This window comes from Pan paniscus, chromosome X (assembly GCF_029289425.2).
Source record: "Pan paniscus chromosome X, NHGRI_mPanPan1-v2.0_pri, whole genome shotgun sequence".
Lineage (NCBI taxonomy): Eukaryota > Metazoa > Chordata > Mammalia > Primates > Hominidae > Pan > Pan paniscus.
Window position 1 is genome coordinate 74,253,208 of NC_073272.2, and position 72,089 is coordinate 74,325,296.

Genomic DNA, 72,089 nt, shown 5'->3' on the forward strand with positions numbered 1-72,089 from the left:
CAAAGTAAAAAAATAAAAATAAAAAATTGAATTAGCTGGAAAATAATTAGGCCAAATCCCTTATTTCACAAACAGGGTCACTGGGATGCCAAAAGGGCAAATGACTGGCCCAATGTTACTCAACTATTAGGGCAGTACTGAGACTTTGCAACCTTTATTACTGTCCTAAGATCTAACCTTCTTTGGAGCTCTCAAAACTCAACAATTTTCACCAATGTGCTTTCCAGCATCAACTTGCCCACACTTCCATCACATTCCCTTACACCGAAATTCTTCTAGCTCTTCTTGTTGGTCAGATTTCCCTTGAGAGTTCCATGTTCCTACTGGATTTTCCACTTCTAGATAGCTCAACATTTTTTTAGCAGTTATACACTTAAACATATATTACTAGGGTAGATTTTCTTTCTTTTCTTTTTTTTTTTTTGAGACAGTCTTGCTCTGTCGCCCAGACTGGAGTGCAGTGGTGCGATCTTGGCTCACTGCCCCCTCCACCTCCCAGGTTCAAGTGATTCTCCTGCCTCAGCCTCTCGAGTAGCTGGGACTACAGGCACCCACCACTATACCGGGCTAACTTTTGTATTTTTAGTAGAGGCGGGGTTTCACCACGTCGGCCAGGCTAGTCTCAAACTCCTGACCTCAAGTGATCCACCCATCTCGGCCTCCCAAAGTTTTGAGCCACCGCGCCCAGCCTAGGGTAGATGTTCTTTTCTTTTCTTTGTTGTTGTTGTTGTTGTTGTTGTTTTCAGACGGAGTCTCGTTCTGTTGCCCAGGCTGGAGTGCAATGGTGCGATCTTGGCTCACTGCAACCTCTGCCTCCCAGGTTCAAGTGATTCTCCTGCCTCAGCCTCCTGAGTAGCTGGGATTACAGGCACCTGCCATCATGCCCGGCTAATTTTTGTATCTTTAGTAGAGATGGGGTTTCACCATGTTGGACAGGCTGGTCTTGAACTCCTGACCTCAGGCGATCTTCCCGCCTCGGCCTCCCAAAGTGGTGGGATTACAGGCATGAGCCACTGCGTCTGGCCCTAGGGTAGATTTTCTAACCTCCCCTCCTAACTTTTTTTATTTTTATTTTTTGAGATGGAGTCTTGCTCTGTCCCCCAGGCTGGAGCGCAGTGGCCCAATCTCCACTCACTACAACCCTTACCTCCCAGGTTCAAGCAATTCTTCTGCCTCAGCCTCCCGAGTAGCTGGGATTACAGGCACCCGCCACTGGCTAATTTTTGTGTTTTTAGTAGAGATGGGGTTTCACCATCTCTACTGGTCTTGAACTCCTGACCTCAAGTGATTTGCCCCCCTGGACCTCCCAAAGTATTGGGATTACAGGTGTGAGACACCAAGCTCAGCCTCCATTCCTAACTCTTTACAGGAAGCCTTCAGTTCTGGCTCAGTTATGTTCAAGATTTCATAGAAGCTTCTTGCCTATTTCATGATCTTCTCTGTTGAGAAATGGCCCACTTATTAGCTAGGCCTAGCAGTTCAAGTCCACTGCTGAACACTACATAGTGACACCTATTGAGATAGAAGGAAGATATTCCATGTGTCTAAAGTGCCTGGAATATTCTGGTTGAGATATTCAACAAACAACTAGGAAAAAAACTAAAGTTCCAGGGAGGGATCACTTCTAGAGATATAGATTTATGAGTCACTGGTGTAAACCATGGGGAAATTTCTTCTGTAATCAAAAGAAAAACAATTTTACTTAAAGGAACAATACTATGGGGTTGGGAAAGTTGAACAGTGTTGGAGAAGAATGAAGGGTCTAATACTGCTTTTTTTCTCAGCTATAATCTCTGATGGCTGAAATCTTGAAACATCCTGTGCATGTTGAGGAAAAGTTAGCAGGGCTTTGTGTGGTGGATGACGTAATACAAGGAGGGGTTCCCTCTGGATGAATTGCCTCAGTGGTTTTTTTTGCAGGGTATCTCTGACCTAAGAGTAGCTTCACTCCTTTCAGAACAAAGGAAAGTCTGAGTTTAACTCAGACCTTGAGACGCTGATTAAAAATAGAAGGTTCCTAGAAACAGTGTCTAAAAGGTTGAGAGGCTGGGCGTGATGGCTCATGCCTGTAATCCCAACACTTTGGGAGGCTGAGGCAGGAGGATTGCTTGAGGCCAAGAGTTAAGAGACCAGTCTGGACAACATAGTGAGCCCTTGTCTCTACTAAAAATTAAAAAATAAAAAATAGCCAGGCATGGTGGTGTGTGCCTGTAGTCCCAGCTACTTGGGAGGCTGAGGGAGGAGGATTGCTTGAGCCCAGGATGTCAAGGCTGCAGTGAGCTATGATCTCATCATTGCACTCCAGCCTGGGCAACACAACAAGACACTGTCTCAATAAAAATTTTTCAAAAGGTTGATAAAGAATACCTGGGAGCTGCCATTCCTAGCAAAGAGGACCTCCAAATTAAAGGACCTCCAATTACAGGAGAAATTCTAGGTAAGATTCTGAGAGTCCCTGGTTTCTCTTTTTTTTTTTTTGAGATGGAGTTTTGCTCTTGTTGCCCAGGCTGGAGTGCAATGGCACGATCTCGGCTCACCACAACCTCCACCTCCCGAGTTCAAGCAATTCTCCTGCCTCAGCCCCCCGAGTAGCTGGGATTACAGGCACGCACCACCACGCCCAGCTAATTTTGTATTTTTAGTAGAGATGAGGTTTCTCCATGTTAGTCAGGCTGGTCTCGAACTCCCAACCTCAGGTGATCTGCCCACCTCGGCCTCCCAAAGTGCTGGGATTGCAGACGTGAGCCACCGCGCCCAGCCAGAGTCCCTGGTTTCTGACACGAGTTTTCCTTGGGCCTAAAATCTACACTTTTCATATTTCTTTCCCTTCTCAATCTTTTCTAGCTGTATCCAAGATTTCTTTTTTAGCGTCACTCAACATGTATTGAATCTTTGTTGAGACACACGCACATTTTAAAAGAACCTTTGTAAGATTTTGTGTGTGTGTATGCCAATTATTTTATTTCAGCAGCATATTTTTTTTCTTTGGTTTTATGCCTGATATATCTAATTATTTGCCTGTCTAGTTCCTGTTGTAGCCTCTAAACAGCAGCTAGATGTTGAGCAAAAAAGGTTGCCATAGCAACAAATGTTCAGCCATTGATTTGTTGCTTCGCAGGCAATTAGGTATAATCCTAGTATGCCTACCTAATAAAGCAAGGACCTGTTATATGGGCTTTTTTTGTTTACTTCGTACTGTCTCATAATGGACAAGCATTATTCTAGAGCAACTGTGTCTGTCTCCTTGCCTGTCATCTTCACACAAACCTGGTAGAATTTCTTGGGTATCCAAAGATCATTGGCCAATGTATTCATCTTTTTTTTTTTTTTTTAAGAGATAGGGTCTTGCTTTGTTGCCCAGGCTGGAGTACAGTGGTGTGATCATAGTTTACTACAGCCTCAAACTTCTAGGCTCAAGTGATCCTCTGCCTCAGCCTCCCAGGTAGCTGGGATTACAGACATGTGATGTGCAACCACACCAGGCTATTTATTTTTTTGTAGAGACAAGGTCTTTTTATGCTGCCCAGGCTAGTCTTGAACTCCTGGCCTCAAGTGATCCTTCTTCCTTGGCCTCCTCTGAAGCACTGGAATTACAGGTGTGAGCTACTGTGTCCAGCTTGTTTTCATCTTTATTGAAGCTGGTGTCCCAGTTTATACACTCGTCTTTGAAAAATGTCTGAAAATCTTTGAAAAATGTCTGAAAATCACGACCTCACAGCCACTGGAGGTTGGCCCAGCCACCTCCTCCCATGCTGGGTAGTACTAATTTTCTACCTTATTAATTATAGTTCAATAAAATGTCTCTACCATTAAAGTGTTAGGAAATTTACATATGTGATCTCTAAGCATCCCAACAAAGTAGGCATCATTACTCCCACTTTGCAGAACTGGGAGTAACTGAGACTCAGAGAAGGTAAGTGTGTTATCTAAAATGATACAGCTTGTAAAAGGACTATGAATCTAAGCCTGACTGGCTCTTAAACCTTTATTCTTTTTCACTACAAATTTAGGTCCCCATTTCAACTCTCCGTGGACCAGTTGCTGAATAGATTATTGCTCATTTCTGTAAAGGTCTTGGACCCTTATACTGCCTCTTAGACAAGTTCCTGGGGCCATGTGTCCTTATCCAGACACATTCTAATAATTCAGTTGGATCTCCAGGTGAATAGATTGTTTGAAGGAACAAAGATAGAGGGAAGTTTGAGGGGGGTTGAGCAGGGAAGCCCCCAGGAGTTAACTTTCCTGAGTGTCCTAAATAGGACTAAAGCCCATATCACAGCAACTCAAGAGGCCAGGTTAAAACCAGTAGCTGTTTTCACACCGATTGAACTAGGGCCTCTTCCCAAAACTTATTGTTTAGGCTGAGAAGACACCTCTGCAGATGAGTCAGGCTCCATGGACACTCACCTGCAGCCCTAAAAATCCTTAGACTTTGCTGGGATCCAGAGGGAATGTGGCTATGAAATCACCATCAGATTCACCCCAACAATTAGTGGCATGAAAGAGAGATGAAGTAGGACTGTAAGATGGACCTAATTATCTAGAATAGAGAAACAATATATGCTATCAAAACAAGCAGAAAAGGAGCTAATTTCCATGTAGCTTGGCCTTCTATGCTGTAGTTAGTCATTGTCTTTCCTTTAGCTCCCACAGCTGCCCCAAAACTTGTGCACCTATGTCTGAAACCCAGAACTAAGAACCTGGACACCAAGATTGGGACCCCATATCCCCACAATAACTGGAAACAGCTAATCCAGTCTCCCATTTTTCTGCCACCAATTGTCTCAGGATGACTTATAATGTAGACGTGCCTGGATCTAGGCAGCTGGATTGGGTGACTGGGCATATTAGCTGTTCCAAAATATATGTTAAATTTACTTGTTGAATTTAGGTTACCCATCAGTAAAATCACTAACAAGTAAAGAAATCACCAAGTGGCATCTAATGAAAAGGATCTGTGTAATCAGCTCTTTAAAAAATTAAGAACTCAGCTGTCCCTTTTCTTCATTATCTGGGCAACCCTTATCCCTACAGTTATTAGCGAAACAAAACAACAATGCTGGCCCAGTTATCAGGGAGAAGCTTGTTTTGTCTCATTTGTGATATTGGGTCCTAGCTGCTAATTTTCTCAGCGATGGCAGAAAAAGGTAATTCAGGTCGGCTGTGGTGGCTCATGCCTGTAATCCTAGCACTTTGGGATGCCAAGGTGGAAGGACTGCTTGAGCTCAGGAGTTTGAGAGCAGCCTGGGCAAAAGGGCAAGACCCTGTCTTAATTTTTTTTTTAAAAAAGGTCATTCAAACCAGATTAGACTAAAATAACACAAAGAGCCACATCACTGTTTATATGAATCTCACAAGCTGAGTTTCTTAGGAAAGGAAGGAAACCTGGAAAGAGAAGTCAAAAGCCTACAGCAAGGCAGAGCTGTCTCCAGGGTACTGGGTACTCAGCTTCCCTGCACTTCCACCTGGGGAAGGAAAGGATAGGTATGGGAAAGTCTTCTGCTGTGGTGTCATGCAGTGGCCCTAGTCAGATCTGTCTTCTAGCCCTGATTTTGCCACTTAGTAGTATTTAAGTAAGAGCACTTCACTCCTACGATTGAGACTCTCCAACAGCTTCTCATCTCAGAATGAAATTCTATCTCCCTTCCTTGGACTATACAACCCTTATGAACTGGCCCTGCCTTAACTTGTACTGCTTCCCCACTTCAACACTGCCCCTTTTCCTCCTTCCAGATAATGAGCTGAGTCCATTCCCTGGAGTTGGAAGGTTCTGCCTCCATCTGTTCATTCAGGTCTCAGCTTGTGATCACCTCCTCAGGTCTTCTCCAACCACCCTATCACATCTCAGTCACAATCACATCACCCCATCTTCTTTTCTTCCCAGCATTAAAGCACTATCTGAATTTGTATTTACAAAAATATTATCTGCCTATCCCTATTAGAACGTAACCTTCTGCCAGGCGTGGTGGCTCACGCCTGTAATCCCAGTGCTTTGGGAGGCTCAGGTGGGCAGATCACAAGGTCAGGAGATCGAGACCATCCTGGCTAACACAGTGAAACCCCGTCTCTACTAAAAATACAAAAAATTAGCCAGGTGTGGTGGCGGGCACCTGTAGTCCCAGCTACTCGGGAGGCTGAGGCAGGAGAATGGCGTGAACCCAGGAGGCGGAGCTTGCAGTGAGCCGAGATAGCGCCATTGCACTCCAGCCTGGGCGACAGAGCGAGACTCCGCCTCAAAAAACAAACAAACAAACAAAAACAAAGAAAGAATGTAACCTCCATGATGGCAGGGGTCTTGGTCTTGTTGACCACAGTACCCCTTGTACTTGAAACAGTGCTTGAGACATAGATTCCTAGTATTTTTTTTTGTAAAGACAGGCTCTCACTATGTGGCATAGGATGGTCTTGAACTCCTGGCCTCAAGCAATTTTCCCACTTTCGCCCCCCAAAGTGTTGCCATTACAGGCATGAGCCACTGTGCCCAGCTAAAATATTTTCTTGAATGATCAATACTGGCAGTGGGACCCGGAGCATGTCACTTAACCTCTGATTCTGTTATAAAATGCAAATATCCAATTGCCCCCAAATTGTTATGAATAACATATTAAGAGGACAAATGTAAAAAGGCCAGGCAGCTAGTAAGTATTCAACATATTTTGGTATATGACCTACTCATCAATCTGTAACCATCTCTCTATCTCCCCCTCCCTTTCAAGGCCACACTGGCAGTTCATGTTAACCTTTCAGTGGGAGCAAAGAGTGTGTAGTAGAGTGGTGGTGACTGGAGAGGGTAGGTGGTATAAATTGCAGTATACTTTCTTGTGAGTCTCATGGTACCTCTTTGGAACACTTATAGGTAGATATTTGAGTCATCCACAAAGATGTCAGAGTCAGGAATCTAGCCCACTCATTTCTAGGCTTTGGTTTATAAGCTGGTATTTTTGAACAGGAAATAAGGCCTAAGCCAGGTCTAGTTTATATATGCTGGGCAGTTAACCTATAAGGTATTCAAAATCAAACATACCGGCAAGGTGCGGTGGCTCATGCCTGTAATCCCAGCACTTTGGGAGGCTGAGGCCGGTGGGTCACCTGATGTCAGGAGTTCGAGACCAGCCTGGCCAACATGGCAAAACCCCGTCTCTACTAAAAATACAAAAATTACCCTGATGTGGTGGTGTGGGCCTGTAATCCCAGCGATTTGGGAGGCTGAGGCATGAGAATCGCTTGAACCCAAGAGGTGGAGGTTGCAGTGAGCCAAGATCGCAAAACTGCACTCCAGCCTGGGCAACAGAGTGAGACTCTCTCTCAAAAACAAAACAAAACAAAACAAAATCAAACATACCAATAACAATACTGAAGGGAACACCTTGGGGTGGGATAGAAGCAAAGAACAAAATGTCCTCTCCAGCTTTTTTTTCTTTGCAGGTGGTTTTGACCTGTCTTTAAAAGACAGAGAAAGGGTTCAGTCAGGGCCCATGTCTATACAAGGGCTATTAAACAGCACCTATACTAAAATGAAGCTTGGAATGTAATTTCTATTTAGCAGATTAGACTGATTTTCCTGTTTAAATATATAGATGCTTCTGGTCCCCAAAAGTGGGGAAAGGGGATTAATTCAGATGCTGAAGAAGATAACTTCTCAGTGCCTACTGCAGCAAGGCAAAAAAAAGATAGCTTCATTATTAGGGGAAGGTTTCTTTTCCATCAGAGCGATTGGGCAGAATTTGGGCTTAGTTGCTTGCTGAGTTGGTCTCTTGTTTTAGGAACAATCTTGTACCTTCGTGCCAACAGACACTGTTCCATTATTTTCTTTCTTCCAGGAAAGGGGAGGGCCAAGGCAAAACAATGAATGAATTTTCCTGAATTCTTGCCTTCAATCTAGATGGGGTTACACCCAAGATTATTAAAAAAAGAAATAAAAAGAAAAAAGAAAGGCTGAGTGATGTGCTTCTCTGGCATCTTCCAAGTTAGCAGCTGGATTCATGTACTACAGATAGGTTGGAGTCACCCACGCTAGAAACCAACATCTGTCCTCTACTACCAAGTAGGTTTTCAGATTATTTTGTTTGTTTTACATAGAGATAGGGTCTCACTATGTTGTCCAGGATGGTCTCAAACTCCTGGCCTCAAGTGACCCTCCTGCTTCGGCCTCCCAAATTGCTGGGATTATAGGTATGAGCCACCATGCCCGGCTGGTTTTCAGATTCTTAAATAAAAAGGCCACAGAAAGTGTTATGTTACACTCACACAGAAAGTACAAACCAAGTCAAACGAATCAGCTTTCTCCAAAACCTCAACTCCAAAGGCTCTTTCTTCAGAGGACTGTTAATATTTCACTCCATGTTGCCAAACAAAACAAAACAAAACACACTTTCAGAAATGACATTAGAGACTTGGTGTTGGAAAATACTTGCTTTCGTTCTGATCTGGTAGCCTTTATTCTCATATTGTCAACTTTTCTCCTTCCACCCCAGAAAACTAACTTAAAACTCACTTAAACATATGCTATCACTTAATACTTAACTACAAAGTGGAAACAGATGGTAAACCCAGGTTAGCTGTTCCTAACAAATGCCAGGAATATTCAAATACAGCTATTTCAGATGAACTGCTTGAAAGTTATTTATTTGTATTATTTTAACATATATTATGAACTGAAGTAAGAGAAGCTCTATGTAAAAGTTTGGGTGCTCATTCCTGCAATAAATAAATATAACTGCTATTTATCGGCTGCTATATAACGCTGCAGTTGAGGTGGGCTTTCCTAACTTCTAATCACAGGATCCTCAGCCAGCCAAGTTCTTTCGCTTTTGCTAATTCTTAATAGATTTCAAACTTTGGTAGGGAGTGTATGTATGTATGTATGTATTTATTTTTTTGAGATGGAGTCTCACTCTGTTGCCCAGGCTTGAGGACAGTGGCACAGTCTCCGCTTGCTGTACCCTCCGCCTCCCAGGTTCAAGCAATTCTCCTGCCTCAGCTTCCCGAGTAGTTGGGATTACAGGTGCACGCCACCACACCCGGCTAATTTTTTTTTTTTTTTTTTTTTGTATCTTTAGTAGAGACGAATTTTCACCATGCTGGCCAGGCTGGTCTCAAACTCCTGACCTCAGACGATCTACCCGCCTCGGCCTCCCAAAGTACTGGGATTACAGGCATGAGCCACCACGCCAGGCTGGCAGTGTATTCTTTTAACCGCAAAAGGGAAGGGGACCCGGCACAGTGGCTCACGCCTGTAATCCCAGAACTTTAGGAAGCCAAGGTGGGTTGATTACGTGAGGTCAGGAATCCGAGTCCAGCCTGGCCAATATGGTGACATCCTGTCTCTACTAAAAATACAAAAATTAGCCCAGTGTGGTGGCACACGCCTGTAGTCCCAGCTACTAGGGAGGCTGAAGCAGGAGGATTGCTTGAATCCAGGAGGTGGAGGTTGCAGTGAGCCAAGATCACACCATTGCATGCCAGCCTGGGCAAGAGTGAGACTCTGTCTCAAAAAAATATAATTTTTTTTTAAGGGAAGGAGAAAGGTGGTAGTTTTGTAAGCTTGGACAGCTTTGATGCACAATTAAAAGAATGAGGCTTTAGTTCTGGCGTGGTGTAGTTGAGCAGATAAGTTGTGCCTATGCACATTCATAAGCGAACTTTTAAAAGTCAACCCCATTTGCATCCTACCTAATCACATTCCTCCATATTGTTCTAGAGCTGCACTGTTCAATATGGTAGTCACTAGCCACTTGTGGTTATTAAGCATTTGGAATGTGCCTTGTCCAAATTGAAATGTATTATAGGTGTAAAATACTCACCAGAATTTGAAAACTCAGTATGAAAAAAATGTAAATATCCCACTAATAATTTTTATATTGATTACATGTTTAAATATTTACTGGGTTAAATGAAAACATTATTAAAATCAGTATCTTTACACATTACCTTTTGTAATGTGGCCGCTAGAAAATTTAACATTATATGTGGTGATGCATTATATTTCTACTGGACAGTGCTATTCTAGAGCATTTGGTGCATACAGAAGACAAATTGTGAATTTTAAAAAGTAGGTACACCACAGTCACCAACACTGTCCACTGAGAAACTCAGCGATATTTTAGACTTCAGGTCCCCACCCTACCTAAGACACAGGGAAGAGAAACCACAGACCAGCAGAATGCCAAGGACGTATTAATAGTAGGAGCAGAATACACATTTATCTCCTGAGGAAACAAATGAGATTCAGATGAGCCCTTATTCACCCATGAACTTTTACTCCTCAAATACCTACTAGATCTAGCAGTTACAACGTATTTGAATGGAGATGGATAATTACAGTATGTACATTTCTTAAGGTTTTGGTACTATTTTATCTATTTTTTGTTTTTGAGACAGAGTCTTGCTCTGTTTCCCAGGCTGGGGTGCTGTGGCATGATCTCAGCTCATTGCAACCTCCGCCTCCTGGGTTCAAGCGATTCTCCTGCCTCAGCCTCCCAAGTAGCTGGGATTACAGGCACACCCTACCGCGTGTGAACAAATCAAACAGGGTTGCTTTTCGCAGTGGTTCATAAAGTTGTTTCTAAAAGCTATTTAAACAAGTTCCAAATATCTTCTCAGCAATAAAGTTCTTGGAATGCTGATGGCTGCCCAAGGCAACTTAAAGTGCATTTTCTTGCATACCAATAAGCTGGTTGGCATATATATACATATACACACACGTATATATACAGACGTGTATACACACACACGTATACATATATATATACACACACATATATATGTATTTTTTGTTTGAGACGGAGTCTCACTCTGTCACCAGGCTGGAGTGCAGTGGCGCTATCTCGGCTCACTGCAACCTCCGCCTCCCAGGTTCAAGCGATTTTCCTGCTTCAGCCTCCCGAGTAGCTGGGACTACAGGCGCATGCCACCACATCCGGCTAATTTTTGTATTTTTAGTAGAGGCGGGGTTTCACCATGCTGGCCAGGATGGTCTCGATCTCTTGACCTCGTGGTCTGCCTGCCTCGGCCTCCCAAAGTGATGGGATTACAGATGTGAGCCACTGCACCCGGCAGGGCATAGTTTTTAAAAAGCTGCAATTTGAATCTTTCTAGTCATTTCATATTTCAAATTGTCATAATTGGGGCCAAGAGCACAAGTAATAAGGGGCTGAGATGACCATTTAACAATTCCCCAATTTTTGTTTTTGTTTTCACTGTTAAAAAGGAATTTTTATTAAAGCAAGAATTTTATAATCCAAATTACGTTTCCTTGCTCAGTTATTAATTCTGTTACTTAAAACAGAAGTGACATTTTGAGCTATTCCACAGTAAAGAATTACAAAATTAAAGAAAGGAATGTTTTACATTTTTGTACTTTGCTGAAAATTCTTTTTCCCAGGGTCTATAAAACACTAATTTGTTTCTATATTTTACTATTTTTTTGGTGTTTTTTTGTTTTTCAATCAATTAATCTAGGACTAGCATTATGTTTGCTAGACCTGGCATTTGCTCGGTACATATGGTTCAGTTTCCTTCTTTTATATTTTGCAATTTTTTTCCATATTTAAGTTTTTCGATGTTTAGATATTTTTCTTTGGTGAAGCACAAGTTTCTTTTCGTGGTCCCTGATCAATTTTAAACAGTTGGAACACCGGTGGCACTGTTAACTGCTTTCTGGGCAGTCTCTTTAGCTTGGTGGGCTTGTAGTACAGCTACAGCTTCAACAGCCTTAGAATGGAGTGACTCTGGAGACTTGAGCATATGAAGAAGTTTTGAATTATCAATCTCCAACAACATGCCAGTGATTTTACCGGCAAGAGTAGGGTGCATGGCTTGAGTAAGAGGAAACAGCCATTCACCCAACATTTGCTTTTGCTCTTGAGGGGCAGATGCCAACATGGAAACAGTCAAAGGTTCCTGACCTTGTACATGAATAGCAGGCTGTTGCACTGTAACTTGTGGCTGTGCATTAAGATGTTGCTGAGGATTGCAAACTCCCGCAGCATATTTATACTGTGGAACGGTGCGGACAGCAGGAGTAGCTGCAGCAGCAGTAGCTGCAGCAGCTGTAGCTGCAGGAAGTGGACCCATTGTCTGTGTTGATGAATTCACCAAATTTTTATTCCAGTCTATTTTGAGACTTCTGGAAATAAAACACCTTGATACCGTTTGCCCTAGGGCTGATTACAAGGTACACTTAAACTGCTAAAATGATAGTTCATGTTATTCATAGTGCTAAGGTGTATCTGGTAATGCCCAGTGCTTTACTGAATTTACAGTATATTACCATTAATCCTCCAAAAAACAAAAAACAATTTGCGGCCGGGCGTGGTGGCTCACGCCTGTAATACCACCACTGTGGGAGGCCGAGACGGGTAGATCATGGGATCAGGGGTTCAAGACCAGCCTGGCCAACATGTTGAAACCCTGTCTCTACTAAAAATAGAAAAATTAGCTGGGCGTGGTGGCGGGCGCCTGTAATCCCAGCTACTCGGGAGGCTGAGGCAGGAGAATCGTTTGAACCCAGAGGCAGAGGTTGCAGTGAGCCAAGATCGCACCATTGCACTCCAGCCTGGGCGACAGGGCGAGAATCCGTCTCAAACAAACAAAAAAATAAACAAAAACCAATTTGGCCTTTTTTTTTCTTGGCAAACCAGCCAAAACTGATGTTTTTCCTAAGAAATCACACCTCATAAGCAATCTAGTCTAGGGCTTGGGATAAATACTAAGAAACAAATTAGAAGTCATATAGTAGTGGGATTAAGAGCACAAGGAAGATGACTGCATCAAAGATGATTGCAAATAATCTGCTACTTACTATGTGACCTGGGCAAATTACCAAACATCTGTATCTCAGCTGCATTACCTATAAAATGGGTGGTATACTTTCACCTCACAGTCACTGTGATGATTAAATAATTTATATAGAATACTTAATACAATGCCTGACAGCAACCAGAAAAGTTTAGCTAATTTAAATATAGTTAGTAATCTATGCAAGGCCTTATAGTTAAATCTTGTCTAAATTCAAAGACCTCAAATAAACTGGACCCTTGCTTTCTTATTTTTTAAAATGACCATTAAGAGTTCAGTTTATAATCCACCCAGACTTATCGAATCCTTTCTTCTAGGTATCTGGGGGTTTTTTTGAGACAAGGTTTTGCTCTGTAACCCAGGCTGGAGTGCATCAGCATGATCACGGCTCACTGCAGCCTTGACCTCCCGGGCTCAAGTGATTCTACCACCTCAGCCTCCCAAGTAGCTGGGACCACAGCTGTGTACCACCACACCTGGCTAATTTACGTCTGGATCCTTTTCACTGACCTAAGATGCCTGTGCTTTGGCTTCATTGTCTAGAGCACTAACTTTTTGATGGTGGTACTGAGTTTCAAATAATAAAATCATGAATGACACTAAACTTAAAACCTTGGGAAGGTCATGAGTTGAAGAGCTGACTACATCAAAACTATCCTGAGAAACCGAGTTATGATGCCAATGACAGATAGCTCTGCAGGCACCAGAGGAAATGAAACTATAATACAATACACCAGGTGTCACAATGTGACGATTTACTTGAAACAAGGACATCTTAGTGGCTTAAGCAATATGTTTAAGAGATTAAGATAGAAATGGAAGACAGAAGTACAAGCACACGTGCACACCTACAAGTTTTTGTATATATACAGGGCAAGCAAGGGAGTGGTCAGAGCAATGGCAAGAATACAAGAAACAGCAAAGATGCGCCTACTTAAAACGTCATTCACATAAATCTTTCCAGGATTCTTGTATTGGAATATAATCTTTTATTTTACCACTCAACGATTAAGCCATTCAACTACACAACACAGATAAAACGGAAGTTATAACATATAAACCAGTACCTGCCCACACTCATAGCAGTGAGGGGAATAAAAATCAAGGTTGCACTGTAATTCCATTTGACTCTAAAAATCAAGTCTATTTGACATTGGTTTGAAGCAACAGAACCTTTATAGCAGATTCCCCTTTTTAAAGAAAAACCCAAGGAGAGATGATCAAGCACAAATGATCACTTCATGCATTTTATTGATAGTCTATATTTTAAATCTGCAGTATGACATCTTACATAGGGAAAAAAGCTTCTTCCTAAAAGATAACTATTAATAATCAAACCAGCTTTAATATGATTGACCTTTCAAGGTCTTGTTTTGCTTTAAACAAGTTAACTTTTAGCAGGTGTAAAGCACTGTACAAAAGAAAACTGTGTACATTCTCAAAATTTAATACAGGGCTTCCCAACCAGGAGTCTGCTGGATAGATATCGGAGAAGGGTGTTATGTTCAGGTTTAAATTGAAAGAAAATGAGAAACCAGATAAAGCAAGCCAACCAAATTAACTTCACTTTGTGCTCCTCTCTGCTTTTTTGAGTCTCTCCCGAAGGTCAGGAAGCCCTGGTATAACAATCACTTTAGTCTTTACAGAACATACATCTATGTGCTTTGTGACCAAAGACATAAAGGCAGCCTTTGTTACTGTTCCCCCTCCAAACCCCTTCAGGTTCTTATAAGCTTCAGAAAGCTTTCCAAGATTGCTGCCCTGTTCTTTGTATGAATCCAAGTAAACAACTATACCAAAGCAGCTCTTCCTGGGAGAAGATAAAACAGGCACAGATACATCACCAGGCCAACTGCGTACCTACTCAACTTGATACCTGATCACATGGCCCTACATCCTTAAAAGCAGCACCAGGGACAAATGGAGCTATCAAGAGGTAAAATCCAAACACTGGACAGTTAAAACACATACAAACCAGTTAAAAGAACATTAGTAATGGGGCACTAAATAGAGTTAAGGCTGGACAGCTGGTTCAACCATACCTTGGTATTGAAATAATTCTGCAAGATGAGCAACTTACAGAGGAACCTTGAAAGAGGCACCATGATATGACAGGGTTCACTTTCACTGCATGTCTTCAAGATATCTACTACTCAGCCCAACTGACCATAAAGCAGCTCGTGGAACTTTAATAAACAAATCCTAATAAAAATAAATAATTTTTAGAATGTTGGAGGGTATGCCTATTTCCTTCAGATCTGATCAAGACATAAGAATTATAAAACCGATACAAACTGTTCTGTGATTATCACTTGACAGTTCTAACACTGTTACACAGCTCAATTCTATGCTGCAGCCTTTAAGATACAAACTGGGGTTAAATGAGATCACTCACTTGTTAGAGAAGTATCAGATAAATTTTAGAACTGTTCCAGTTAAGGAAAATAATTCTTAATTTCATAATCCTAAAACTTTTTCTAAAAATTTTTGCAGGGCAGGTACTTAACTCATAGCTGTTTTAGTTGATTAAAAAATCTGATTTAAAAATAAGTAAGGCTGGGTGCAGTGGCTCACACCTATAATCCCAGCACTTTGGGAGAATGAGGCAGGCAAATTGCCTGAGCCCAGGAGTTCAAGAACAGCCTGGACAACATGGCGAAACCCCATCTCCACAAAAAATTAGCCAGGCAATGTGGTGCATGCCTGTAGTCCCAGCTACTTGGAAGGCTGAGGTGGGAGAATCACCTGAGCCCAGGAAGTCAAGGCTGCAGTGAGCTGTGACCATGCCACTGCACTCCAGCCTGGGTGACAGAGCAAGACCCTGTCTCAAAAAGTAAAAAATAAAATAAAATAAAAATAAATAAGTGACATACTAGTTCCTCGGATCTTTTACTTTTTTCCAAATGAAGTAAGCTGTCAATTTACATTTTTCATGTTTTTTCAAAAGCACACAATTTACTAGTTAACTCAATGAATTACAATACTGTTATTGAATATAAACATACTGAAGAATTAAAGGGAAAAAAACACACCTGACACTTTAACATGTGCCTTAACAATCTTGCATACTAAGGTACAGAATACTTCAGAAAGTAACAATCAGCATAGTCTTATAAGACTAGGAGAATAAAAGTGCCCTGCAAACATGGCTTCTATGTACTTAATATGGTAAAACATGTGACAGGGAAGCCTGTAAGGTAAAACTTAAAAAAAAAATCAAATAAGGCAGATTATAAATTTTTTTGTTCGCAAAAGAACAAAGGAGAAAAGGGGAAGAATAAAAACATTCTCCATCTTTAAAAGAAAAAATATTAACAACCACAAGGTGCCACTGTATTTTAGCAAGCTGTAAAAATGGCCTTTTAAGAGGAATTTTGCAATCTTTACCTCCCTATCATTTGGGTATTTTGGGAACTGACTGAAAGTCATGGCTGATGCTTCACCCATTTCATGTCATGGACGCCTGGGAAGCAGGTAGTTAAATACAAAGCATATTATGTGATAACCCTTCATAAATATAATTTGAGACACTGACACTAGGAGAGGATACTTGGCACAGAAAAGACATGTTATGGGGGGGGGACACATTACTTGAGGCAACACAGCCAATCAGTTTCCTAATCTTAAGGTTTGGAGGAATTCCAATCGTTTTTAAAAACTGTGTGTGTACACACACATATTTTATTTCCTGGTGCTAAAGGTCTTCTTATAAACTGTACAATTACCTACATTCCAACACTAATGTGAACACTTTTCTCAATCCCCACCTCCATTAACACCATTAAGGTGTAACTAACATGTTCTTTTCAGAGCAAATATTCCAAATTAACAAGGTGGCTCATCTTCTATAGTGTTGATACAAAGTCTGCAAACTTTTAACTTAACTTGCTCAATTTTGTTTCTAATAGTACTAATAAACCTCAACTTTGGCCGGACATGGTGGCTCACGCCTGTAATCCCAGCATTTTCGGAGGCCGAGGCAGGCACATCACTTGAGGTCAGGAGTTCAAGACCAGCCTGGCCAACACGGTGAAGTCCCCATCTCTACTAAAAATATAAAAACTAGCCAGGTGTGGTGGCATGCGCCTGTAATCCCAGCTACTCGAGAGGCTGAGGCAGGAGAATTGCTTGAAACCAGGAGGCAGAGGTTGCAGTGAGCCGAGATCGCTCCATTGCACTTCATCCTGGGCGACCAAGTAAGACTCTGTCTCAAAAAACAAAACAAAACAAAAAAACCTCAACTTTGTCAGCTGCTCAGAGTTAAAACAATTCAAATGTTTCAGACTAGAAAGTGAGTTTTTAAAAACATCTGAAATATTCAAGAAAATTTGGGTTTTGGTACTTTTCCTTATGCTCTGAACAATGTGAACTCCCAACATTGTTTATCCTTGTTCCTCTTACTGCATGAAGTTCAAACTAGGTCTTAAAGACAACTTTTCTGTACTTAAGAAAAAGTGCAAAGATAGAAAATGAAATGTAAGGTGTTTTGCAAGAAATGCTCCCTCGAGAATGGTGTTTGGATGTGGGTGGGGGGAAAACGATTTTTGTTCTCCATTGTAATCTGACACCTACGAATGACCTTGTCTTCAATGTCCACAACACTAGTAAGCATGTAATAATCACGGACATCGCAAGATTAAAAATTAAGTAGCAAATTCCACTAAAACACTTGTATTCATTCTATACCATCGAATGGAAATCCGTGAGTGCTACTGAAAAAGGTGTTCACATGCACATGTCCAATATGTGCATTCCACTGAAGGCTAAAAGCTTAAAATTCTATTTCCAGTGTTTATGAATAGCTTCAATATCTACATTCATAGCCAGCATTCTGCTTGAGTTAACTCTTACTTTAATACTTCACAAATGAGTAAGTACGTCTTGGGAGATTAGGAAGGTACCTGTTGTCAATAACTTTCTCTTATGCTTAGAATGTGCTGCAATTGTTTTTAAACTATTTAAAATGAACACCCCTATAATAATGAAACACTTTATGCCAAGAAGAAAATTGATTTGTTTTTAGCCAATCAAGACTACCCTGCAGATCTGAAAACTGTAGATTACATCCTTAGGAAAGGAGAAAAGGAGGCTCACAAATATAAAGGAATCCTGACTTTTACACGGACAAATTTTTAAAAAGATAAAATGTATTACATAAGCGCCATAAACAGTGAAATCTGCTTATATTAAAAAAAATAAGTGAAGCTTTGTTTGGACATTATTTCCTTGCAAGAGCAGTACATATCCTTAGTAAACAACTACCATATTTACAAGTTAATTTCCTTGATACTTACATAGGATTGAAAGCCAGAAGAAATCATGAAAGAGTGAGCTTTGAAATAATCTTTACAGCTAAGTTGGTAACAGTGAAGGTACCCAGACAATTCCTAAAGCAGACTTGTTTATTTTGTAGAGTATTTGACTATGTCTGGGTAGCTAGCTTGCTTTGATAAAGGCCAAGGACAAGTTCAATCCCTATTTTGGCCTGTTAAAGCTTTTCCCAGAAGAACAAATATCTGCTCCATAGTCATTCTAATCCTAACCCCAGCTAGTCTCAAAAAAGAAATTAGGCAAGAGGACTGGGGTTATCATGAAGTTACTCTTACTACTAAGAAACCAACATAAAGTGCATGTCCATAGATAGCGAGTCAGCAGTCTCATTTTCATATATGGGCAGCACAATTAAAATCTGAATTTCAAATAACCCAACATGACTTTCAACAAAGGATAAAAATCCCTTAATCTTCAACTGGTCTTTAAATTTGAGATGTTAGGTCTGTGTTAGAGATAGTAATGAAATATTATCAAGTGTGCACTGGTACCTTAAATGACAAATCTCAAAAACAACACAAATTCGAGACTTTCCTATTAACACACACGTGTACCAACTGCAATTCATATGCTAAAAGTGGTTTTATAGTCTCTTTCCTCCATTTTTTCATTTTTGAGGAGCAGACTTGTAAAAACATCAATTTAACTTGTGCTAGGTAGTAGTGGTTTGTTTTTCTTAAACCAAAACTCTGCCAAACTTGCTGATCTTCTGCTTCATCTACTCAGGTAGAATACCAGGTCAAGCTGCTGCTGCGGCTGCTCTCACCATATGAAACCAGTTTGTGTCTGCATTATTACTGTCTTCAGGAAAACTTTAAATTCTTCAGAGTTTTCTTTACTCCTCCCATATTTCACTTCCTGCCTAAATCCAAGTTAAATTATACAATTTCCACTGGTCTTCAACACGGTTTAATTCTGCACTGTCCTTTCCTTTGCATGTCACAGTAGCTGTTCACACATTAAATATTATAGATATGTTCTGCTCTTGACATCTACACACTTACAAAAGCAGCTTTGTACTTTGTTTGGTGTGTTTGTTACTATGTTGGCTCACAAAAAGCAGTTTTCTCAGTTCTAAGCATGGTACTTTACAATTTTTAATGCATTCATACAACAGTGCATTGGAAAAGTACTGAGCCTCTACAAAATAGCTTTACATTTTTAAACAAATGAATGTGATTTTTTTTCACTTACACAAGCATAGGCTTTTTAATATTTCCACAAGATAAATATCTCAATTAAACTATAAGCTCACTCTACAGTGTGCCACAGTGATGGGCTTAGGAGACAGTTATACACTTAGAAGATCCTAACCTTAGTGTTATTTACACTGACATGTCCAGTATCACCAAGTCTGAAAGGTGAACAAACAATACTCAGAATGTGGCTGAATTTGTGTTAACTAATAACTGGGAATGATATAGCTTTAATCACTTATGAAACACATACTGTAACTTAGTCTAAACTGGTAATTTCCTTCGCTCCTCTCTTATGGTGTGGGAAAATTTAAAGATCAACATGAAAAAGGAGCCATTGCTAAGGCAGATCTTTTAAGATAACAAAGGAAAAATTGACAAGTGTATATGATAAATTATCAGTAACAGTGATGCTACCAATTTAACTGGTACGGAAATCAGATTTTTAGGTCCTATAACGTGGCTTTTAAAATATTTCCTTTTATTCTGGAACAAAAACTGGAGAAAGGACAATGATTCCTTCAGAAAGCAATGACTCAATTCAGGTTGTTACTTTACACTTAAGTACCACTCAAAAAGTGGACATAAAAGCAAGTGATTCCTGTTTGCCCATCACTATATCAGCTACATAGCTGAGAGTTCAGATCTTAATTACACAACACTTTCTCTGTTACCAGAAGCTAAGACTGCTCTGCGACAAATAGGACAGGTAGAATTCTCAGATAACCAGCGATCGATGCAGTGGACATGGTACTCATGGGAACAAGGTAGTTTACGAAGTTTGTTGCCTTCTGTATATTCTGTAATGCAAACACTACAGGTTTTTAATGCATCATTTTCACCAAAACTTCTCATTGCCAAGTTGTCAATCTGTTCTTTGGTGAGTCCTCTAGGTTGGTCATCATCATCCTCATTTAAGAGGAAAAACTGAGCCAGGCTAAGGAAGGGCAAAGAGCCACTTTCATCAAATGTGACTGGGGCCCTATGTCGACCCTCTCGCCTGGCACCTGATGAGCCTGATGATGAGCTTCCTTCATTACTGCCTTCAAATAAATCTGAGCTAGTTTCTGAACTTTCACCACCGGAACTGGAACTAGGACTGGAACTGGAACTTGAACTGGAACTGGAACTTGAACTGGAACTCGAACTGGAACCAGAACTACTACCACCACCAGAACCTCCTCTTCCACTCCGTGACTCTGCCCTTTCCATATTTCGATTTGAGACTGAGCCAGTAGGCTCTGAGTCGCTATCACTGTACATAAAATAGCTTAACTCACCAAAACCTGTCATTATCTGCCTTAACATGGTCTGAATTGCAACAGATGTAGTCTCACTTAAACCAGTATTTAAGATTCTACGAATGGGAATTCTGATGGTACTGACATAGGTTCTCACACCTGCACGCTCAGAACGTGAAAATGTACGCCTAAAACCTCCTCGTTCACTTTCATAGGTGACAGTGTTGTTTGGTGTCTGAGACCTAGACCGAGTTCTGCTGGCTATGCTATCTCTCTGCCGATATTCTCCAGGACGAACTCTTCTTACTTGAAGATCAAGGACTATGGTTGGAGGTCTCTGTCCTGATCCTGTTGATTCACCACTGGCAGCTGTGTCTGAAGAACCTGCTCCTTGAGAAGCACTTCTTGTTCCAGAAGCTGCAAAAAGACCTCTACTTAGCAACTCAGGCCCAGATATTTGCTGCCTCAATGTCACGTGGTGCCGGGTTCTAGAACTTCCCTCCGTCTCATTTACCAAAGGATGTTCAAAAGTCTGAGATGAGATACTATGATGAGATCTTCGTGGAATTTCACTCATTGGATGCAGAGGTGACCTACTTCTTTCAGCTCTTGCTCTGGTTCTCCGATGGTCTGGGCTCCTGCTTCTTGCCCTCCTCTGACCTCTGGTAGGTGGGACCTCTGTTAACGCTTCAGTTGAATTTCGTTCTGATCTAGATGGCCTTGCAGATGTTGATTCAGATCGTGGGTTTTCCACTTGCCTTTGGCTGTTGTTTTCCACGTTTTCTCCACTAGAACGTCTTGCAGATGGCTCATTTTCATTCTCTGAATTTTGGCTCCCATTATTACGGTTAACATTTATCTCTAAACTGAATCTGAAATCACCACTGTTTGGATTAGTCCGACTCACTGCTCTCCAAGATTGGTTTCCTCTTTGCCCACTTCTTGTTGTATTTCCAGTTTGTCTGACAGAGTTAAGCCAGTCTATTATAGAGTCACCATTAGACACATCATCTGAAGAGTCTCCTCCTGTTCAAAACAAAGGAGGGGGAGAGGGAGAAAAAGGAACTACTAAAATGAGGACAATCATATAAGTGCTCTGAAACTCTGCATTAAATAACTTAAAAATTCGGAACACATTTCATAATTACAGATTTTTACAAACTATACTGCATAAATTTATAAGGCAAGAAAATTCTAATTCCATTTGAAAAGAGCAAGCTACACTAGAGAAATTTAGAGAATTATTTGATTTTTAAAGGGAATCTGGAGGAAGTCTATTTTCAGTATTTTATCATATACAGAGCCAAGCATACCACTGTGGGATGGTCAGAAGACGTTTTTTCAGTCCTCTGCCAAAATACTAATGTAATCAAACTAGGTAAGGAAACAGTGTTTAACGAACAGTCACATTAGTTCAAGCTACATTTCTGTCAAATTTTTATTAGTCTACATACTGTGCCTTTGATAACATTTGAGGTTGTTTTAAAATACAGGACTATTTATTGTAGCCATAAGAAAAATACAAACAAGATTTATAGGTTTAAAAGCATTTGAATATTTCTTAATGTTACCAAGGTTTTCAATGGACATGAAGTTAAAGATCAGATCAAATAAGTAGTCTGAACCTTGCATAGCACATATAATGGCATGTTCAAGAACCAAATTATTATCGTAGCCTCTCAGGTTGCACAATCAAAATCCCTACTTGACACTGGGAGGGAAACACCAGACCTGAGGTTAGAGCAGGATTTCTCAACAGTGGTACTACTGACATTTTAAGCCAGTTAATTCTGTGTCATGGGGGCTGTGTTGTGCATTATGGCATGTCAGGATGTTTGGCAGCATTCCTTCCCTCTACACAAATGTCTCCAGACGTTGCTAATGTCCCACATGGGGCAAAATTATATCTCATTAGGAACCACTGGGTTTAGACATTTCTTTTTGCTGGTGAAGAAGTCACATGTTTATAAAGAAGGAATTAAGTAGGAATAAATTTCAATGGAGGTGAAAAACAAACAAACAAAACAAAATCACATTTAAATGGGCCATTTCTCACCGTGTTCCAATTAACATAAACATCCCAAAGGTGAGGTAGAAAAAAAACGCTGACATTCTCACTAAGTATCAAGAAAATGTCAGTTTTCTTTTTATGAGCAGTTACTTAGCACCAAATTAATTTGTGCCAAATCTGGATAATCTTTGGCTGACATTTACTATTACAAAGTTCCTATCATCCCATCGTCTATCCACCTCCCCACCAAAACCAAAACATACCTCTATTTTCATCCGAGTTTTGCGGTGGTGGGCCTTCTTTAATTTGCTGTAGTCTTCTCAGCAACTCTTCCTCAGTACTTTCACCTGAAATTTAACACCACAGGGCAAAGATGACATTAGGGGTATGACAATCAAATACTTTATCAGTGACTCACAGTAATCTGACACAAGATGATTAGAAAAAAAATCATATCTTTAAAAGAGAAAACTTTTTCAAACCAAAAAGAAAAACCAAGGAGTAGGTAGGTCCTGGGAAAAATTCACTTCTTTGGAAACATATTAAAAGCAATTTACAAAGTTCTTTTGCATATAACATCTAACTTTGGCTCACGCCTGTACTCCCAGCACTTTGGGAGGACGAGGCGGGTGGATCACCGGAGGTCAGGAGTTCGAGACCAGCCTGGCCAACATGATGAAACCCCCATCTCTACTAAAAATACAAAAATTAGCCAGGCATGGTGGCAGGTGCCTGTAATCCCAGCTGCTTAGGAGACTGAGGCAGGAGAATCGCTTGAGCCCAGGAGGCAGAGGTTGCAGTGAGCAGAGACTGTACCACTGCACTCCAGCCTGGGCGAAAGTGCAAGACTCTGCTTAAAAAAAAAAAAAAAAAAAAAAAAAAAGGCAAAGGCAATTCTAAGCTGGGCGCACAGTGGTACCACATCTGTAGTGCCAGCTCGTTGGGAGACTCAGGCAGAAGAATCCCTTGAGTCCAGCCTGGGCAACATGAGACCCTGTCTCAAAAATAAATAAGTAAGTAATTTTTAAGAATTGCAGCTTTGAGAGGAAGATATTGTTATCTGCATTTTAAAATTAAGAAACAGACTGAGTGACAGACTGGCTTGCCAGGAGCCACACCAAACAGCAGTGCCAGAACTCCACCTAAAGCATTCTGATTCAAGCCTGGTATTGTTGGCTAAAAACACACTCCCTCTCTTAAAAGTCATGCTAAAACCTTACCTTTTAAAATCTAAGCAATTACTCAAAGGTAAGTAGAATTAAACAGAAATGAAGAGGAAGACAGATACTTTTAACTAGGATCAAATGGGACTTAGTGGGGTAAAAGATAATTAAGCACAAACTTCTAATTGCTATGTTACCCAAGGCTAGCTCTGGAGGATTACAACTGGGACATATTCAGAAAATCAGAGATAACAGAATAAGTCTTTCCTAAAAACTAAGTTCCCATTAGCTATTCCACACTCGGATTCTTATCTAGTAAGTTAGATAAAGCTAACTAAGAAAAAAAAGATTTAGCTCCATTCTTTTCAATTCAGTTCGCTAAAAATTCATAATTCATAAGTTAAAAATCTCTCTGATATAGTGTAATTCCAAACATCAGTAAATATAATCAGGTAATAAATACAGCAATAAATGTCATTCCATATCCCCTATGTTAAATAATATTTCATAAGGGCTAAAGAAATGGATTTTTAAAACAGGTTCAAGCATTTTTTTTAAACCAGCAATTTACACTTATAAATCCTTAAATATATGTAAGCATACCTGGGGTGCCTAGCAAATTGTTATCTCTCATAAGCCTATAATCTTCTTCACTCAGGTTATTTACAAATTGATAGAAAGCTTCTTCCCGATCCAATCGGTCCATCTGACTTCTGCGCTGTGCTGCAGACTGATCACCACTTCCTTTGTCATTGGAATCTGAGTTTTCCATATTGATGAACAAGTGGAAAATACCTGAAAAAAGAGACTAATCTTGAAAATAAAGGTCACTATGTATTCTATACAAGTTTTAATTATGTGAAAATCCAGAACGTAGGTCTAGAGATGGATTTTCAGACCTCAAATGAAATTTCCTAACAAAAACTCCTGAAAAGCACTGTTATATTAAGAGTAGGTCAAGGGTTGGCAAACTACAGCCCTTGAACCAGACAGGGTTGGCGAACTAAAGCCCTTGGGCCAAATCCAGCCATACTGTGGTATTTTTTGTTTTTTGAGATGGAGTCTCGCTCTCTCAACCAGGCTAGAGTGTAGTGGTGCGATCTCAGCTCACTGCAACCTCCACCTCCTGGGTTCAAGTGATTCTCTGCCTCAGCCTCCCGAAGTAGCTGGGACGACAGGCACCTGCCACCATGCCCAGCTAATTTTTGTATTTTTAGTAGAGACAGGGTTTCACCATGTTGGCCCAATCTGGTCTCAACCTCCTGAGCTCAAGTGACCTGCCCTCCTCAGCCTCCCAAAGTGCTGGGATTACAGGCATGAGCCACCGCACCCAGCCTCGTGCTGCATATTTTTATTCTCCTTGCAATCTAAGAATGGTTTTTAGAGACTATCTTGTGACATATGAAAATGCAATGAAATTCACATTTTAGTGTTCATAAAGTTTTATTGGAACGCAGCCATACACATTCATTTACATGTTATCTATGGCTGCTTCTGTGCTATAATGGCAGAGTTGAGCAGTTGTGACAGACTGTATGTGGCACTCCCATTGCTTTGGACTGCTGCTCTGTGCACTCTTAAGTTGCAGTGATGTAGCTATGATGACAGCATTTCAAGTGCCTTCACACTGGACATTAAAAAAAACTGAGTACACACTCATCATCTCAAACAAAGAGAAAAGTGGACTCTGAATGTCACGCTTAAAGGTGCAGCAGAGGATGGGTTTTTCAAAAATCAGATTAGATGGCAAAGAATGCATGATTATGCAAAAAATACTATATACTAAATACAATATATACTGACACTATTAAACACTAGTGACAATATTCCCAATTCACAGGAAAACTACAGTTCAAAAAGTTAGAAAATTTAAAGTGAAATCTCATCACAAAATATTTCTTCACAAAAATAAAAATGAGGCTTCAATCAAAGTAAATTTCCCAGTGGCTCATTTATTGGCTAAACAAGGAAAGCTGTTTATTGATGGTGAGTTAGTGAAATTATGTTTGAGTGCAGAAGCTGAAGAAATGTGTCCAGAGAAAATAAACATAATATTGGACTTTTGGTAAGTATAGTGGTCCAAAAAGTTGGGAATATTGAAAAGCAATGTCACTAATCAACTGAAAAATAAGGTAAATGATGGAGTGGTTTTCTCTTTGGCTCTTGATTTGTTGACAAATGTAACTGATACTACTTAAGTTACTGTTTATTCAAAGAGCCAAGTGTTGATTATTCAAGGAGTTTGAACTGCAGAAGTAGCCCCTATGTGTAGTCTACGTGAAATAATCATAGGTGAGAATATTTTCAAAGTTGAGAAAACTCTAATTCAGCAAAACCCGAAGCAGAATCTCATAATAAGATATGTTACTACTGGAATGGTAAAAATATATATGGAATGGAAAAAGACCTAGTTGGACAAATTTACAAAGTTTATGAAAATGTAAGGTATTTAACGTTTATGGTTATATATTTTATTACTCATCATCAAGTGATCTGAAGAAAATTTCAATCTATCATATTACTGAACCAGTAGCACTAATGATAAACTTCTCTCTTATGAACTCTGGTTTAAGCTCAAGTTCCATGAATTTTTGTCAGAAATTTTGTCTTGCTCTACAACACAACATTTGATGGGCTAATATTGGTAAAGTTTTATTGTGATTTGTTGTGCTCAAGGCAAAGATGGATTTTTTTTCTGTGAGAACTGCTCTCAATTACTATTATCAAACAATAAATAGCTTGGAAAATTAGTGTTTCCTGCAGACTTGATAATGTTTCTTAATGAATCCATCCTAAAACAACAAAGCAAAAAATACTTATATATGAAACTTATACTGTGGTAAAGCCATTTCAACAACAACATTGGTATCACATGTAATGTCAAGCTGTTTTATATACTTCATGTCCTGACAAAGTAATGAGAGCTCCATTCCCACACAAATTTGTAGCACATACATTTTCTGAGCTCAAACTACAGTTCCAGAACTGTTTTGCAGACCCCAATGTAAGCACAAAATAAATTTCCTTATTTCAAAATCCATTTAACTGTGCAACTGAGGAGCTTCCATCTAACCCTCAACTAGAAGTGACATCTCTGCAGTGGTAACATGCCAAAAGGTAAATATTAAAGTCATCTGGCTGGGTGTGGTGGCTCACACCTGTAATCTCAGCACTTTGGGAGGCCGAGGTGGGAGGATCACTTGAGCCCAGAAGTTCAAGACGAGCTTGGGCAACATAGTGAGACCCCATCTTCATAAAAAATTAAATTAAAAGATAAAAAATTGCCAGGCACGGTGGCTCACGCCTGTAATCCCAGCACTTTGGGAGGCCGAGGTGGGCGGATCACGAGGTCAGGAGATCGAGACCATCCTGGCTAACACAGTGAAACCCCACCTGTACTCAAAACACAAAAAAATTAGCTGGGTGTGGTGGCGGGCGCCTGTAGTCCCATGGCATGAACCTGGGAGGCGGAGCTTGCAGTGAGCAGAGATCGCGCCACTGCACTCCTGCCTGTGCGACAGAGTGAGACTCTGTTTCCAAAAAAAAAAAAGATAAAAATCTAACAAAATTCTATAGATACCTTCTTCTAAAAGATGAATATGCTTCACTAAAATCATACACTTGTGGATTGCTTAAGATAGCAATACCTATATGTATGAAAAGATATTTTCAAAGATTAAATATTTAAGTCAGCAATAAATGGACATTTGCAAATGACTAATAAGGAATACTAGCTATGAATCCCAATTAAGCAAAATGTTACCCTCAAAAGAGTATCATTCTTCTCATTAGTAAACCTATCTCACGGAACACTGTACTCAATTATTGTTATTACATTTTGAGTTTTATCAGGAAAAACTGTGAGAATTTGGTTTCTCTCTTTTGTGTGACAATATGCTCAATTTTGCTTTTTGATCTGCAAAGCCTAAAATTTTATACTATCTGGCCTTTTAAAGAAAAAGTATGCCAACTCCTGTTCTAGGTAATACATAAACTTAGCCAAAAATTCTTGTCATTCACTATTTGTACGAGTTTAAGGAAACCAGAATATTGGCAGACATTCCACACATACTCATCAATGAACTGCACACTAATAAAAAACAATGGTAGTCAACAATCTAAAATACAGGGAGACTACAAACAAAAATGTTCATCCTCTAATTCTTTCCCTTACAACCCCAGATTCCCCTTATGTTCCCCACAAACACAACTAAATTCCATGAACATATGTGCTACTGACCAAATGTTTGTCCCCCTCAAATTCACATGTTGAAATCCTAAATCCCAAGGTGAATATATTAGGAGGTAGGGCCTTTGGTCATAAGGGTGGAGCCCTCATGAATGAGATTAACGCTTTTATAAAATAGTCCCCAGAGAGTTCCTTTGTCCTTTTGCCATGTGAGGTTAAAGTGAGAAGACAGCTGTCTATGAGGAATTGGGCCCTCAACATATATCAAACCTGCTGGCACCCTGATCTTGGATTTTCTAGTCTCCAGAACTGTGAAAGATATATTTTTGTTGTTTATAAGCCACCCAGTTTATGATATTCTATTACAGCAGCCTGAACAGACTAGGACAATATGAAAAAATTTATGGAAAAAGGGTAGTCTAAATTGGTACTATGACTTAATCCCACATACACCCACACACAACACCTGAAGTGCCGGAATGTTCACAATTCAATCCTAGAGAGAAAAATAAGTCAAGTCTTACTCCAGATATAAAAACACAAAGAAGCCTGTCTTGTCAAACCTTGCCTGCTTGCTAAGCCTAAATAAATTTTAGTCTAGACAGAGGCATACCTAGATCTCCACTGTTTTCCTTAGATCATTATTTTTAGAACTATCCTATCTTGTTTAATTAAGATGAGTATGTCAAGAAATGTGGTGGTGGGGGGGAGATCATAATATTTTTGGAGTTTCTTAATCTCATAACTGAGATTGCTTAATTGTAATAAGATTATACTACATAAACTTCTGACAAATGGTTACTTTATAATACTTGAAACTCTGACACTAGAAATCACCAGCTTAAATAAAACACGCACAAAAAACAGGCACTAAAAAAATACAAAACAAAACAAAACAAAACCCTGAAAAGGAAGCCAAGTTTTCCCACATGAATCTCAAGTAATACAACTTGGTATTAGAAGTGGTAAAGGCAGCCGATTTTTTAAAATATAGAAAAGCACAAAGGAAAAAAAAAGTCAGCCATAATTTCTCAAATTTGCTAAGAACAATGTTTGCTAATAACTAATGTTCTTAATAAAGCAGTTAGTAGTTTGAACGCTAATGCATGAAAGTTAAGACAAAATTCACTTGTGTAGGATAGGTAAATTGTTCTGAAAACAACTGCAGGGTTAAAAGGCTTGAAAAATATAAATCTTCCAAAGAAGGCAAAGATATCTGGTTAAGTTCTGACATTTGAAGGACATGAACCAAAGAAAAGAGAAAACTCACATGCCAAAGACATTTACAGCAGTGGTACAAACTCTTTAACAATAGTATCGGGGGCTGGGTGCAGTGGCTCACACCTGTAATCCCAGCACTCTGGGAGGCGGAGACAGGTGCATCACCTAAGGTCAGGAGTTTGAGACCAGCCTGGTCAACATGGTGAAACCCCATCTCTACTTTAAAAAAAAAAAAAAAAAAAAGAGCTTGGCGTGGTGGCCCATGCGTGTAATCCCAGCTACTTGGGAGGGAGGCTGAGGCAGGAGAATCACTTGAACCTGGGAGATGGGGGTTGCAGTGAGCCGAGATCGTGCCACTGCACTCCAGCCTGGGTGACAAGAATGAAACTCCGTCTCAAAGGAAAAAAAAAAGTTATCAGGGAGGTAAAAGCCCAGAAGGAACAGAAACTTACAAAAATATGGGAAAGATTTAAAACACTGAATGTGAAGCAAGAAAGGGGTCTTGTACTGAGTATGGAGGGGGGTGTATCAGGTATATTAACAGAAGACAGAAGAGTCACTCAACTTCCATTTTGTTTCTATTTTATTCAACAATGAGAATCATCTTCTAACTGGAAAGAGTGGAAAAAACAACTTTTCAAAGAAAATCAAAAGCCAAGAATGCATAATTTCTAATGACAATCTTTTTGAGATGTCATAGAGAACAGGAGAGATGCTAAATGATCCAATCTTCAAAAAAAGTGAGATCTACAAACTACAGAGCAGTAAAATCTGACAATACATCTAGGGGAAAATTCTGCAAATACATTATCAGATAAACTGCAAACATGTAGAAGACAGTATGTTCACAAGAAGTGGAGTTCACTGCTGGTGAACTTAAAAAAATACAAACCCCCCCAAAAAGATTAACCTTATTTAACCTTATTTGCTTCACATAGGGATGGTTCTAAACCTTGGCTTGCACATTAGAATTACTTGGGGAGCTTTCTCTGGGGTTGGTCAGACATGGATATTTTTTAAATTCTACAGGTAATTCTATTTTGAAAGTCAGGGTTGAGAACCTCTTTGATAGGGACATCAGGATAACACTGCTGACTTACTGACTTGATTTCTGCACAGGATCTGAGGTTTTTCTTCCTATTAAGAAGAAATATAGACCAGTGTAATAGGAATTATCTGGAAATCTTGTTAAAATACAGATTCTGATTCAGTAGATTGGGGTAGGGCCTGAGATTCTGCATTTTTATTAAGCCTCCAGGTGATGTTGATGCTGAACCTAGAATCATACTCTGAGTAGTAAGGAGCTTGATGACAATACAGTTAAACAGATTCACAGTTGCTGAACACCACCCTCAAAGATTACAAAGCAATGTTAACTTGCAAACAGCCCTGTAAACTTTAGCATTTTTAAATGAACCAGTTGGATGAATCCACCCAAGACATGGTAAACAAATCCATAAACAACTCGAAGCTGTGAGTTAGCACAGAAGATGTATATAATAAATATTATTCTGAATTATCAGTGGATTCCTAGGATGGGCTGAAATAAAAACAATGGTAAATATCCTACCTCGGACACTTTATGAAGGGCTATCAAGCTAAAATAACCCATAGTAAAAGTACACAGTTGGGGAAGAACCTGTCTTGGCAGTTCACATGAAAGATACCTCAAGTTTTTGGCTAACACAAGCTCAATGAAAAGCCTGTTTGACCTGGCTATGAAACCTACGAGAATCACAAGTTGCTTTCATAGACCACGGTGTTCAAATAAAAGCAGGTAACAGCCCCACTGAAACCTGCTGTTCATAGTACATGTAGAAGGCCGGACACGGTGGCTCACACCTATAATCCCAGCACTTTGGGATGCCGAGTCGGGCGGATCATTTGAGGTCAGAAGTTTGAGACTAGCCTGACTAACACGGCAAAACCCCGTCTCTACTAAAAAAAATACAAAAAAATTATCTGGGCGTGGTGGCGCATGCCTGTAGTCCCAGCTACTCGGGAGGTTGAGGCAGGAGAATCGCTTGAACCTGGGAGGCAGAGGCTGCTGTGAGCCAAGACTGCATCACTGCACTCCAGCCTGGGAGATCCCGTCTCAAAAACAAAAGCAGACTACATGTAGAGTAAGTGAAACACGAGTGAGAAGCCTGGGAGCATCATAAAATAAATGGATGAATTACCTGGAGGTAGTTAGCCTGGAGAAAGACTAAAAATGGACACAATTACCATCTTCAAATATTTAGAGAGGAATAACATGAAAGAGAGCACAACCATAGGGTTAAATTAAGGTCAATAGTTAAAGACATGCAGAAGCAAATAATTCTTCCTTTTAGTAAAACAATCTAACAAAATTGTCAAAAAAAATAGAGATGCTACCAGTCTCTTGAAGCAAGCAAACTTCCTGTCTCCTGGATAATCAAGCAGAAGCTGGATATTAAAAAGAGGATTCCTTATTAGGTGACAGCCAGAAGAGACTGATTCCAAAAGACCATTTGGACTAAAATGCTATTAAGGGTAGTGAAGTCTCTTGGTCTTCTATTCTGGGCTTAGGGTCATAGTAAAGCTACATACTCCGGTGACACAAAATTACATTTTCTTGGCAACACCAATCCACTTAGGTTGCCTCTACCCCATACTCCCCTCCCCCAACATACCTTGTGCTTTACCACGGTCACAATGTACTGCTATTCCCCTCAGTCCCCTCTTAGCTTCTCCCTATTTCACCTACCCTTAAAGATCCAATGAGATCTTCCCTCCTAAGGAGCTATTACTATCTCAGCTAGCAATTTTCCCATCCATCTCTGCATAATAGCACTTGTCTATGCTACTAGAGTGGCACTTCCTGCCTTCCATGTTTTATATTTTTGAAGTGTATGTGTCTTCTCTTCCCAAATAGATTTCTTTTAGGGAACAAACCAGAATTACAGTCCCTTTAAAACTTCTGCCAAATGCCACTAGCACAATGCCTTGCACATTGTGGATATTTAAATGACTGAAAGAAATCCAATGTGAACACTGAGTTCATTTCCCTTAGTAATCTGTCTGAAACAGCACAGTCCAAAAGAGATACAATTTGAACCATATATGTAATTTTTCAAAATGCCAAGCAGCTGCATTGAGTAAAAACATGTGAAATTAATCTTAGTAATGTATCTTATTGACTCAACATAATAAAAAAAAATCATTTCAGCTGACTGACCACGGTGGCTCACGCCTGTAATCCCAGCACTTTGGGAGGCCGAGGCGGGTGGATCACAAGGTCAAGAGTTCTGAGACCAGACTGGCCAACATAGTGAAACCCCGTCTCTACTAAAAATACAAAAATTAGACGGACGTGGTAGCAGGCGCCCATAGTCCCAGCTACTCCTAGTCAGGAGGTTGAGGCAGGAGAATTGCTTGAACCCAGGAGGCGGAGGTTGCAGTAAGCTGAGATCAAGCCACTGCACTCCAGCCTGGGCGACAGAGTAGACTCTGTCTCAAAAAAAAAAAAAAAATCATTTCAACATATCAACATAAAAAAAAATTTAGATGTTTTACATTAAAAAATACTGTTTTTGGAACCTGGTGTGTGTTTTACACTTACAGCCTATCACAAGTTGGATGCTAAATTTTCGACAGATAAAATGGAATGTAGTTCAGCAAAACAATACAGTTGTGTTTAGTGGAAAAACATTTTACACTACTTCAGTTTTTTAAGCTTAAAATAAAAAGAAAAAACTTAAAATTTCAGTTTCACTAGTCTTATTTCAAGTGTCTAACAGTCACATAGTGGTTAATGGCTACCATATTGGGCAGCACAGCTTTAAAGTATTTCTTTGTAAGATAGAGAAATCCCAAATAGGGAGAGTTTCAAATGTCCCCAATATATTTTTCATGCTCTACAAACCCACTATTTGCATCCCCTTTATGTTTTCCAAAAATAAAACAATAAGGTTCAATACTCTACAATGTTCAATACTCATGGGATAGATAAGTCTTTCCTATGCTCATGAATCTTCAAGATTCATTCTTGACCTTTTAGAATTTCTACCATTTCCTACATGGAAACTAGAGACAAAACATTTTACCTCCATTCAAAATTTTCCTGACACTGATTTCAGAGATTTTTGAATCCTAAACAGCTCCTGCTTGATGAGCTTGGATTCCGTTCCATGAAAGAGGGAATTCTAAATTTTATTTAATTCAAAATTTTAATGAGACACACTCATAAAGCAACATGTGAACAAATCCAAATCACTACCTCTTCAATAATAATAATATGCTGCTGTCTCCTTTCCCGCTACCCTTCCATATATATGCCAGAGACAATCAAGGAAAATATTTTCCCCATGATACTCCTGCAACACACTTATTTCAAAGCCTCCATCCTTTCTGCCTTAACTTAGCATTTCCCCTGGGCTGGAATTGGGGGTCAAGAGATTTCAGCACTGGCAAGGCACTCCCTCCCTTATAAGGGAATTCAAAGAGTAAGCTATGGCTACAATACCTGCAGAGGTCCCCTGGACTAGACATAATTACATTTGCAAAGAAAATGGAAATCAAGGCAATGCTCTCAAATGCCTTGTAAACTAATTTTACTCTCACACACCCAATGAGCCTGGTCTTATTTTAAGCAGACCTTCACTATCTAAGCGGCATAAAAGAAAGAAATGGAATAAATCTAAAAACCACAAGTTCTGCCCCAGGTAGATATAACCTGGCACTATTGTTTACTAAGTGCAAACAAACATTTTAAAGTTTAGGCATGCCAAAAATACCAGAAAACCATACTCCAAATGATCAAATACAGCTCTATCTCCATTTGGGGTGTGAAAATATTAGTGAAGAATAACATTAACAAAACAGGTCTCCAGATTCTACTTTGCAGTGAGTAACATTGTGGTACATTTCTAGCTTAAGTAGCAAGAGGAAAAAGAGAATCCTTATACACCGCTGGGATCTTTCAACATCATCGTAAAAGAGAAGGTCATAAATCCATTTCTTTAGTTATCTCAGATAAGTCAGAAATTCTGACTTCAGCATATGATTAGCATCAGCTGTTTTTCTATGAAAAGATTACCAGTGAAACATACAGTAATTTAAACAATGAAATATAACTGTTTTGAAGTCACTTAGGTCTCTCTCTGGCTATAAGCAATACTCATCACCCTGTATTTACATAGCCCTTACACCTGTGTTTCATTTAATCTTCACAATAATCCCATGAATTAGGAATCACCACCTCTACAGGTGACAAACAGAAGCACAGAGAAAGTGATTTACCAAAAACCATGTGACTAGTAAGTGGGAAAGGGCCAGTAATTAAATCCAGGTCTCTGCATTCCAAATCCAGTCAACTTTTCACTAAGACAACTGCCTCCCAACATATCCCAAGACTCTGTACTTTAAAACACATTCCTTCCTTCAATCCCAATAGGTATGACTAAACTATTCAATCTATGAGCTTTTTATAGCATGTTCACTCCCTGTATGAAAAATTCCAAAATGACAAAACACCTTTTGTAAGCAGCACAAACCTAGATGGACTTATTTTTAAATAAGTCAACTTTTAGTAATTTTTAAAAATACAGTTGCTCCTTAGATAAACAGCATATTTTATTAACCTTATTTCTTTTAGAGTACTGTGTGCCAATATATCCAAATCCATTCCTGGAAACAAGAAACCAAATGAGAAATTTTGCCCAATCGTTTCAAAGAGCTACTCATCTGGTCAATGAATGGGACTGTATCCAGTAAGTTTAATTCTGGGGAGGAAAGGCCAGCAAGAACACCAACCCTGAGATTTATTTAAAACAGATTTTATTCACTTTGAGAATTTTAAAGTATTGTTAATAATCTCAACTTCTTCTAGTCATTATTATATATTAATATAAATTATGCAAATGACTGTTTCTGATTACTGCTAAATGTAGTATCTCATTTAATTCTTCTAATCCATGCACACCAAACTTTTAAAAAATTTAATTGTTATAATGTTAAGGCAAAAAGTTATTTAAAACATAATGTTCAGTACTAACAGGTCAGGAGACCTGGTGCTAAGTATAAACACAGGCATGTTATATTTGATGGACACACTACATTATAGTACCCAATTAAGGAGACTTAAGGCACCCAAAAATACTGTTAATAAAACAGACCTTACAAAACTAAATTCTGAAACACCAAGTGAAATGCCTGTGTAAAAACCAATTTTAAAAAGTGAGTCATCTTGGCTGGGCATGGTGCTGGCCGAGTGTGGTGGCCCACATCTGTAATCCTAGCACTTTGGGAGGTCGAGGTCGGCGGATCGCTTGAGCCCGGGAGTTCGAAACCAGCCTGGGCAACATGGTGAAACCGTTTCTACCAAAGACACAAAAACTTAGCTGGGCATGGTAACGCGCATCTGTGGTCCTAGCTACTTGGGAGCTGATGTGGCTGAGGTGGGAGGATCGCTTGAGTTTGGGGGCAGAGGTTGCAGTGAACTCAGATCACGTCACAGCAGTCTAGTCTGGGTGACAGAGACTCCATATCAAAATTTAAAAAGTCATATGGTAGAAATTACCTCGTTTTTTAAAAAAAGTGGGGTGGGTGGGAGGGAGGAATTAAGGTAACCTAACATCAACTAACTACTAAATCATGTTGAATATTTCACCTTGTGCATATGTGTTCATTCAAGCTCCAAATTCTATAATAAAGTTCTGAAGCAGGACATGCCAATTTTTAAAAAATTATGGGTATGAACACAAAAATGTGTCACACTGACAAGAGAAGGGCAATCCATTTTGTTTGCAACAGAGCTTCATCAAGAATCTCATAAAGGAGGCTGAGCACAGTGGCTCATGCCTGTAATCCCAACACTTTGGGAGGCCGACGCGGGCGGATCACCTGAGGTCAGGAGTTCAAGAGCAGTCTGGCCAACATGGTGAAACCCTGTCTCTACAAAAATACAAAAATTTGCCAGGCATGATGGCAGGTGCCTGTAATCCCAGCTACTCAGGAGGCTGAGGTGGGAGAATTGCTTGAACCTGGGAGGTGGAGGTTGCAGTGAGCAGAGATCGTGCCATTGCACTCCAGCCTGGGTGACAGAGCGAGACTCCGTCTCAAAACAAACAAACAAAAAACCACACACCAAAAACACACACACACAAAAAAAACAAAAAAGAACTTCATAAAGGAGTCCTTTAAGAACTAGTGACATGTGATCTGTGTCAATGAAGAAAATGTTAAATACCATCACCAAAACGAAAAATACTTTATTCAGTTTTTTAAAAGTTAAATCACAAAGAACTGCTGAATTTAAGGCCAGAAAACAAAACGTACCATCATATCATCACGTATGTAGGCACCAAAAGTGTTGGGGATTCTTCATATATAGAATGTTTAATTAAAATGTTATGGTATTTGTAACAGAAAAATATTTGCTAACAACCAGGTATCTTTTTTTATTCTACACATGGGTAGCAGGGTGAAACTCAGCTCTGTGAAAGGAAAAAAGAGATACTGAAATCCAGTCTTGGTTGTAACTTGGTTATGTGGATTTGGCCAATTCATTTAACCTCTTGTGCCAGAGAGTCTCCATCAATATTAGAGTATTGGATTAAACCATCTGCAAGGTACTTTCCAGTTCTATGAATCTGTAACTGTAAATAAGATATAACCTATACCACATTACGATATTAAGAAATATTAAGTTTAGGAAACAGCACAAATAACTAGGACATAAGCTTATAAGCTCTGCTTTTCTCACTACCATTTCACTCAGTGTACTTCTATCTCCACTCACGCAGTTATCTTTTTGAAAAGAAATATAAAGCATTCCTAACTGACTTTCCTTATTGCATGATACCTCTCACCAACTAAAAAATTTGTTGATAATTTCCAAGAGTGGCCTATCAGAAAATGCTACCAAGGTATCCCCCACTGCTCATGCTACCATAGCAATAAGAGATTATAAAATATCTGAATGGCAGTTAGCTTAGCCTCCACTTACATTCTTCTATCTTTACCAGTTGAAAAGGACAGCAGAGAAAAACTAAAAGGACTCAGGAATGTTCCTCATGTACGCACCGACTTGCAGCTCAAACTTTTACTAAAACGCTCTAAAACAGTTAAAACTGAGAGAGTGTTAAGAACCTCAGTAAATCAAAGGACTGAAGACCATGCCAAATGCGGTTGATCTACAGGATCAAGTTAGTTAAAAAAGGAAACCATTATGACATTTCATCTCAGTCAAATACTTTAATCTAGACAGTGAATTTAATCTTCAATTACCCGTTTTATGTTCTTTTATTATCAAGCTATGCCACTAAATTATAATTTGGTCTTATCCATAAACTCATTTTGACTTGCTTCTCTCATTATTCCTAAGAAGTCAAAAAGAAAATGACTCAAAAACCCAAGGAGTGCATGTGTTTAAGTTACTAAGGTAAAAATCACTGATAACTGACAATGTTGGTGTTCATCAGTAACTAAGGCACTATTTTAAGGACCTAAGATTTTTCCATCAAAAATCAGGTTTTTAAAGATTGAAGCCAATTTTTAAAATTAAAATCACTTAGCCGGGTGCGTTGGCTCACGCCTGTAATCCCAGCACTTTGGGAGGCCGAGACGGGCAGATCACAAGGTCAAGAGATCAAGGCCATCCTGGCTAACACAGTGAAACCCCGTCTCTACTAAAAATAGAAAAAAATTAGCCAGGCGTAGTGGTGGGCGCCTGTAGTCCCAGCTACTCGAGAGGCTGAAGCAGGAGAATGGCGTGAACCCGGGAGGCAGAGCTTGCAGTGAGCCGAGATCGCGCCACTGCACTCCAGCCTGGGCGACAGAGCGAGACTCCGTCTCAAAAAAAAAAAAAAAAAAAAAATTAAAATCACTTAACTAAAAAAGAAAGTATTATCTATACCAATCAGTTACTTGAGGAAGTAATTTTGTATTTAAGACCAACCATGCTGACAATTGTCCTTCCTGAACTAGTATACCTACATAAAAATAACATGAAGAGGGTGACAATATATCTTTGGTTTGTCCAGAAGAGTAATGGTTTACACTTGTACTGAAGTAATCAGTAATATGGCTCTCCCTTTCACTCTCAAAAGTGTCCCAGTTTAGATAATTCATATGGTCTCCTTAGTTATAATCAGCACTAAAGGGAACATTGGTCAATAAAAACAAAAGTTGTAGTTAACACTTTTCCTCCTATAGTCAAGGGGAGATCAGAAGGGACTTTTTGTCATTCCAGAAAAAAATTTTAAACATCAAACACAAATACTTCCTTTCTCCCAGGAAGTAACATGTTCATCATCATGGAAACGCCATTAGACTCTCAAATGTTATAAAAGCAAACCAACCTGTAGTTGCAAAATTATTGCAAGAAATCCACGAATCTATGTAATGCACCAAGTGCTCTCTGCCTACAGATTATTTGTCTCACAAATATGTAGGTGCTACTGTGACTAATGAAATTAAACTCTTGGGTTGGTGGCCGGGCGCGGTGGCTCAGGCCTGTAATCCCTGTACTTTGGGAGGCCAAGGCGGGCGGATCACCTGAGGTCAGGGGTTCAAGACCAGCTTGGCCAACATGGTGAAACTCCATCTCTAGTAAAAATACAAAAATTAGCCAGGCGTGGTGGCACGTGCCTGTAATCCCAGCTACTCAGGAGGCTGAGGCAGGAGAACCGCTTGAACCCAGGAGGCGGAGGTTGCAGTGAGCCAAGATCGTGCCACTGCACTCCAGCCTGGGCGACAGAGCAAAACTCGTCCTGCCCTCCTAACCAAAAAACAAACAAACAAACAAACAAAAAAACCAAAAAAAAAAAAAAACCCTTGTGTTAGAACATTAAAATATAAGAAAATCTAGAGCAAAAATACCAACTATATATGTCAGGAGAAAAACCACAAGTTCATAAATATATTCCCCCAATTGAGGTATATTTAAAAAATACCTCAATTGGCCAGGCGCGGTGGCTCACGTCTGTAATCCCAGCACTTTGGGAGGCCAAGGTGGGCAGATCACAAGGTCAGGAGTTCGAGACCAGCCTGGCCAATATGGTGAAACCCCATCTTTACTAAAAATAAAAAAATTAGCCAGGCGTGGTGGAGAGCGCCTGTACTCCCAGCTACTTGGGAGGCTGAGGTAAGAGAATTGCTTGAAACCAGGAGGTGGAGGTTGCAGTGAGCCGAGAGTGCACCACTGCATTCCAGCCTGGGCGACAGAGTGAGACTCCGTCTCAAAAAAATAAAAAAAATAAAAAAAAAATAAATAAAAATACCTCAATTGATAAAAAGAGAAATGAATTGCTGGATTATCTGGGAAACTTTCATGTTTGAGGCTGAGAAAAAAAAATGAAAGAAAAATAGATACAAAAGTGTTATTACTTTCTTATATTGGACATCAGAACTTCAATTTATTATGTAAACTAGATACTTTCTGAAATCAATGGGCCATAGGTTTTAGAAATCTTTGTGTTAAAGAAAAACTTGTCCAGTTCTAGGCAGTGGCACAAAATTCTAGGACCTCATTGGTTTGGGTTTGACAGAAGACTTTTTATTCTCTAATTTGTCATCCACTCTATGGTAAATGAAGAGAACAGGAGGCTGGCTGGTGATTTGCTCTATTTCTAATCCACCATGGCCATGGAAAAATTAATGTACATATAATATAATTCCATAAATGCAGATGCCTCATTTGACCTACTACTATATTAAGGCTCACTACATGTTCACTAACCTCAAAGATATCCAACCAGCCTAGTATTTCCAGATCATTTAATTATTAAGCTATTTCTTAAAATCATTTCTGATTTTAAATTAAGTTTATCAAATGATATACAAGGAGCTATCCATTTAACATCTATCAATGAGCCCATCCAATTACAGGGCCTGTGAAATAGAACAATAAATATGTGTAAACATGCATAATAGCTGAAACAGGAACGTAACAGACGAAAAGGGGGGATTGCTGGATAACCTTTAAGTATTAACAAAAGTTTCTGATGCAACATAACCTACAGACTTTTTACTACAACCTTTCATTTTCATTGCATTTCCTATCTAATTAGACAGCAATCAAACCCAGAAGTATAACGTCAGACAGGCCTGGGATAAAATGAGGGCTCCACCACTTAAAGCTATTTAAGTGAGGACAAATTATACTTAACCTCTTTGGGTTTTTGGTTTCCTCTATAAAAGTTGACATTCTCATGAGGCTCTGTTGTGAGAATTATAAAATAATGCATATAAAGCACATGGCCTAGCACCACAGGCCTTCAGCAGAAGTTGGTTATGAATTTAGGCTAAGTATCCATCCCAGTTTGTCAGGGACAATCAAGGTTTGCACCTGTTGTCCAGGAATCATTAATGTTCCTTTTGTTCTTAAAAGTGTCTTGGTTAGGCAATAAATTATGTGGTTACCCTAATGATGATGATAATAATAATGAAAGGAGTCAATATCAATTAAAAGTATCATGTATCAATTATGAATTTTTGAATCTTAAAGGAAAAAAATCAACCACCACACACAAAGTAACATAAAATTATACTCTCGTAAGCTATTCTGATATTTCATTTAGTTATCCAATGAACATTTAAATGTTATTTTACTTATACTCATGCCATTCCAACAATGATATAAGACAACAAATTTTGTTGTTGTTGTTGTTCTATACAGGTATTGGTAAACTTCAGACATTATTTTAAAGAGTCAAATTCACAGATAAAGCACTGGTGAGTTCCAGGTATCCAGAAACATTACCCTTTTAATTCCCAGTGAAAAGTACCCATTCTTATCATGAAGAATACCCAACACCATCTAACATCTATCAATGAGCCCATCCAATTACAGGGCCTGCAAAATAGAACAATAAATATTTGTAAACATGCATTCTACACATAAATCATCAGGAGACGCAACAAAAAATAAATTACCTGACTGTTATGACATAGTATTGAAATACAATAAACTGGATTTTAGTTTTCTTCACTCTGCTCTAGAAAAAAAAAGAATCCATTATTCTTCCTCTTTAAAAAGATACACATTTTCTTTGAATTAGACACAACCTAAAAAAAAAATACAGACACACCATAACCCAACCTAATTCAATATTAGTATTAGGGCATTTGGGGAGAGCAAGAAGGTCAGAGGGGACCACGAGTTAGATAAAAGATGTCTTCTAAGACTGAGAGACAATTTACGTTTTATTATAAGCTTGCTTAAAATAAGCCTTTCCTTATCAGACCAGTAATTATTTTCAGATTCTGATAGTCACTTTCAAGGACTTATCTGGCACATTACACTAGCCTAAGGTAGGAACTAAAGTATTAAAATTCATCAGAACATCATGGACTAAAAAAATCTTTGTAACATTTTTCAGTAAGTGGAGTGTGTCCTAAAATCAAGTTTTAAAAAGTGGATTGGTCTTTCTAGCTACCTAAGCTATATTTTTACAGTTTAGAAAAGTCATGGGGGGGGAGGGGTTATAATTGTGCCAGTCCTCCAGGGAAGATACAAGGTACTTAATGGGGTGATAAGTAGTTACTCTGTCTATAATCACGAAGAATGAAAGAAACGATTAGTAGCAGTAGGTTTATTATTTCTTCCCCCTTTCAATCAGTCCAGAGCACTGCGGTTAATTCTGATTCAGGAAATGCGGGCTCCTTACTTCTGGCAAAAAATCATTGTGGGGTCTTGCAAATGGAAGATGACAATCTGATACAACTGCTTCCTCTTGCCCCAAAATGAAAAAAAAATGACCTCAATAACAAGACTGCTAGGCCTCAGATTCCCAGACTAACCTGTGGAATAAGTATGGTGAAACTGTCTAGGGAAGGAACGTGGCTGTCTCCTCCATCTTGAAATTAATCAGCATAAGGGAAAAAGGGACCGAGTATTCAGGAAGCAGAAGCCCAACCGGTTAATACTAGTTACTAAGCTATGGCGTGCGTGGCAGGTACCGTCTGCAGAAGCAGAGACCCCCCTAGGCTTTTTTTTTTTTTTTAATGGGGGAGGGATTGAGTTGTTGGTGGATTAAACACAAATTAACTTGAAAATTTGGCCCAATTCCATCCCTTACCCAGGAGAACACAACAAACACCTAACGGCTTTTCCCTCTCTTTTGCGGGGGGATCCTTCCAGTGATACCCGGCAAAGGATATGCCAGGGTTATTCGAGCAAGGGAGTAAACCACATTTGCCTCAGATCCTCAGGGAAGATGTCATCGCGGCCCCAGGGGGCGCCTAATTGGTAATACCCTGCAGAAGGGCTCAAAATGAGGTTTTGGAAATCTAAAGGCCCAAGAGTTCCCAGCATCTCACTTGGGGCAGCCTGATTTTTTACTTCCCTTTTCCCAAACCCAAGCCCGCCATGGAAAACGCGGGGAGGTCAGGGAAGCCTCCAGAGAACAGAGAAGAAAAAGCCTGAGACGTTCTAAGATTCTGACGCCTGAGGCCAAAACTCAAAAACTGCCTCCCCCGATTTCCTAAGGCTCCGGAGGGCCTGGGCTGCAGCTCGCGCGGCCACCGAGAGGAAGTACTACCCACCTCCTTCCCCTTCAAAGAGCCTGTCGACTATACCACTCAACTAAAATGGCAGCGGCGACTACGCCACGGAGCCCCCCGCAGCAACGGGCCTGGGGTCCGGAGGCGGCGCTGAGCCTCTGCCACGACGCGTCACTCGGGCCATTTTGAGAGAACGCGGCAGCCGCGGCTCCGCTGTCTTCCTCTCGCTCTACATCATTTCTCACAGGATTCCCAAGTCTTCACTTACTAGGTTTTAGGGTCAGGATCCGACTCGGTTGGTTCGGCCGCCGCCGCCGAGGCTGCTCTGCACCTCCCTGGCCGCCGCTCTCAAGCCCGCCTCCAATGAGTAGCTGGTTGAGACCCGCCTCTAGCCCAGCGCCTGCTCGGAGACGTTGCTCAGGCAGCCATTATCTTCCCCATTGTTACCAAGCAGCGACAGGAAACGACTGCCCACAACAGGAAGTGATGATGCCGCGTCCCGGCACCGCAGCCCCACTCCCAGCCTATTAGCCAATCCCAGTCGATTCCTCGAAAAGGCTCCGCGGGAGGAGGAGGGGGACGGCAGACGACGCGGCAAGGCGGGCGGCGGTTTGGAAAAGGAAAGCTGTTATGACGCCCACCATGTGACAGGCCCCACCCTCCTCCGCCATTTTGAATTGTGGCGAGAAATTTGCGTTCCGAGAATTGTGGGAACCTTCGCTTTCCCATTTTGAAAACTGAAGGACGTCACGGTCTGACTGCTTGAAGACATTTTCAGAGAGAGAGAAATGTGTTATTAGTCTAACCTGACATCACATCAGTTCACACAATCCGTCCAGACCAGTTCAAAAAGTAGCCTGCGTTTTATTCAACATGTATTTACACAGTGCCAACTGCATGTCAAGCGCCATTGTAGCTGCTTAGGAAATTAAAATAGACCAAAATTAAGAAAGAAAACAGGCCGCGTTCGGTGGCTCACGCCTGTAATCCCAGCACTTTGGGAAGCCGAAGCGGGCGGATCACCTGAGGTCAGGAGTTCGAGACCAGCCTGGCCAACATGGCGAAACCCAGTCTCTACTAAAAATACGAAAATTAGCCGGGCGTGGTGGCGGGCGCCTGTAATCTCTGCTAATCGGGAGGCTGAGGCAGGAGAATAGCTGAACCCAGGAGGCGAAGATTGCAGTGAGCCGGGATCTCGCCACTGCACTCTAGCCTGGGTGACAGAGCAAGGCTGTGTCTCAAAAAAAAAAAAAAAAAAAAAAAGAAAACAGATCAAAATCCCAGTTCTCTTGAGTCTTTATAGGGGCCAGGGACAATAATTTAGAAAAAATCAAACATAAATACATATCATGTTAGTGATAAATGCCAAGGAGAAAAATCAAGGAAGGGGGACAGAAGAGTTCCTTGTAGGGACAAACGGATTCGTGATGTTTAAAAGACTGATAACTTTGAGGCATTAAATCTAAAGTATTCGAAAAAGGGCGGTGATTGTAAAAGGGTGGGAAAATCTGATAACGTTGGGATTTGTAAAAGGGCAGTTAAAGAAGGCCTTTCTTAGGTAGTAATGCCTGAAAGAATTGAGGGAACTCGCCACACAGCATGCCACTCCCATTGTCACAGTTAAAGGAAAACCTTACCCAAGTTTTTAGATTCTTTTCCTTTTCCCAATTTTTCTGTTTTCCAATAGCATGCCAGCTATGCTGGCTTTGTTACGGTTTTTCCAACAAAGCTAACTTCTTCCTACTTCAACTACTTTACCTTTGCTGGAATATTTTACTTTCATATCTTTGCTTTCATCATCCAAGCCTCACAATTATTAACTTCCTAGAGAAGCCTTCCCTGACCACCCTACCTAAAATAACTTCTTCCTGAAGGCGGAAAAAGGTCTGAGGAAAAAAGAAAAAAAGAAAAAAGTAATAACGACTTCTCCCATCTCCTTACCTGCTTACTTTTCTTGTAAAACACTTAATCTGAAAGTATGTTATTTATTTGTTTGTTTACTTCTCCCTTTCTGAGCAGTAAACCTCTCTGTTTTGTTCACTGTTGTGTCCCCAGCGACCACATAGTAAGCCCTCAAAATACTTTGGGAGAATTACCCCCTCACCATGATGGATGTTATATCAGCCTGGAATATAAGTATTTCACTCCAAGCAGTTAAAACAATATCCCTCATACTTACCTGCCCAACTCCCTAGAAGACTCATTGATATTGTCATTTTTGGCAGAGGGATACATGATTTAGGCGCTGTGTCTCTACTCAGGTTTTTGTCTTATTTTACATAATCATGTACTAGAACGATTACCTAGAACGTGTAAAAGGAATTCTTCAGTAGCCTGCAATTGCCATTAAGCCTGATATTCTGATTATGGCAATAACATTAGCCACTCCTTAACGTATTCTTGAGGCTTATGTGGCTTAATGTAAAATATAAAATCATAAAAGAAGTGGAAGAAAATACAGGTTACTATTTCTGTCCTTTCTTCCTTCCTTCCTTCCTTCTTTCTTTTTTTTTTTTTTGATGGAGTCTTGCTTTGTTGCCCAGGCTGGAGTCCAGTGGCATGATCTCAGCTCACTGCAACCTCCGTCTCCTGGGTTCAAGCGATTCTCCTACCTCAGCCTCCCCAGTAGCTGGGATTGCAGGCATGCACCACCACGCCTGGCTAATTTTTGTATTTTTAGTAGAGACGAGGTTTCACCATGTTGGGCAGCCTGGTCTCCAACTCCTGACTTCATGATCTGCCTGCCTGGGCCTTCAAAAGTGTTGGGATTACAGGCGTGAGCCACTGTCCAGGCCTAGGTTAATATTTCTATAGCCTTGGGGATGCAGAAGCACTTTTGAAATACAACACAAAATCCATAATGGGAAAGACTAATAAATAAGTACAACTTCATAAATAAAAGTAAACCTTCTAAATGTCAAAATACAAGGTTAGTAAAGTTAAAAGACAAATGATAAATTGAAAAAAATCATTTCATAATGACATATTAGAGCCAAGGGGTAATATCTTTACTTAATAAAAAGACGAAACACTAGCAAAAATGTTACATATGTGATAAACACATATGGCTAATATCAGCCTATAAAGAATTGTTAAACATTGATTTTTAAAAAGATAAATACCGGCCAGGCGCAGTGGCTCACACCTGTAATCCCAGCACTTTGGGAGGCCAAGGCAGGCGGATCACAAGGTCAGGAGATCAAGACCAGCCTGGCCAATATGGTGAAACCCCGTCTCTACTAAAAAAAATACAAAAATTAGCTGGGCGTGGTGGCGCACTCACTCCTGTAGTCCCAGCTACTTGGGAGGCTGAGGAAAAGGAATTGATTGAACCCGGGAGGCAGAGGTTGGAGTGAGCTGAGATCATGCCACTGCACTCCAGCCTGGGCAACAGCAAGACTGCATCTCAAAAAAAAAAAAAAAAAAGATAAATACCTCCATTTCAAAATGTGCAAGGAACATGAATGGATAATTCATAAAAGGATAAAACACGTGGCTGATAAGCATATGACAATATATTCTCTTTTTCTTGTTAGTAAATAACCTTGTACTTGAAAATATATTCAGCCTCACTAGTAATTAATCAAAAATAAAAACAATGAAGTACAACTATTATGTATCCATAATAATTAAAAAACAATAGCTGGGTTCGGTGGCTCACGCCTGTAATCCCAGCACTTTGGGAGGCTGAGGCGGGTGGATTGCCTGAGGTCAGGAGTTTGAGACCAGCCTGGCCAACATGGTGAAACCCCGTATCTACTAAAACTTCAGAAAAAAAATTAGTTGGGCGTGGTGGTGGGCACCTATAATCCCAGCTACTCGGGAGGCTGAGGCAGAAGAATCGCTTGAACCCGGGAGGCAGAGGTTGCAGTGAGCCGAGATTGCGACATTGCACTCCAGCCTGGGCAAAAGAGTGAAACTCTGTCTCAAAAAAACAAAACAAAAAAATTTTATGAACTAAAAAATTTTTTAAAAAGTTCCTTTTTTTGCCTGTTAGAATGTCAAGGATAAAAAATCGATAATATTAATTGTTGATGAAGATCCTATGAAATGGGCACATTTGTATTGCCAGTGGGACAAATTGATATCAGTTTTCTTTTCTTTTTTTTTTTTTTTTTTGAGACAGAGTCTCACTCTGTCACCAGGCTGGAGTGCAGTGGCGCAATGTCGGCTCACCGCAACCTCCACCTCCTGGGTGCAAGCGATTCTCCTGCCTCAGCCCCCCGAGTAGCTGGGATTACAGGCGTGCGCCACCACACCCAGCTAATTTTTGTAGTTTTATTAGAGACGGATTTTCGCTATGTTGGATAGGATGGTCTCGATCTCTTGACCTTGTGATCCACCCACCTCAGCCTCCCAAAGTGCTGGGATTACAGGCATGAGCCACCACTCCCAGTTTTCTTAAGGCAATTTGGTAATGTGTTTCAAAAGACTCATATTCATAGTATTTGACAAACATGTCCAGGTACAGAAATTTATTTTAAGGAAAGAAGTGGACAAATTTGCAAATATGTATGTAATGAATGTGCAAAGATGCTAATTACAGTGTGGTTTATAACATCGAAATATTGACAAATCAGAAAAAATAACCATCCCACAACAATTAGTTATAGTATAACCACATAATAGACTACCATGTAGCATTAAAAATAAGTACCTAGAGCTGGAAATACGTTCAGGTTACTTTTTTTTTTTTTTTTTTGAGACGGAGTCTCACTCTGTCACCCAGGCTGGAGTGCAGTGGCACAATCTCGGCTAACTGCAACCTCCACCTCCTGGTTTCAAGCGATTCTCCTGCCTCAGCCTCCTGAGTAGCTGGGACTACAGGCTCGTGCCACCACGCCCAGCTAATTTTTGTATTTTGAGTAGAGACGAGGTTTCACCATGTTGGCCTGGCTGGTCTCCAGCTTTTGACCTCGAGTGATCCACCCACCTCTGCCTCCCAAAGTGCTGGGATTCCAGGCATGAGCCACCGTGTCCGGCCTCAGGTTACGTTTTTAATGAAAAAAGCGATTTACAATAGAGCTTGTGTGACTCCATTTTTATTTAAAAGATATGTATAAATATGCCTAGAAAAAAGCCTAGATGAGCATGCATTTTTAGTCATTTTTATGTTCTTTTTTTTTTTTTTTTTTTTGAGATGGAGTCTCACTCTGTCACCCAGGCTGGAGGGCAGTGGCATGATCTCGACTCACTGCAACCTCTGCCTCCCGGGTTCAAGCGATTCTCATGCCTCAGCCTCCTGAGTAGCTGGGATTACAGGCGCCCGCCACCATGCCCAACTAATTTTTGTATTTTTAGTAGAGATGGGGGTTTCACCATGTTGGCCAGGCTGGTCTTGAACTCCTGACCTCAGGTGATCCACCTGCCTCGGCCTCCCAAAGTGCTGGGATTACAGGCATAAGCCACCGCTCAGGGACCATTTTTATGTTCTTTACCCCTTTCAGTATTGTCTTCAACATTTTACAATGTGCATTATTACTTGGTATTGGAAAGGGGTAGAACCTTTTTTATTTTGAAAGAAAAATCTGCCAGAATTTGAAGACTACATATCTCCCTTACCACTTATTCTTTCCATGCTTCAAATATACTTTCTTTCTTTTCCTTTTCCACATATTCATTCGTGTTCTTTTATAAGCATGGAGCTACTTTACTTACAATATCAAGGAAAGTACTTCTCAAAACAATTTATCTCATGGTAGCATTCAGTGCCACTCTAGAACCTACCAAAGCAACTACTAAACACTTGTTTGGTTTCTATTTAGCCTAATTGCATTTCCCTCCCATGTTGTTTGGTTTGTTTGTTTGTTTGTTTTGAGACGGAGTCTCGCTCTGTCGCCCAGGCTGAGGTGCAATGGTGCAATCTGAGCTAACTGCAACTGTGCTTCCCAGGTTCAAGCGATTCTCCTGCCTCAGCCTCCTGAGTAGCTGGGATTACAGGCACCCACCACTCCTGGATAATTTTTGTGTTTTTAGTAGATACGGGGTTTCGCCATGTTGGCCAGGCTGGTCTCCAACTCCTGACCTCAGGTGATCGGCCCGCCTCGACCTCCCAAATTGTTGGGATTACAGGTGTGAGCCACAGCACCCAACCCCATATTCTTTTTATGTATGTGTGACCTTCAAATGATTTTTACCCATTCTTGGTCAAGTGTCCCTTAACAGGAAAAAAAGAAAAGATCTTCCCAATCTTCCTTCTGTTCATTTTAACAAAATGTATTGATAATCTGCTACCTTCTGGTCGCTGGGGACATACCACCATCAGTACACCATACACTAGAAGACCCTTCCCTATGGCAAGAAAGACATTGAAAAGATACTTTTAAATGTAATGAACATTACAAAGGAGACATAAGGGTACAATGGCAAGTATGTAAAAGGAACATTTAACCAGAAGAAGCTGCCATTTTTAGCTGAGATCTGAAGACGGAATGATGGTTCCGGATGAGAGGAAGATGAGAGATGAACCCTGGGAGAGGGAATAACTTGTACAAATTCCACGGGATGAGAGAAGGGAAACTGGGGAACTGAAAGAATAGCTTAGTTTCTCTAGCAAATATTCTATTTTATTTTCTCTATAGCACTCATCAGAAAGGAATTTGTCTTGTTATTTGTTGATATTGTTTGTTGATTTTATTTATATGTTCATAGTCTATCAGTGTTTCTGCTGGCCCGCCCCCACTTCTGGCCAGAGTAAGCTCCGTGAGAACTGAGGCTTTGCCCCACCCCCTCTCAGCAGTATTTTCCCAGCCTAAAATACCTAAAAGGCACTCAATCAATATTTCTTCAATTAATCAACGAATTAGCTTGTAGTTCATATTAGACATTTTGGATCTTATCCTAAGAGCAATGAGAAGTTGTTGAAGGGTTTTTAAAAGAAAACCCATATGATCTGATTCGATTGTTTTTTAAAATAAAAAAAGATCTTCTTGGCTGCTATGTGTTTGAAACTGTTTTACTTTATAGTCAATACGGTCACTGTTTTAAGATTACAATACTTCTTTAAGAAACTCGACTTTTTTTTTTTTTTTTTTTAGATGGAGTCTTGCTCTATCACCCAGGCTGGAGTGCATTGGCACGATCTCGGCTCACCACAGCCTCCAGGTTCAAGCCAGGTTCAAGCCATTCTCCTGCTTTAGCTTCCTGAGTAGCTGGGATTACAGGTGCGTGCCACCACGCCCGGCTAATTTTTGTATTTTGAGTAGAGACGGGGTTTCGCCATGTTGGCCAGGCTGGTCTCGAACTCCTGACCTCAGATGATCCACCTGCCTCGGCCTCCCAAAGTTCTGGGATTACAGGCATGAGCCACTGCGCCCGGCCAACTCGACTTTTTTTAAAGACACCCGCAAAATATTTATTTAGTTTAAGTATTGCCTCTAATGGCTAGGGAGCTTTTTAAATCTTTTGAATAAGAATCACTGGGAAAACAATTTAACAAGAAAACCAATGTCTTTCTCTTAGTGCTTCCATTTTGCCAAAGTTTGCACCTTTAGGAGTTCACAATAAAATTCAAGATATGAATGGATTATAAGCGTTTGCTTCAGTTTGCCCTGAGGAGGGGAATAGCAAGATGGAAAGAGACAAGTGAAAGATAATCAGTGATTTATTAATTTATTCATTCAGTTAAGTCACCCATTCAATAGATACTTATTTTGTCCCAATACTCTGTGCTAGGCTCTGGAGTTGTGATGTCTGCCCTGAACATGCTCACAAACCAGGAGAACAGTGGCATCCTAGTAGGATGTAATTTCATCTAGTCATTTTGTAAACGTATGTGAAAGCTAAAGTTGATGTGTTGCTTTCATTGCAGGGGCCCAGGTATCACTCTTTAGGAAGTCACTTTAGGAGGTTTGTACTTGTTGAATGTCAGAGATCTTAAAAATAAATCAATGTTTAAAGAATATAGCATGCAAATCTTAAGAATAAAGCCCTTTTATTCCTTAACATCTGTAGAAGGTATTTTGAACCCAAAAGCCTTAAAACAGCATCGTATATATTCATTTTATGGTAGTAGAAAAGATTACAGTTGCCTTTGTTTCTAGCAGCACAATGTCTTGTTTATATTGGCATTGTTGTTGAAAACCTTCTAGTTTCTCTAGAGCTCAATGTATCTCTTTGAAAAGGTATATTATGATGCATATTATTCCTCCCACAAATGCCCTGTAACTTAATTAACTGAGGTTATTTCCCATTAAAGTATATTCTAGAAATAGGAAATGTTATCGCAAATATTCAAATATAGTAGAAATAAAATATGTAGCCATACCTGGTTAATTATGTTAGTATCGGGGAACTCGAAGCAGATTTACTGTCATGTCTTTTTTTCCTCCAGCTCTTAAAGCAGTAGTGAAAGGCTTGTCTTTACATTCTGTGCTTTCTGGGAATATAAAAGTAACTTGCCCAGTGAAGCAATATCAAGTGCCTTACATATCCAAACATAAATGTTTCAGATGCACTGGTTTAGAAAGCACAGGGTAGTTTTCCAACTCATGCCAAAGCAACTAGAAAGTAAGCTTTCTAGAACAAATTAAGAGGAGTATAATAGGGAGATGACAAAAGGCTTGGATTTAGATAATATATACTCACTTTACCTCCAATTTGTAATACATTTTAATAAATAGGTTCCTTGCCATTTAATTATTTAAATTGTGAAGAATAAAAGGTTTACAGTAGACTAGGTTGATTATGCACTGCCTCTGACACCAAACAACTGCACACCAAGTTTCTCTTTGCCAAAGACAAGATGACTCCATCCCTGCTTCTTATCTTGATTCTCCTCAGTCACCATAAAAACCTCAAGTCCATCTGGTCCCACACCCACCTAAACTTCCATTTTCATAGAGGTCAGCTTCCACTTTCATCTCCACTTACATTGTTCCTTACCCTCTCACCAATTTCCACTGAGCCCTCTGGAACAGTGCATTCAATACTAATACATTCTCCAGCTTTCTTAGTCCCTTGGTAGAGAGCTTCTCCTTCTCAGCACTTTGACTGAAAAGTGCCAGCTTCCAAAAAACTTCCTCTCCCGCAAGAACTCATCTGGTGCTTAATTAAAATATAGATTCCAGGCCCCATTCTAGGGTTCTGATTTAGACATTTTCGGGTGGAATTCAGGCATCTTCATTTTAAATAAACTCCCCAGAAAATTCAGATGCAGGCTATCTGCAGAGAAGTGTTTGGAAGATGGATATACTTAAATCAATAATAGCTACCATTTATCATGGCCCTACTATGTGCCAGAAATAGGCACACTATCTCATTTACTTCTCACCAATAAACCTTGTAAGATGTTATGAACATTTTATAGGTGAGGAAAATGAAGCCTAAAGCAGTGAGAAACAACAGGAAAAAACAAAATTTATCTGCGATCACACAACTAGTAAATAAAGGAGATAGGTTTAGACTCTAAGTGCATGCTGCATGTAACAACCCAGGTCTCCTAGCTCCTAACCAGGTCTCAAATGAATCATAAATCTAAAAAATGTTTTCTTAAAGATTATTTAATAGATGAAGTGGCTCTGCTGGCAATTTCTTTCCTCAGAAGTTCTATCTGTATACCTTATACTAATGATCTTGAATGGGCATGGTTTTTTGTTTGTTTGATTGCTTTGGTTTTTTTCTTTGTTTTTTTTTTTTTTGAGACAGAGTCTTTCTTGCCCACCACCACGTCCCGCTAATTTTTCTATTTTTAGTAGAGATGGGGTTTCACTGTGTTGGCCAGTCTGGTCTCGAACTCCTGACTTCAGGTGATCCTCCTGCCTTGGCCTCCCAAAGTGCTGGGATTACAGGTATGAGCCACCACTCCCGGCTGGCATAGTCTTTTCAAATATAAGTTCTCTCTCCTTCTTCCTTTCTCCCTTCCACCTCTTGCCCCTCTTCCTCTCTCTCTCCTTATGGCAGAAATCGGCCAAAGTCACCTATTTATTTGGCTAGGTTCATTACTTTTTTCTTTTTGGCAAAACAAGAGCACTTGGAAATATTTAGAAAAAGGATGCAGTGTCTGACTTCGGGAAAGCACTGGCAGTGCTGCACTACATATTTTCAAGCACTCTAGATAATCCAGCTGTGAGAAAATGGCTATCAATCTTCTACAACTCTTAGTTCAAGGATAAAATATGCTATTTAAAAATACACCTTACTACCTACATGAATGGTAATAAGTAGTTAATAAAAATAGTATTTATTGTACATTTAAAATGTGTCAGCCTCTGTACTAAGTATCTTACTTAAGGCTCGCGATAAACCTGTGGCATAAGTATTATTATACCCATATTACAGCTGGGAAAATTAAAGTTTAAAGTAACTTTAGCAATGTAATACAGCTAGTAAGTGGAAGACCCAGGGATTCAAACTGAGTCTGTCTGACTTTAGAGTTCAGACCATGTGTTTAAGTACTTTATCTACTTCTACAAACCAGCCTCTCAGGAAAATAGCACACCTTAGACAGAAAAAGAACTGCAAGTGGCTTATTAAAGAGACACACCCACATGACCCAGAATAGGCAGTGGAATTGAGTATTTTTATTTTAGATGCTTTTGTATTCCCCACAGAGCACTGGGCCAACAGATGCATTTGTTTCTCAAATGTTAAGTGCCTATCTCCCTTATAGCCCTTTCAAATTTATAGTGGCTGACCTGCATTGGTCTGATCACTGAACAGAGAAAAAGAAATACTTCATGCTCCTTTTCACTCAATGCACTATCTTCTCCATCATGGTCTCTCAGTTACTCCCATACTGGAAGGCACACTTGCACTTTTGAAGGAAGGATTATTGCTTGAATCTGCCTGACTTTGAACACCTAAAAAGTCTTCTTTTTAGATAGAATTCAGTCTATTTTTCAAAGAGCAAAGAGTGAGGAGTTTCTCTGACTCAGAATGCCACAGTCCTGGATTACTGTTCAGTTTTTTTAAACAAAATCTTCTACAAAAAGATACACAGTAATAAAAATATCATCATAGTAAGGCACAAAACTAAATCTTCTACTCTTTTCTTTTGTCTAGAACTTGATTCAGCAAGAAGCCTAGAGTCATAAATAGAACATCAGACTTAGGCAGCAGCATAGATTGGTCATTTTCCATTCATGTGGAATTGAAATTGTACTGCTTGACATACTGCCCACTGAACAAATGCATTATAAGCCAATACAAAACGAGGTGGGGGACCTAAGAGACACCAATATAGTTAATATTAGCTCTGACCCTAAACAAATTTGTCAGATAGACAAAACCTATTTTGGTTGTCTTTTCAGCATCCCTCCCCCAACTAGACTTTCAAGCATCTACCCCAGGAATCTCATTGTCAGTGTTTACCCAAATTTAATTATTCTTAGCTACGTTTAAGACTTTTGTTATATCTTGTTCTTGATTTTTAGAAAAGGACTTACCTATTAAAATGTAAATATATTAATTAAAGTGATATTTTATATCACTATTACAAATGGAAAACCAGTATCACTTGCCATAAATGGATGATAGTCAAAAAATCAATACATAATTATTAAAATACAGAATGTTTGGCCTGGGCGCAGTGGCTCTCGCCTGTAATCCCAGCACTTTGTGAGGCCGAGATGGATGGATCACGCGGCAGGAGATCGAGACCATCCTGACTAACATGGTGAAACCCTGTCTCTACTAAAAATACAAAAAATTAGCCGGGCATGGTGGCGGGCGCCTGTAGTCCCAGCTACTCGGAAAGCGGAGACAGGAGAATGGTGTGAACCCAGGAGGTGGAGCTTGCAGTGAGCCGAGATCGCACCATTGCACTCCAGCCTGGGCAACAGAGGAAAATTACAGAATGTTCATCTGAATATTACCGAAGACGTGCTGAATAACAAGCAAGGAAAACTCTTTTGGATTGACTTTCCTGGCCTGGAACTCATTCCTGTCCAGAAGTTACTACATTATGTTTCTTCCTTCTCTTCCAAAGTAAGCTAGTTCTATAGTTTTTCCTCTTAGGGTTTAAGCCTCCTTAGTGGCCTAGTTGAAAGTGTTCATTAGCACAGATTGGATAAACCAATTTCCAGTTTAGGAGAGAAGATTGGAGGAGACTCCAGGTAATACATATGGGTTTTAACTCTTGCATGCTTGAGATACTTGCTGCCTTTTGTTCTTGAAACCAGTGACCTCTAAAGCTCCAAATCACTGGTACCAGAGCAAGTCTGATTCAGTAGGTCTGGGGTGGAGTCAAGATATCTGTATTTAAAAAAATAGTAATTTGAATGTGCAACCTGTTTGGGAACTTTGGTATAACCTAAAGGGAGGCCTTCTGGGAGCCATAGCAGTTTGGCAGGGAAGACATTTTTTGGTGGGAGTGCTTGATAACAAATCACACTCTAGGCAGTTACACATTGTAGGCAAGGTTAGTTCTGTGAACTTGAGTGCCTAGAGAAGAACTTAATTGGGAGCAAACATGATATACTATTATTATTTTAAGAGAATGTCAAAGAAGTAGTGCTAGATACAGGAATGAATAGATAGTGGGGCGGGGATAGAAACTCAAATCATACACAAATATTCCAAGTACATATCTGATAAAGATGGCATTTCAAATCAACTGAATAATAGATTACTTTTTAATCAGTGATGTTGAGGCAATTAATTAACGTTGAACAACAAAAGTCCAAAAATAGTATCCATACGGATAAAGCCATGTTATGTAAAAAATGTCCTGGGTGCAGTGGCTGATACCTATAATTTCAGCACTTTGGGAGCCTAGGTAGGAGGATCACTTGAACCAGGGAGTTACAGACCAGCCTAGGCAAAAAGGCGAGACCCTCTGTCTCTACAATTTTTTTTTAAACAACTTTGTTGGTCTTGATGGTGTATGCCTGTAGTCTTAGCTATTTCAGAGGCTGAGGCAGGAGGACTGCTTGAGCCCAGGAGTTCAAGGCTGCAGTGAGCTATGATCGTGCCACTGCACTCCAGCCTGAGTGACAGAGCCAGACTATGTCTCTTTTAAAAAAACCTCCTCCTGACACAAACAAATGGAAGAAAATTCCATGCTCATGGATAGGAAGAATCAATATCGTGAAAATGGCCATGCCACCCAAGGTAATTTATAGATTCAATGCCATCCCCATCAAGCTACCAATGACTTTCTTCACAGAATTGGAAACAACTACTTTAAAGTTCATATGGAACCAAAAAAGAGCCCGCATTGCCAAGTCAGTCCTAAGCAAAAAGAACAAAGCTGGAGGCGTCACACTACCTGACTTCAAACTATTCTACAAGGCTACAGCAACCAAAACAGCATGGTACTGGTACCAAAACAGAGATATAGATCAATGGAACAGAACAGAGACCTCAGAAGTAACACCACACATCTACAACCATCTGATCTTTGACAAACCTGAAAAAAAACAAGAAATGGGGAAAGGAGTCCCTAGTTAATAAATGGTGCTAGGAAAACTGGCTAGCCATATGTAGAAAGCCAAAACTGGATCCCTTCCTTACGACTTATACAACAATTAATTCAAGATGGATTAAAGACTTAAATGTTAGACCTAAAACCATAAAAACCCTAGAAGAAAACCTAGGCAGTTCCATTCAGGACATAGGCATGGGCAAGGACTTCATGTCTAAAACACCAAAAGCAATGGCAACAAAAGCCAAAATAGACAAGTGGGATCTAATTAAACTAAAGAGCTTCTGCACAGCAAAAGAAACTACCATCAGGGTGAACAGGCAACCTACAGAATGGGAGAAAATTTTTGCAATCTACTCATCTGACAAAGGGCTAATATCCAGAATCTACAATGAACTGAAACAAATTTACAAGAAAAAAACAAACAACCCCATCAAAAAGTGGGCAAAGGATATGAACAGACACTTCTCAAAAGAAGACATTTATGCAGCCAAGAGACACATGAAAAAATGCTCATCATTGGTCATCAGAGAAATGTAAATCAAAACCACAATGAGATACCATCTCACACCAGTTAGAATGGCGATCATTAAAAAGTCAGGAAACAACAGATGCTGGAGAGGATGTGGAGAAATAGTAATGCTTTTACACTGTTGGTGGGAGTGTAAACTAGTTCAACCATTGTGGAAGACAGTGTGGCGATTCCTCAAGGATCTAGAGCTAGAAATACCATTTTTGACCTAGCGGTCCCATTACTGGATATATACCCAAAGGATTATAAATCATGCTACTATAAAGACACATGCACACATGTGTTTATTGCAGCACTATTCACAATAGCAAAGACTTGAAACCAACCCAAATGTCCATCAATGATAGACTGGATTAAGAAAATGTGGCACATATACACCATGGGAATACTATGCAGCCATAAAAAAGATGAGTTCATGTCCTTTGCAGGGACATGGATGAAGCTGGAAACCATCCTTCTGAGCAAACTATCACAAGGACAGAAAACTAAACACCGCATGTTCTCACTCATAGGTGGGAATTGAACACTGAGAACATTTGGACACAGGGCGGGGAACATCACACACTGGGGTCTGTCGTGGGATGGGGGGCTGGGGGAGGGATAGCATTAGGAAAAATACCTAATGTTAATGACCAGTTAATGGGTGCAACCAACCAACATGGTACATGTATACCTATGTAACAAACCTGCACATTGTGCACATGTACCCTAGAACTTAAAGTATACAAAAAAAAAAAAACTCCTCCAATTTGTGAAAATGTACAGTGGTTCACCCATTTTGAAGTAAAATTTGGCATCATATTCCAAAAACCTTAAAAATGTGCATGTCAAAATGTACAAATATTATATATCAATACAAATAAAATAAAATAAATGTGTATGCCCTTTTACTTAGGAATTCTACGTTTGGGAACTTATCTTGAAAAATAATCACATAAATGCACAAAGCTGTGTAGATAAGACTGCTCATCAAAACATTGTTGTTAATAATAATGCAAAACCAGAAACAATCTAAATATTCAAAAGTTCAGTATTGTTTACATAACTTATGGCACAATTGTATAGTGAAATGTATTACAGAAATGAAATATGACTAAGCCTGCCTATATTTATTGACTATTTATCGATATGGAAAGATATTTATGATATGTTGTAATATGACAATATAGATTACCAAATATAGTATGCTCCTATTTTAAGTATGTATAATAATACATATGAAGAGAAAAAAGTCTGAACAGATATTCACCAAAATATTAATAGTGTTTATCTCTGAATCATGGGGTTAAAGGTAACATTCATTTTTCTAAATATTTTTTGCCATTTTCTGAAAAAATTACAAGCATGAATTATTTTTATAATCATAAGCAATAAAAACATTTATATTTTTTGTGTTTGTACAGAGGTCAATAAAAATTTAAAAAGCCATTTCTAGTTTTGTTCATACCTTTAGCTTAGCAGTTCCAATTTTAGGAATTTTTCCTAAAGAAAGAATCAGGGATATGCACATGCACAAAAATAACACTAAAGGAGTTTTCATTGTGGAGCTATTTATAATAGCAAAAAGCTGCAACACCCTAACATTCTTCAATAATTACGTGTGTGTGTGTGTGTGTGTGTGTGTGTGTGTGTGTGTGTGTGTGTATGAGATGGAGTCTTCTTCTGTTGCCCAGGCTGGAGTGCAGTGGTGCTAACATGGCTCATTGCAGCCTCAACCTCCCCGGCTGAAGCAATCCTCGCACCTCAGCCTCCCAAGGAGCTGGGACAACAGGCACCCACAACCATGTCAGGCTAATTTTTTATTTTTTTTGTGGAGACAGAGTCTCTCTCTGTTGCTCAGGCTGGTCTAGAACTCCTAGGCTCAAGCTATCCTCCCTCCTCGGCTTCCCAAAGTGCTGGGATTACAGGTATGAGCCACAATGCACCCAGCTCTGTTTTTCAAAGATTTTAAAAACCACCTTAACCATTTTTAAGTGAACAGTTTGGTAGTATTAAGTATATTCACCTTGCTGTGTATTAGAGCATTTGTTAATAAATTGTCACATATTTTATGATTAAATATTATAGTATCATTAAATACTTTATAAGTTTAATGACATGGAAAATGTTTATGACACATTGTCAAATGAAAAAGTCAGTTTGTAAAATAGTATGAGTCCAGTTTCGTTTCAAAGACGTTTTATGAACATAGAAAAAACAAGTCTGAAGGATGTATATTTAAACGTTAATACAGTATATATTTCTGGGCACTGGCATTGCAGGTGATTATTTTCCAAAGTTTTTGTAAGAAACATGCATTACTTTTGTACTCACGAGAAAAAAAAAGTGTTACAAAAGACAGAGAGGCTTTTATCTCTAGAGTAATCAATTTTTGTTCATCTTCCTATGCATCACAAATTGTCCATCAGACCATAACTATCATGTGGGCAGAGATTAGGTGTTTTTTTTAAATTTCCCCTGGTACTTCCTGCCACATAGTGTTCTGCATTCAATAAATGTTGACTAACTGCATTCGTGCATATGCATACGTATAAGCCTATGTACCTATGTGGGCATGCATATTTAAATATACCAACCGCTTTCTCATCAGTAATGAGAAAAAAAATGAAAGGCAGGGTTTTGAAAAGTGCCATGGGCCTTTTGCCATATGTTGAGAAAGGAACAGTGCTCTGTACTTGCCAAGGCTAAGGGTACAGAGTAATCATTAAATATTTGGGGTCATACCAATCAAGTTTGTCCATTTCAGCCGAAGCAATTATTTTCTTGGATTGTCTCCTTTGGGTGAGATTGGGTCCACCTTTTTTGTGGTTCTACTAATTAGCCTGTCTGGGCACTCTACTGAAAATGTTTAAACAAAAAGTCCCATACCACTGCAACTGGGCTATGTGCTGTCTCTGCCTACTCTGGGCTCCTTGTCACAGTCAGTGTCAAATCAGCTGAAGTAACAAGAACCTTTTTCCATTGGGAGTCTGGCAAGCAGGACAGGTTAGCAGGTCTTTAGTCACATTTCATTTGTCAGCTCCAGAACTCTATACTCTGATCAAAACTGAGATTGGAGTACAAAGTTTGTACTTCAGAATATCAGCAGGTGCCCAAGGGAGAATGAGTGTTAAAATCCCTCAAATCACTAAATTATTAAAAAGCACTTGAACAGGCTCTTCAGAATCAGACAGCAGAGCTCAAAGATTTACACATTTGATAACTGAAATAGGAGGACAGGATAAAGACTCAATTTGAGCCCTTGATGATTTGATTTTTTTAAATAGTTATGGTTGTGAAAGGAAGGCATGAAAAGTGGAAGATATTTTAAAGGCAGATTATGGCTTATCCTTAATTATAGCTGCAGCTGAGCTGAGGAGTTGGGTTGGGGCTTAATCATGACTCTGGCCTCCCCTCAGAGACACAGCAGGTAACTGGGTAGGGCTTCTTTTGCTTCCTTAAAGCCTCTGATAGAGAATTATTGATTCTGAAATCTCCTGTAGGAAATTTCCACACAATAAAGTGGGGAATTTAGAAATCTGGGCAGATTGACCAACTGTGAATTTATACTGCCTCATTATGTTAACCCATTGGAGGCTGTATCTGGGGACACGCTAATGCCACTATCTTCTTACATATTTATTGAGCTGTTGAGGTATAAAATGTCACCATTAAAATCCAAAGCGCTGTGCAGCAAACCTTGGCTTAGTATTCCCTTTGCTCATCAGCAAACCCTGTTAATCTTCCACACCAAAATCCTGGCAGCAGGATCCCCAATATCAGCAAAGATTTAATGGCATAGAGCACTAGTGAGGTCTTTTGTGACTCAAATTTATTCCTTTATCAAATTAACCAGAAAGTGTTGTTTGTAAATAATTAAAACTCTTAAAAACCCTAATCTACTTTGAGGCCCCTCAACCACATCAGATCTTACATTGGGAATGCTATCTGCTAAAAATCCTATACTTTGCATTTTCTAGGGAGATGCAGGGGCTACCCTAGTTATGAAGGAAATGTGTGGACTAGCACAAGAGTAAGTGAGAATTCTAGGATTTCTAAGCAATACAGTTACTAAAAAATAACTTTCCTGGTCCAAAAGCTGGTGGCTCCACTTATACCCTTGTCCTGTGAATTTCCTATGCTATTGGTGAAGACTGTGCCCTTATGGAATATACTCAGAGCCTCTAATCTATTGACTTTATCCTCCGTCTCACCCTTGCATATTAGGCACTAAATATATATTCATTTGTTAGATGAATGAATATTTGAATCAAGAAAGATGGTCTTTTTCAGTGCCTGCTAGTGTTAAGCTGAGTACTATATAAGTGAGTTTTCCAAATGTAGTCCATCTTAAAACGTGTGGCCAACTATAGAGACTAGATCCTTGAATAAGGGATTGTCTAGAAATGACCACTGAGCATCTGAGCATCTACCCAAGCACCTTGCCATGTTTATTATTGTTCCTTACTTGTAAATAAAAATGATAAATTACCCATGAAGGAAGAATACTTCCTTACTTTTATTTTCTGATCTACATAAAACTTCAAAGTAAAAGGAATTATATTATTTCTCATTCTGCATATTGCACTTAGTGGAGTAGATACAAAATGATCATTTAAGGGATAAGTCAGGTAAATGATGGTCAGGATTGCTAGAGACATGGAAATGTCATATGGACCAGAGCTTTTAAATTGACCTGGAAAACTTACAGTGTTTTCTGCTTTTTAAGATTTCAGAGATGCAAACTCCCTCAATTATTTGGCCCAGTGTAAAATTCTTTCTTACATCTAAGTTCCAAAACTCATGGGCTCAAGAGGCAGGGACTGTAGTCCCAGCTCCACAAATATATGACTCTAGATTCAAAATAGTTTCTATATCTAAACACAGAAGTGGCAAAGATAGATAAATCATGAAAAAGAAAGGAATCTTCACTCTGAAATTCGGCAGTGTTAGCTCTTTCTAGGATATTAGTTCTAGATATTTTCTTTAGCAGCTCAGCTTGTAGGCTAAGCCACTAACATAGCCACTGTTTGTTCCTTATCCTATGACCTTTTTGAAGAGTTAGACATTTGGCTTTTGTAGTTCTTGAAATCTATACATTGGCTACTTTTATTGCCTTCTGGATGAATTTTTTTTTTTTGAGACGGAGTCTCACTCTGTTGCCCAGGCTGGAGTGCAGTGGCACGATCTTGGCTTACTGCAACCTCTGCCTCCTGGGTTCAAGTAGTTCTGAACTCCTGACCTTGTGATCCACCCGCCTCAGCCTCCCAAAGTGCTGGGATTACAGGAATGAACCACCGCGCCTGGCTCAATGAATTATTTTATATTCTGGTATTTTATTTTTGCATTATTATTGGTCTGAGCTATGCCCATCCCTTGTTTAGTTATTCCTTTCCATCCCCATGTTCAATAGCTATTTCCTTTTCCCACTCCATATACAGCTATTCTAATGTGTTTAATGTATATCTTTTAATTTTTAGGTACTCTTGCAAACTAAGTATCTTGGATGCATATTTTTCAGTGTATGTAAATGGCATTGTGTTGTATTTCTCATTTCTCCCCAGTACTGTGTTTAAAAGCTTCATCCATGTTGCTATGTTCATATGTCCAATCTAGCTCATTGCTTTCTTCTGCTGCATGGTACTCCACAATATGCATCCACTCTCCCAGCATCTCCAACTTTCCACCATCACAAACCATGCTGCAGTGAACATACCTGTACCTGAATTCATGGGAGAATTTCTCTGGGATACCGACTCAGAAACAAAATTGCTGGGGCATGGGGCATGACTCAAGTTTAACTGTCTGCTTTCAGTTAGTTCTCTGGAATAATAGTACAAATCTACACTTTCACCTGCATGAGAGTTCCTATATTTCCAGTCTCCACCAGCACTTGGCCCTTGCTTTCTAAATTTTGTCAATTTATCTCTTCTGACCTTGGTTTTGTAAAAATAAAAAAAAATTTTTGTCAGCTTAATAGATACAAAGTTATATTTCATTGTTTCTTAAAAATTTACATTTCTGTGATTAGGATGAGTTGAACATCTCTACATATGCTTACCAGTCTTTTGTGTTTGCTTTTATGTAAATTGCCTATCGATATAATTTGCCCATTTTTCCTACTGAAGTTGCTGAGTTTTTGCTATTGTTAATTTTCCAGAGTTCTTATATATTTTAGGTATCAATTCTTTGTCAGTTTTAGACATTGAAAATATTTTCTTCAATTTTTTTTTTGAGACAGTGTTTTGCCCTGTCGCCCAGGCTGGAGTGCAATGGCACAATCTCAGCTCACTGCAACCTCTGCCTCCTGGGTTCACATGATTCTCCTGCCTCAGCCTCCCAAGTAGCTGGGAATACAGGCACACGCTACTGCACCCGGCTAATTTTTCTTTCTTTCTTTCTTTCTTTTTTTTGGTATCTTTAGTAGAGATGGAGTTTCACCATGTTTGCCAGGCTAGTCTCAAATTTCTGATCTCATGATCAGCCTGCCTCGGCCTCCCAAAGTGCTGGGATTACAGGCATGAGCCACCGCGCCCATTTTCTTCAATTTTATCATCTTCCTAGTAATGTTCTCTGTTGAATAGAAATCCTTAATTTTAACATATTCAAATGAATCAAAGATTTGCCTTACAATTTCACTTTTGCGATCTTGTTTAAAAAGTTCTTCCCCCAATTCACTCTCCACTCCCAGCTCACAAATTTTTTTTTCTCCATCTCTTATTAAAGTTATAGTATTACTGTCATGGTTTAAATGTGTCCCCAAAGTTCATGTGTTGGAAACTTAATTCCCAGTGCAGCAGTGTTGGTAGGTGGGACCGTTTAGAAGTGATTAGGACATGAAGGCTCTATCCTTGTGAATGGATTCATGTTATCGTGAGAGTGAGCTCATATTGCAAGAGTGAGTTTGTTAAAAAAGCAAGTTTGTCCTCCTCTTCTGCTTGTTCTCTCTCTTCTCTCTTGCATAAGCGTGATCTCTTTCTCTTCCACCTTCTGCCATGGGATGATGCAGCAAGAAGGCCCTCACCAGATGGGGCCCATTGACCTTGGACTTCATACATCCAGAACTGTAAGAAAGAATTCTCTGTGCTTTATAAATTACCCAGTTTTAGGTATTCTGTTACAGCAGCACAAAGCAGTTACCTTTCACTTTTAGTTTTCTAATCCATGTGTTGTCCATGTTTGTATGTAATTTTTTCTTAGGAACTTAGCTTTTATTTTAAAATATTTTTTATTCATTGTAATAGTACAGGGTACACTTGATAATTTAATATATTCATATAATTTGTAAACATAAAATCAGTGTACTTGGGAGAGCCATCACCTTAAATATTTGTCTTTCCTTTATGTTAAAAACATCTGAATTATTCTCTTCTAGCTATTTTGAAATGTACAATAGATTATTGTAAACTATAGTCACTCTACTGATCTATTGAACACTAAATCTTATTCCTTCTATCTAACTGTATATTTGTACCCATTAATCAACTTCTCTTCACCTCTGTGGTTACCAGAGGAACCAGGAACCACCAGGTTAACCAGAAACCTGGAACCACTTCTGGTAACCACCAATCTACTCTCTATCTTCACGAGATCCACTTTTTTACCCCCCACATATGAATAAGAGCATGCAATATTTGTCTTTCTGTGCTTGGCTTATTTCACTTAACATAATGACTTCCAGTTCCATCTATGTTGCTGCAAGTGACAGGATTTCATCTTTTTATGGCTAAACGATATTCCATTGTGTACATATACCGCATTTTCTTTATCCATTCATCTGTTTATGGGCACTTAGTTTGATTCCATATTTTAGCTCTTGTGAATAGTGCTGCAATAAAGAGGGGAGTGCAGATGTCTCTTCAATATATTTGATTTCCTTTCTTTTGGATGTATACCCAGTAGTGGAATTGCTGGATCATATGGCAGTTCTATTTTTAGTTTTTTTGAGGAACACCCATACTGTTCTTCATAGTAGCTGTACTAATTTATATTCCCAGCAACAGTGTACCAGTGTTTCCCTTCCTCCACATCCTTACCTGCATCTGCTACCGCATGTCTTTTTGATAAAAGCCATTTTTAACTGTGGTGAGATGATATCTCACTGTGGTTTTGACTTATATTTCCCTGATTATTAGAGACATTAAGCATTTTTTCATATATCTGTTGGCCATTTGCACGTCTTCTTTTCAGAAATGGCTATTCAGATCTTTTGAGCATTTCAGATTGTATTATTATTATTATTTTTGGCTATAGAGTTGTTTGAGCTTCTTGTATATTCCAGTTATTAATCCCTTGTCAATTTTGTTTTCTTCATATTGTACAAATCAATTTTATATGCATTAATTAAGTTGCTATATACCCATGAGAGGGTATAAATAATACATATTTTATACATATGTACACACATATATATAAAGTTTGATAAGTTTTGACATATGCTTGAGGTTGAGCTTTTTGGAAAAAAAAGTTTTGACATATGTATACTTCCATAAAATCTCTAAATCAAGATAAGGAATATATCCATCACTCCAAAGTTTCCTCATACTGTTGTTTAATTCCTGCCTCACAACCCTCTTTAATTTCCAACCCCCATCTCCACATCCCCTGTCCATAGGTAACTACTGTCAAAATTTTAGATTATTTTACATTTTTGAGAGTTTTATATAAATGGAATCAAACATTATGTACTGTTTTCCTGGATTGTTTTGCTCAGCATAATTACTTTGAGATTCATCTATGTTTCAGTATGTAAAAATAGTCTGTTCCTTTTTATTCGTAAGTAGTATTCCATTATATACATATATCACATTTTGTTAATCCATGAATCTGTTAACAGACATTTGGATTGTTTTTACTTTCTGGCTATTATTAATAATGCTGCTATAAATCTTTATGTATATGTCTTTATATAAACATATGCTTCCTGTTCCCTTAGGTAAAAATCTAGGAGTGAAATGGTTGGATCATATGGTAGATATATATTTTACCTTTCTAAGAAACTACCAAACTGTTTTCCAAAATGATTATACCAGTTCACATTTCCACTAGCAGCATGTAAGAGTTCTAGATGCTCCACATCCTTACCAACACTTAATATGATCATTTTTTGTTTTAGCTATTTATTTATGTATTGGATATAAAATGGTGTGTTAATTTTCCATTGTTGTATAGGGATTAGTGACTTAAAACAAAAATTTATCGGGGCCGGGCGCGGTAGCTCACGCCTGTAATCCCAGCACTTTGGGAGGCCGAGGCGGGCGGATCATGAGGTCAGGAGATCGAGACCATCCTGGCTAATACGGTGAGACTCTGTCTCTGCTAAAAAAAATACAAAAAATTAGCTGGGCGTTGTGGCGGGCGCCTGTAGTCCTAGCTAATCAGGAGGCTGAGGCAGGAGAATGGCGTGAACCCGGGAGGCGGAGCTTGCAGTGAGCCGAGATTGCGCCACTGCACTCCAGCCTGGGCGACAGAGCGAGACTCCATCTCAAAAAAAAAAAAAAAAATTTATCTTACACTTCTGGAAATCAGAAGTACAAAATGAGAGAATCAGGGATCATCATGGCAGACAGGAGGCAGGACTAGATTGCAGCTCCAACTTGGATGGACAGAGCAGTGTGCGGAGGCTTGCATCGTGAATTTTAGCTCTAGAATGACTCCAAGAACAAACCAGGAATCCCAAGAGGACCCACAGACCCTATGAAAGAAGCAGACTGCTCCTGCAGGACCTGGGAGACACCCTAAATACTGTGAGTGCCCAAACTGCAGAAATGGGAATGGGAGATCCTCTGCTCCAGAACATACAACCCTACTGGAGAAACTGAAGGTCTAGTTTGTGTGAGAAGTTTCTGACCTTACCTGGAGCTGAGTCAATTTAGAGAGCCAAGTGAAATATGAGGGTAGAGGAAGCAGTGGGAAAGGCCCTGAAAGCTTGCGGGTCTCCAAGCAGACCATTCCTGCCTGGAATCACAGGGATCCTTCGGGAGGGTGGCCAGAGGCGCGGAGAAACACCACAGGGAGAAGGAAGTCTCCAGCTGAAATTTGCAACAATTTGAACTGAGCGAGAAGCCTCCTGGCCAGAACTCGGGGGAGGGAGTGAATCCCGTGTGCAGACTCCACAGGCAGGGGAAGAACCAAAGCCTCTTTCTTTCACAGCTGGTAGGCGGGTATCCTGGGGCAAGTCCTTAAGCCCTGCTCGCCCACTGCCTGGAAACAGACTCGGTGCTGTTGGGGGGGCACGGTGGGAGTGAGACAGGCCCTTCAGATTGCGTGGGAGCTGGGTGAGGCCTGTGACTGCTGGCTTTCCCCCACTTCCCTGACAACCTGTATGACTCAGAAGAGGTACACATAATCCTCCTAGCTACACAATGCCATTGACCTGGGAACCTCACCCCCATCCCCAACAGCAGCTGCAGCAAGACATGCCCAAGGAGAGTCAGAGATCAGAAACGCCTAGCCCTGGACCCACCTGATGGTCCTTCCCTACCTACCCTGGTAGCTGAAGACAAAGGGCATATACTCTTGGGAGTTCTAGGGCTCCACTCAACACTGGTTCCACTCCATACTGCCATAGCTGATGCTCTCTGGAAAGCGACACCCCCCAGCAGGAGGTCAACCAGCACAAAAATAGAACATTAAACCATCAAAGCTAAGAACCCTCACAGAGTTCATTTCACCCCATTGCCACCTCCACTGGAACAGCCGCTGGTACCCATGGCTGAGAGACCCATAGACAGTTCCCATCACAGGACTCTGTGCAGACAACCCCCCAGTACCAGCCTGGAGTCTGGTAGACCTGCTGGGTGGCTAGACCCAGAAGAGAGGTAACAATCACCACAGCATGGCTCTCAGAAAGTCACATCCATAGGCAAAGGAGGAGAGTACTACATCAAGGGAACAGCCCGTGGGAAAAAAGAATCTGAACAACAGCCTTCAGCCCCAGACCTTCCCTCTGACAGAGCCTACCCAAATGAGAAAGAACCAGAAAATCAACTCTGGTAATATGACAAGGCAAGGCTCTTTAACAAACCCCCAAAATCACACTAGCTCACCAGCAATGGATCCAAACCAAGAAGAAATCCCTGATTTACCTGAAAAAGAATTCAGGAGGTTAGATATTAAGCTAATCAGGGAGGCACCAAAGAAAGGCAAAGCCCAATGCAAGGAAATCCAAAAAACAATACAAGAAGTGAAGGGAGAAATATTCAAGGAAATAGAGAGCATAAAGAAAAAACAATAAAAACTTCAGGAAACATTGGACACACTTATAGAAATGCAAAATGCTCTGGAAAATCTCAGCAATAGAAGTGAACAAGTAGAAGAAAGAAATTCAGAACTCGAAGACAAGGTCTTTGAATTAACCCAATCCAATAAAAACAAAGAAAAAAGAATAAGAAAATACGAACAAAGCCTCCAAGAAGTCTGGGATTGTGTTAAACGACCAAACCTAAGAATAATCGGTGTTCCTGAGGAAGAAGAGAAATTTAAAAGTTTGGAAACATATTTGGGGGAATAATTGAGGAAAACTTCCCTAGCCTTGCTAAAGACCTAGACATCCAAATACACGAAGCACAAAGAACACCTCTAGGCACATTGTCATGAGGTTATCTAAAGGCAAGACAAAGGGCAGAATCTTAAGAGCTGTGAGACAAAAGCACCAGGTAGCCTATAAAGGAAAACCTATCAGATTAACAGCAGATTTCTCAGCAGAGACCCTACAAGCTAGAAGGAATAGGGACCCTATCTTCAGCCTCCTCAAACAAAACAATTATCAGCCAAGAATTTTGTATCCAGTGAAACTGAGCATCATATATGAAGGAAACATAGAGTCTTTTTCAGACAAACAATGGCTGAGAGAATTTGCCACTACCAAGCCACCACTACAAGAACTGCTAAAAGGAGCTCTAAATCTTGAAAGAAATCGTGGAAGCACATCAAAACAGAACCTCTTTAAAGGATAAATCGCGCAGGACCTATAAGACAAAAATACAATTTAAAAAGCAAAAACAAAACCCCAAAAAACCAAGGTACACAGGCAACAGATAGCATGATGAACGGAATGGTACCTCACATCTCAATACTAACATTGAATGTAAATAGCCTAAGTACTCCATTTAAAAGATACAGAACTGCAGAATGGATAAAATCTCACCAACCAACTATCTTCTGCCTTCAGAAGACTCACCCAACACATAAAGACTCACATAAACTTAAAGTAAAGGGATGGAAAAAGGCATTTCATGCAAATGGACACCAAAAGTGAGCAGGGGTAGGTATTTCAATATCAGACAAAACAAACTTTAAGACAACAGCAGTGAAAAGAGACAGAGGGACATTATATAATGGTAAAAGGCCTTGCCAAACAAGAAAATATCACAATCCTGAACATATATGCACCTAACACTGAAGCTCCCAAATTTATAAAACAATTACTAATAGGCCCAAGAAATGAGATAGACAGCGACACAATAATAGTGGGGGACTTCAATACTCTGCTGGCAGCACTAGACAGGTCATCAAGAGAGAAAGTCAACAAAGAAACAATGAATTTAAACTATACCTTGGAACAAATGGACTTAACAGGTATATACAGAACATTTCATCCAACCACTGTGGAATACACATTCTATTCAACAGCACATGGAACTTTCTCCAAGATAGACCATATGATAGGCCACAAAATGAGCCTCAATAAATTTAAGGAAATTATATCAAGCACTCTCTCAGACCACAGTGGGAATAAAACTGGAAATCCACTAAAAAAAAAAAAAACCTTCAAAACCATGCAAATACATGAAAATTAAATAACCTGCTCCTGAATGATCATTGGGTCAAAAACAAAATCAAGATGGAAGTTAAAAAATTATTCAAACTGAATAACAATTATGACACAACCTATCAAAACCTCTGGGATACAGCTAAGGTGGTGCTAGGAGGAAAGTTCATAGCCCTAAATGCCTACAGCAAAAAGACTGGAAGAGGACAAACTGACGTTCTAAGGTCACACTTCAAGGAACTAGAGAAACAAGAACAAACCAAACCCAAGCCCAGCAGAAGAAAGGAAAAACCAAGATCAGAGTAGAACTAAATAAAATTGAAACAAACAAACAAGCAAACAAACAAAAAAAACAATTCAGAAGATAAATGAAACAAAAAGCTGGTTCTCTGAAAAGATAAATAAAATTGATAGACCATTAGCAAGATTAACCAAGAAGAGAGAAAATCCAAATAACCTCATTAAGAAATGAAATGGGAGATATTACAACTGACACCACTGAAGCACAAAAGATCATTCAAGGCTACTATGAATACCTTTATGCACATAAACTAGAAAACCTAGAAGAGATGGATAAATTCCTGGAAGAAATACAACCCTCCTAGCTTAAACCAGGAAGAATTAGACACCCTGAACAGACCAATAACAAGCAGTGAGATTGAAATGGTAATTTAAAAATTACCAACAACAGTAAAATTCCAGGACCAGACAGATTCACAGCAGAATTCTATGAGACATTCAAAGAAGAATTGATACCAATCATTTTGACACAATTCCACAAGATAGAGAAACAGGGTACCCTCGCTAATTTATTCTATGAAGCCAGCATCACTTTAATACCAAAACCAGGAAAGGACATAGCCAAAAAAGAAAAGTACAGACTGATATCCCTGATGAACATAGACGCTAAAATCCTTAACAAAATACTAGCTAACCAAATCCAACAATATATCAAAAGAATAATCCACCATGATCAAATGGGTTTCATACCAGCTATGCAGGGATGGTTCAACATATGCAAATCAATAAATGTGATACACCATATAAGCAGAATTAAAAACAAAAATCACACGATCATCTCAACAGATGCAGAAAAAGCATTTGACAAAATCCAGCATCCTTTATGATTAAAACTCTCAGCAAAATTGGCATACAAGGGACATACCTCAATGTAATAAAAGCCATCTGTGACAAACCCATGGCCCAAAATAATACTGAATGGGGAAAAGTAGAAAGCATTCCCTCTGAAAACTGGAACAAGACTAGGATGCCTACTCTCACCACTCCTCTTCAACATAGTACTGGAAGTCCTAGCCAGAGCAATCAGACAAGAGAAAGAAAGAAAGGGCAACCAAATAGGTAAAGAGGAAGTCAAACTGTCACTTTGCTTATGATATGATTGTTTACTTTGAAAACCCTAAAGACTCCTCCAGAAAGCTCCTGGAACTGATAAAATAATTCAGCAAAGTTTCTGGATACAAGACTAATGTATACAAATTGGTAGCTCTTCTATACACCAACAGCAACCAAGCAGAGAACAAAATCAAGAACCCAGCCCCTTTTAGAATAGCCGCAAAAAAAAAAAAATTCTTAGAAATATACCTAACCAAGGAGGCGAATGACCTCCACAAGGAAAACTATAAAACATTGCTGAAATAAATTATAGATGACACAAACAAATGGAAACACATCCCATGCTCATGGATGGGTAGAATCAATATTGTGAAAATGACCATACTGCCATAAGTGATCTACAAATTCAATGCAATCCCCATTAAATACCACCATCATTCTTCACAGAATTAGAAAAAACAATTCTAAAATTCATGTGGAACGAAAAAAGAGCCTGCGTGATCAAAGCAAGACTAAGCAAAAAGAACAAATCTGGAGGCATCACACTACCTGATTTCAAAGTATACTATAAGGCTATAGTCACTGAAACAGCATGGTACTGGTATAAAAATAGGCACATATACCAATGGAACAGAATAAAAAAAATGAGAAATAAACCCAAATACAGCCAACTGATCTTCGACAAAGCGAACAAAAATATCAAATGGAGAAAGGACATCCTTTTCAACAAATGGTGTTGGGAGAATTGGCCAGCCACATGTAGAGAATGAAACTGGATCCTCGTCTCTCACCTTAGACAAAAATCAACTCAAGATGTATTAAGGACTTAAACTTAAGACCTGAAACTATAAACATTCTAGAAGATAACATTGGAAAACCCCTTCTAGACATTGGCTTAGGCAAGGATTTCATGACCAAGAACCCAAAAGCAAATGCAATAAAAACAAATATTAATTAAACTAAAGAGATCCTCCACGGCAAAAGGAACAGTTATCAGAGTAAACAGAAAACCCACAGAGTGGGAGAAAATCTTCACAATCTATACATCTGACAAAGGACAAATATCCAGAATCTACAACAAACTCAAACAAATCAGTAAGGAAAAAACCAAACAATCCCATCAAAAAGTGGGCTAAGGACATTAATAGACAGTTCTCAAAAGAAAATATATGAATGGTCAACAAACATATGAAAAAATGCTCAACATCACTAATGACCAGGGAAATGCAAATCAAAACCACAATGTGATACCACCTTACTCCTGCAAGAATGGCCATAATAAAAATATTAAAAAAAACAGTAGATGTTGGCATGGATGTGGTGATCAGGGAACACTTCTACACTGCTGGTGGGAATGTAAACTAGTACGGCCACTATGGAAAACAGTGGGCAGATTCCTTAAAGAACTAAAAGTAGAACTACCATTTGACCCAGCAATCCCACTACTGGGTATCTACCCAGAGGAAAAGAAGT

The 72,089-nt window shown here is 39.6% G+C and overlaps 2 protein-coding genes across 3 annotated transcripts; both read right to left on the reverse strand.

Annotated features, from left to right (window-relative positions):
- Positions 1–5,289: 5,289 nt before the first annotated feature.
- On the reverse strand, positions 5,290–17,410 carry LOC103787086 (polyadenylate-binding protein 1-like). Its single transcript, XM_055106205.2, has 2 exons — positions 17,371–17,410; positions 5,290–12,164 (listed from the first exon to the last, which is right to left on the reverse strand). The coding sequence occupies exons 1-2, from the start codon at positions 17,408–17,410 to the stop codon at positions 11,620–11,622; spliced, it is 585 nt and encodes a 194-aa protein (XP_054962180.1). The 3' UTR covers positions 5,290–11,619.
- On the reverse strand, positions 13,765–43,112 carry RLIM (ring finger protein, LIM domain interacting). Of its 2 annotated transcripts, XM_003824393.6 has the most exons (5): positions 42,886–43,097; positions 41,049–41,110; positions 24,344–24,535; positions 22,841–22,924; positions 13,765–21,592 (listed from the first exon to the last, which is right to left on the reverse strand). In XM_003824393.6, the coding sequence occupies exons 3-5, from the start codon at positions 24,510–24,512 to the stop codon at positions 19,977–19,979; spliced, it is 1,869 nt and encodes a 622-aa protein (XP_003824441.1). In that variant the 5' UTR covers positions 24,513–24,535; positions 41,049–41,110; positions 42,886–43,097; the 3' UTR covers positions 13,765–19,976. The 2 variants fall into 2 exon arrangements, with proteins under 2 accessions (XP_003824441.1, XP_003824440.1); XM_003824392.6 differs by lacking the exon at positions 41,049–41,110 and having other exon boundaries at positions 42,886–43,112.
- Between the last annotated feature and the right edge of the window lie 28,977 nt (positions 43,113–72,089).

What these genes read in the sequence shown, in the direction of transcription:
- LOC103787086 (XM_055106205.2), bottom strand. Translation starts at nt 17,410, where the DNA reads ATGCTTACTAGTGTTGTGGACATTGAAGACAAGGTCATTC. An exon ending in CATTGAAGACAAGGTCATTC is followed by an intron (nt 12,165 to 17,370) that starts GTAGGTGTCAGA and finishes CCTTGTAATCAG; the next exon opens with CCCTAGGGCAAACGGTATCA.
- RLIM (XM_003824392.6), bottom strand. Translation starts at nt 24,512, where the DNA reads ATGGAAAACTCAGATTCCAATGACAAAGGAAGTGGTGATCAGTCTGCA. An exon ending in CAATTTGCTAGGCACCCCAG is followed by an intron (nt 22,925 to 24,343) that starts GTATGCTTACAT and finishes GTTAAATTTCAG; the next exon opens with GTGAAAGTACTGAGGAAGAG. An exon ending in AAACTCGGATGAAAATAGAG is followed by an intron (nt 21,593 to 22,840) that starts GTATGTTTTGGT and finishes TGTTTTGAACAG; the next exon opens with GAGGAGACTCTTCAGATGAT.